The sequence below is a fragment of the Vanellus vanellus genome (genome assembly GCF_965231255.1).
Source record: "Vanellus vanellus genome assembly, chromosome: Z".
Lineage (NCBI taxonomy): Eukaryota > Metazoa > Chordata > Aves > Charadriiformes > Charadriidae > Vanellus > Vanellus vanellus.
This window is the reverse complement of record NC_138908.1, coordinates 85,364,909-85,436,691: the sequence shown is the minus strand read 5'-3', so window position 1 is coordinate 85,436,691 and position 71,783 is coordinate 85,364,909. Positions and strand designations below refer to the sequence as shown.

Here is a 71,783-nt window from a genome sequence, read left to right as displayed (position 1 = left end):
GCCTCAGTTTTTTTCCTTCAGTGTGTTTAAATCCCACTTAAAACCCAACAATTACCCCCTCCTTGGCTACAAGAACATCCAAAACTGGGTTCTGTTGGTTAGAAAATGATAGGTCACAACTTTTTGAGCCAGCTGGGAGATGTGGAAACTGGAGGGACGTCTGGGCATTGTTTGACATGACCATGCTCCCGTAGGCGCCAGGCTGGAGCTGGGCAGCAAGGTCTGCACCCTGCCTGCGAGCTGGGGAGGGATCAGGTTGGAGAGCATGGGAAGGCATGGATCATGGCAGGCAAAAGGGTGAAAAATCTCTCTTTGCCTTTTCTCAGCAGACTGTGGTTTACACAGAGGCTTCAGGCGAGCAGGAGGATGAGCATGCCAGCTTACCATGAGGTTAGATTTTGGTGGGGGGGGGGGACATTCCCCAGCAGGCGTTGGCCATAAGAGGCATCAGACCACATGCATGCCCCTTGAGTCACCACTCCTGGGGGTTATGATTTCTCTTCTCTTCCCCAAGCCTGAAATAATTTACAAGTCCTGTTCTGGCATATACTGACTCAGACTCATGTGTTCCTTAGCAAAGCTTAGACCGGTTTCTCCCCCATCACTGCCTCTCTCTGCCCACTCAGCCATGGAGTAGGTCCACAAAGGCTTCCACTTGCTCGCATCCATGTGAAGATCTTCAGGCTCATGTAGGTGAGAGGGTAAGGACTGAGCCCATCTTTGCTGTAGGACTGCACTATGTGAGGGGCAGTGCTGCAGCTCCTGCCACCAAAGGCCAACAAGATGGCCACATCATGCTGCATGGCATCTTGTCTGGTGGGCTGCAACAAAACCCGAAATTAACACAAGCACTGAGGAAAAAATTTGGGAATTACAATTATGTTGTATGGCAACAGGAACTTCATGTTCATTCACAGCCAAATGCGTAATTTGGGTCCAGCCATTTTCTGCAGTTTGGACTCGGGGCCAAAAAAAAAAAGGCCCAAGTCCAGCCAGGTCATATGAACTTTGGGTCCATCTTAAGATATTTCCCGATTCTCCTCCTCCTGATGACTCCAGAACTTAGACTAAGTTTGCACCCCAGCACAAGTAAGCTCAGTCTCGTGCTTAACTGCTGGCACAGCATCTTCTAGCCTTTATTGTGTTGGTCCTCAGCTGGATTTCCCATGTGCTGCCTCACTAGAACTGCTTTAAGAGCATCTCTAGACTGTTAGAACAGACGTTGGGTTGTCCACTAGAAAGGTGGCTGGCTACAACCTCTACCACAAGCCATCCGTGTCCGTCTGTTTCAATACTGAGTGCTCAGCTGGAACTCTCTGAAGTAGCCAAGATGCTACACTTGCAATCCAAGGTCTGGTACTGAAGCAGTTGAGGTTACATTAGCACCAGGCAGCACAGTGGGTTTTTTTTTTTTCAACGCTGAAAGCTAAAAATAGAGACCAAGTTTGGTTTTGATCAACCCAGAGAAGACATATTTAAAATTCAATAGTTAAAATCATTGCAATTTAAAGTAATGCTCCAATGAAAGTCAATGAAAGATAAACCTCTTCCGAACGATACAAAGGAAAAAAGGGAGTAATTACTTAGCTAAGCTATAATTTCATTCATTGTTATTAGGTGGATTTAGATTACTTGCTCACTCGAGATTAGAGATTTGAAGTACACAGCTGAAATCCTCTTTCTAATCCAGAATTGCTAAATCCTTGGATATTTCTCCATTATCGTGCTTTGATTTGCATCTATGCTCATGTTCAGGACATAATTTCTGTTCTCTGCTAAACAGTTGTTCCTTTCTTCTCCCCGAAATGTAGTCCCCTATTTTCCTGATAGCAAACACTGTAGACAAACCAACAGCATCAACTCCTCCTAGGTTCCCTGAGGCTTCCAACACTCCATACCTCAGCAGGGTGCTGTAATTATAAACTTCAAAGCAAATTATAATTAATTTTATTGAAACAAAAGACGCCGACAACATGAAACGACTTGAAAAAAAAAGAGGATTTATTTTTTTAATTTCTTTTTAAACTTTAACAAACTTGTACTCGATGACCCTCCTTGTTTGGGTTGCTGCTACCAGAAATTAAATCCAACCCCTGTGCCCTGTTTCTTGGTCACTTTGGCCCTGCCTCACCGAGAGCTGTTGCTGGATGTGTAGATGTGGCAAAGGAAGGAGGGAGCAGACAGCCCTGGTGCTCCAAGAAAGAGGAGCTAAGCCTCAGCTCGTCAACTGGACTGTATCAGCAGAGTTATGGTAGGGAAGGACTTGGTCCTTCATTTTTTGGAAGAGGACTTCCTACCGGTTCTCAAATAAACCCATTTCTCTTGGTGGTATAGGTTTTTGGGGAACTTCATGAAGTGCTGCTTGTCTGTCCTCATCATCATTAGGGAAAAGAGGTGAATTATATCTGGGTGAGCACTAGAGAAGATGGAGTAAATGGTGATTTCAGTTTACACAGTCAAAGGAAAAGCATCCTCTATTCTGCTTGGTGATGTTGAACCCACAGACTACTTTGAGAAAGCAAGACGTCTCTTCATGTTCATTACAGAATCACAGAAATGTCAGGGTTGGAAGGGACCTCTGGAGATCATCTAGTCCAACCCCCCTGCCAGAGCAGGGTCACTTACAGCAGGTTGCACAGGACAGCATCCAGGAGGGTTTGGAATTTCTCCAGAGTGGGAGACTCCACCACCTCTCTGGGCAGCCTGAGCCAGTGCTCTGCCACCCTCAAAGTAAAGAAGTTCCTCCTCATGTTAAGATGGAACTACATCCCAGCAACTGAATCTCACATCAAGAGAGGGAGCAAGGAGTTAACGAAGTCTTGTGCCCAGAGACCAGCTGTGGGGGGACACTGTTTAGGCAGCTCTTGAACTGTGGCACTTACTAACCTGCCCATCAGTGTTGCTGGAAAAGGCATCCATGTTTTCCTACATAAAGGAAAATAAAATCAAGAATACTATGGAAAGCACCCTATGTTTCATCTGAAAAAAAAAGAAAAAAAAAAAACAGTCCAGTGGAGATTTAACTCCAGCTCTCTTTTTTTTTATCTGTTTGAACGGTCGGGGTGCAAAGGGAGTGGTTGGGTGCTGCCCAGAGCCGTAACCACACTGGTTAATGTTTTAGTGCTCAGTCACGTCTGGTTTCTAGCTGTTACCTGCTCTCACTCAACTGATTTTTAACTCACTTGGCATTTTCCGTGCGTGCAAGATGTTTGGTTAGATCCCTTATGCTGTGTGTGTGGAAATAAAAGGCCAGCTAAGAACAGACAAGTGATTAGGCATTAGGTGAGGTATAATCCTCCCTAATCACATTTCTAAACCTGGTAGTTGGAGGTAGGATTAGCGTTATTAACATGCGGACACTAAAGCATATAATTTATTTAACAATTACTGGCTCTTTGTGAAGGGGGTTATACACAAGCTGCAACTGCACACCGGCTCCTCCATCTCGTGCAGGATGAAGCTGATGTCAGTGACAAAGCTAACAGATATAGCTTGCTGTCTGCTGGCACAAACAGCAGCAAAACAGGGGTTACCTTGGATATAAGCGGAAGCAAATCTGAAATCCCCTCACAGGAGCCCCATGCAGTCCTACAGGAGTATACCTGACATCTGGATATTAAGCTGCGTGAATATAAACAAATAAAATATCATGGGGTGAAAAAAAAATTTAGCCTGTGTTTCTTGGTCTTCTCTTCCTGAACACACCGTAATACAAATGTACAATCATTTAAAAAGCTGGAACTTGTAGGATGAAGAGCAGGAGGCAAAGGCAACAACTGGCAAGTAGCGATGTTGTGCAAGAGCAGCAGGGAAGAGAATTCCAGAGCTCCTGGATCAAACCCTGTCCTGAGCATGCCATACAGTTTTCCCAGCTCAGTTGGGCACTGCAGTGTTACACCACAGATTTACGTGCCAGATAGACATCCTGGTAGTCAACAGATTTGTATTTTCATTCTTCAGTCGATCATGTCGGTGTACCTGTGTCTGCCTTTGGAGAACTGAGGTTTGACCTTGGGATTCTGCTGAGGATGTTTGGAACAGCAAGGGTTTTTTTTTTTTCACTGGAACAGGCTGCCCAGGGAGGTTGTGGAGTCCCCTTCCCTGGAGATTTTCAAGACCCGCCTGGATGCAGTCCTGAGTAATGTGCTCTGGGCAATCCTGCTTTAGCAGGGGAGTTGGACTAGATGATCTCTAGAGGTCCCTTCCAATTCTGATGATTCTGTGATTCTGTGATTTACCCAATTTGTAAAATAAAAATTAAACATAAAATTCTGTGTCCCAGCCCGTTGCCTGGTACACATTAAGCTACTGAAGTATAGTTCCAGGTTGCTTTAAGAAAGATGCCAGGTCTGCTCGACAGCAAGACTGGATGCCAAAGCCCAGGGGCAGTTCAGTCTGAGCCCAGGACCACGTAGATGTAAATGGGAAGTCCCAGGGAAAGCCCAACGCATAGGTCTCTTGTCCGTGCTCTTCAGCTGCCACAGTCCCTGGCAAAGGCTTGGCCCTGGGCCACTTGCGCTCTTCCAGACAAGTCTTGGGCAGGGTTTGGGATTTAGGTCAGGCCAGGGACCATTTGCAACAACATTTTTCACGTGCCCGCCCTGTTTTGAAAGCCGAAAGTCTAGTCCTCTGGGCGTTGCTCGTTCCACGCCAGTTGGCATCTCTGGTTGAGGCCAGTTGGCATGGTACATATGCCATGCCCTGCTCCGCATTGGTATACCAGATGTGCTCACAATGCTGTATGAAAGAGAAAACGACACTGCTATGGTCAGGTTTATACCCCACATGCTCTGCTGGCTACCTGGGGCCGGGCTTGCAGGCTTGAAGCATCCTGAGGTGTCTAAAAATTAAGATGCTCCCTTTATAGTCAGTGCAGAATAATAGGAACTCCTGGGACTTATTCATCCCACCCTAAAACAAGTTCTAAAATAGGCCAGATGAACTGTCCCCTAGAGAGGCTGCTTTTCCTGATGGCTGTAGGAAGTTTAGGGTGGCTAAGTTAGACTTTGACTTCTAACATTTGGTGAAGTTCATCCAACCATCTGAGTGCAGGGATAAGGGTCTGGTGTTGGAGGTAGCCTCAAGGCATCTCTCAGAAGACACTACAGCTCGTAGTGTTTTTTCTAGCATCTAAATCCCACAAATATATTTTCTTGTAGACATTATAGAGCAAAACCATGTTCCAAATATCATTTTCTGGGACTGTAAATACAATGGCATGGCCAGAGAGGTTGGCCCTGTTTTTTTGATTTCCCTTCTCTAGGCTTTGTTCTTGCCCCAGACAGTGGTCATGCGATGCAGCTCCTGGCTCACAGCACAGAGATCTTTCAGGTGATGCCTTTTATGTTTCCAGCTGAGACTGTAATCGGGCCGTGTCACAGATTTGAGTCATATCAGCCACTGTTAAGTCATCATGCTCAAAAAAGGGCAAAATGTCAGGAGAGGGGAATGGCAGGATCCCTTCATAGTGGCAATCTTATCTGTCTGGAATTGCAAATGTTGCCGGTTTGATTATCTCGCTCCTCTCCACTCCTCACCTTTTTGCTGAGAGGCAAACTAAGAAGAGAAACTGAAGATCTGTTTCAAAATAGATGTTTTTTCCAAGCCACTAGCCTTCATTTTTAAATTTACACCAAGTGTAAAATGTCATGGCTTTTCTTCTGGCTTTATCTAGCAGCAGGAGACCGTTATCTACTGACATTACCTGTTAAATAAGTGCAAACTACCTGTAACTGCAGCATTGCATGTGCCTGGGGGATTTATGTAAGCCTGAGCTGATATCGGGGATGGACTTTGGAAAAAAAACTAGAACATCTTAAAGAGGCAGAGTTGATTAATCAAATCATGTCTTCATCTGAAAATGTTGTACCTGCCACTGACACAAATAACCTCTGAGACGATGATTGAAAGAGGATTCACGGGGAAAATATTCTCCCCTATCATTTTGTTAACTTTGTGCGTTTGACAGCACATCACTGCGTCTAGACAGTTTCACGGGTAGGCTGACAATCAGCTGTCTGGTGCTGACACGTGGTAGGTGAGATGCTACATACGTTTTTCCTCCAGATCAACTAGAGGAGAAATAACAGGAACACCAGCTGAAGGATGAGAAGATAGCAACCAGGAATGAATAATCAGAAAGATGCCCAAGCACACTGGCTGTCATTTCTCCAAGCATTTCCAGGAGAGGACTATTCAGACATGGAGCATCACAGCTGCCAGTGCCCATCAGCAGAGTCATTAGGGTTTGTGCTGGGCACTTTTCTTGGGCAGAATGACTCCTGGGCTCAAAGTCTGCTCGAGGCATGTCTGAGCTGTGTTTCTTAAAGGTGGACAGAGTTCAGACTGACATTTCCCGACTCTCTCCCTCCCCAGACAGTGTAGTCACCTGTAACGCCAAGTTTGGCACATTGCAAAATCCACCCAAGACCTGGGTAAGCAGCCAGCCCTGAACTCCATGTTGCTCTGGTTACAGCACTCGCAAACCTTGAGCTAGTGAGTTCAATCAAGAGGTTTTCAACCCTGATTAAATTATAGACACATCCTGGAAAGGGCTTTCCAGATGATTCTTCTGTTTCCTTTAACTTCAACAGGGCTTTTTTGTCCCTGGTGGGTCAGAGGCAAGCTGAGCGTCATACACAAAATTTAGCAATAATAATTGCACCCAATTTAAGGTCCTTCAAGGCTTTGCATAATGATAAAGTCAGCCATCAGGACCACTCGCGGGTTCACAGGGACAAAATTGTCAGTGTCTGTTCTTCAAAACCATAAACATCTATCACCTGTGTTAGCTAAGGAGAGGTCTATGGTTACACTCAATCGTGAAAACTACACGCAGAGGGCAGCTGGGTCCTTGAGTCCAAAAATAACTGCCAAAACTTGCCTTAAATCCTTACCATCAGATTTAGCTTTTAAGTTTGTGCAAGATACTTGCATTACTTCTGCAAAGGAAGACACAACGTCCTTGGAACACCTCTAATATCACGTCTTCCCAGTGCTTGAGGTGCAAATGACTTTTTTTTTTTTTTTGCTTTAATCTTCACCCCAGTGGATAGTGAACAAGACATTGCTTCTGAGGGATGTTACTGTTTGTCTTCAGCTGCTGTAGATTACAAATTGCTGTAGATTACTTTGTATAGACTTGGAAAGTGATTTATCTTGGAATTAACACATACAACACTATTACTGGACATGGAGTACTGCATCCAGCTCTGGAGCCCCCACCATAAGAAGGACATGGACCTGTTGGAGTGAGTTCAGAGGAGGGCCACAAAGATGATCAGAAGGCTGGAGCCCCTCTGCTGGGAGGACAGGCTGGGAGAGGTGGGGGGGTTCAGCCTGGAGAAGAGAAGGCTCGAGGGAGACCTTAGAGCCCCTTCCAGTGCCTAAAGGGGCTACAGAAAAGCTGGGGAGGGACTCTTGATCAGGGAGGGGAGCCACAGGATGAGGGGTAATTGTTTTAAACTGAAAGAAGGGAGATTTAGATTAGGTATTAGGAAGAAATTCCTAATAATTCCTTACTCTGTGTATGGTGAGCCCCTGGCGCAGGTTGCCCAGAGAAGCTGTGGCTGCCCCATCCCTGGAGATGTTCAAGGCCAGGTTGGACGGGGCTTGGAGCAACCTGGTCTATTGGAAGGTGTCCCTGCCCATGGCCGGGGGGTTGGAACTAGATGATCTTTAAGGTTCCTTCCAACCTAAACCATTCTATGAGCCTCTTTTATTTGTTTCTTGCTCTCTGCAGACCACTGCTTCTATTTTAGTTACTGCTTCTATTTATTTGTGTGTGGGGTGCATCTTCCGTGTTTTCTAAGGCTTTCACCTTTTGTAGCTTTTTCTTGCCCTCTTCCTTGCTATGACACATATCAACAGGCTGATTAAGTTCTGAATCTGACTTTTGCAGCCCACGTGCTCTGCTTTCCTTATTTCTGGCGCTTAAAACTATATGATCTGTAATATGTTTGCCTGCAGTTGCGTCAAACTCACATGAAGAGGCGAACTCGGCTAGACTGCAGTTTCAGATTTTGTTTGGTTGCACCTATCAGGAGGCATACCTCTCCATTTCCATTTTCACTAGCAATACTACTCTAAAGCATTTAAGATCTCATTATTGTCTGACCTTTCTTCACCTGTAAATGCGAAGGTCTGAAAAATCCGAAGCTGTCCTTGCCTGTGGCTATAAGCTGGGAGTCTTTTCCTACTGCCATGTTTCATAAATATTGACAAATTACTTTTATAGAGTGATCTGCACAGTGCAGTAAATGTAGTCACTCAGATTGGTGGTTTTAAGACAGCTGTCTCAAGGAATCAAGGCTGCACATCTCAACTTTAAGAGCAGGGACTGCATTTTGGAAAGCAGTGACTTTAAAAAGGATTTACAGGCCACTGATGAAAACAGTGTGAGCATATATTCCCAGTTTTACGTAGCAGAGGAAATGGGGCCTGTGAATCCATAAGGAGAAGGCGACCAAATAAAGGCAGAGAAGTGTTTTAACACTGTAAATGTATTAAAAGACTGTTCATGTTTTCAGTGTCCATACTTCCAAAGGGAAGTTGCAGAGGTAAAGAGGATTTGGGATAAGCGATGAAGTTTGGAAACCCTCCTTTCAGCGAAAGACCAAAGAAACACAGTTTAGTTTGTTTAATTAAGAAAAACACTGAGGTGCAACTCACTCCCAGTCGCCAAATACTTATATGCAATAAAGATTCTATGTAAAGATATCAGTCTAGCAAAACAAAACTAGCAAAAAGATATAAAGAAATCTAATGGCAAGAAGTTGAAGCTAAACAGATTCCTTACAGATAAAAAAGAAAGGCTCTCATTTTCACCACCCTGACTTAGCAGGCAGTCAGTGGATCCCTCCCACTGCAGGTCTGTAATCAGAGTTGAGCTGCCTTTTCCATGGCTCATATGCAATAACTGCAAAGTTTATGGACTCAAAAAAGGATTCTGTTGGCGAAATTATTTGGCCTTTGAAATTAATAACAAAGAGTAGATGGTTGTAATGGTCCAGCTTAGTCATAAATTCAAAGACTCCGGTAAAATGTTGATTTTTAACCTCTCAGTGCCTTAAATCCTGCAGCCAGAACATGGCATCAGGAGAATATCCTCCTACATATTGGTGAGAGGCTGGTCTGTATTGCTAGAAAGGCACTTCCGAAGTACAACAAGGCAAAACTTACTTTTGCAGAGAGTAGATTTTGCTGTGCTGACAGAGGACCTGGGCCAGCACCAGCTTCTTCCACCAGCTTGATCCCAAGCTGGGGGAGGACGAAACCAGCTGACTCTTACACCAAATGGCAGAGGCAAGGATGACTCCTTGAGCTCTTCCCCGACATCCTCTGTAAGTACAATGGCTGTCACCGTGTCACGCCAGGGCTGTCCAAAGAGCTCCTTCTTCTGTCACCCCAGTCGAAGAAATCAGCCTGCCTCCCTGGTAATGTGGAGTGCCAGGGACGGAGGCTCTAACACAGCCTTCCCTGTGGATTACATAGAAAAAGCTCTCAGTTGGCTTCAAGTGCTGTTCGAAGAGTAGAGATTTTTTTGCATCGGTTATTCATCATGATAAATGCCAGGAGCTGAAATAAACAACATGACAGTTTTGAAATGATAAAGTCCCAGTATATTTTTAAGGCCTAATTTTTTATTATGGCAACATTTTTATTTGGTGATAGCTTCAACTGCATAACAGTAATATATGTTTTATACCTCTAAATAAAACTAAGCAAGAAAGGATTTTTCAGGTACTTTGAATTCTTGCTTGATCTATTCTGTCCATCAGAATAACAATATCTTTTGAAATTATATTGTCATAAATCACTAGTTTTTGAAAGCAGAAAGAGAATATTCAAAATCTGTAACTAAAGCTTTGCAAGACTAATAATAACATAAAGAAAACTTTTACCTCAAAGGATTCTAAACATTTCATCAACTAATATAGACAATATATACAAAGATCACTTCCAACTCGGCTACCAATCTTGCACAGATGGTGTAGAAAACTGGGGTAAATCTCATTGAGACTAATCTATACAAACATATGCTTAATTAGCATAGTGCATCTTACACAGGGTAAAACAGAAACAGACTGTATTGCAATAACTGATCACAGCATAAATTGGTTTATTTTGATCCTTCCTAGGGAGAGACCAACTATGTTTTTTTTTTTATTCTGCAGATTTCACCGTAATGAATTAATTTCAGCTTGTTGGAAAAAGCAAACAGAAGAAGGAAATAAGGATGATAGAAAAATTAATCATAGCAAGGTTTGCATTTATGCTGAATTTTGGTCCTGTGACTGATCCCACTGCCTTCAGCTGGCTTATTCACTGCATAGATTTAAACGTGTACACAAATCCTTGCTGGACCAGGGCCTACCATTAATTCAGAAACAAAGCTATTGTCCCCCAGGCCTCCTCAAAAATTACACTTGTTTATTTAAGTCAATAACGATAAACTTGTGTAAATCTCTTTGTAAACAAGGCTATTTCACTTTAATGACAGCTTATTTGGGGTTAGCATAAATGTGTTTCTAATCAACTTCAACTAATCCAAAATAAAGGATGTAGGCAGATGAATGTTGCGGTATTTGGAATAATAAGAAAGGACAGACGGATAACCCGAGAAAAACCAGAAATGCTGACAACATCAACATGAAGCATTTCTAATCTATAAAAATGAGGAAAACAGAGGAAAGAAAAGCCATTTTTAGTGGCTATTGACGACTGAGTGGACATCTCCTAGCTGGCAGTGGGTGGAGGGTGCATGTCCAGATGGTTCTCTGAGGAGCTTGTGTGGGCAGCCCCTGCCCCTCCTTACCTTGGGAGGGAGCAGCAAAGTGCTGCCGGACCCAAGGGAGGTCCTACAAAACCATCTCAGAGGCTCCACAGTCTGCTTACCTGCAACCTCCGCTGTCAGCCAAACATAATTAAAAAGTGTTTTGAGTTCAAGCAGCGTAAGACGTTACCGTTCCTTGGCGGTGGCTGACCACACCTAAAGTTAGGCGGAAAACTGAGGCTTTGAAGCCAGGAGACCGGTACAAAATTGAGTTCACCGAGCTTATGTACAACATTCGTGATTGCATCTGAGCTACCAAGCTCCCCAGATGGAGCCGGGTCTTCGGGATTTTCCTGTAGCAAGATCTTCCTGCCCGATCGTATGAAAGCTCCCGATCCGTTTCAGCGCAAAGTCGAGCAAGTTAAAGCAGCAAAAGAATTCAAAATTCAAGGGTTTGTCTGACTGTGCCGAAGTTGTCTCTCTCAACTCACTCCACTTGCAGTTACTCAGGGGAACTGGGTTTGTGTGCAAACAGGCACTAGGAATTAAGATAAGTTAAGGTAGTTAAAACATTAACTCATCAGAATTATACAGTGTAAATGAGGAACGTGAGTAGATATAACGATCTTCTCATTGCACTATGAGTTTCTTGTAGGAGGTGTCACTTCTACAGATTACTGTCTCACTCCATTCCATCTGATAAATGTAATGTACTTTATAACGTAAACACCAACCAGTTTGTACTGTGATGGGTCAGAAAGGCACATCTTTGCTTTTAGCACATTATTTTGAATACTAGTTATTTCTTAAGTCCACTTTGACAGGGGTATAAGACAGACACAGCAGGCTTACATCAAGGGCTGTCAATTTTTTTTTTTTTGCACTCTGGGACTGTTTCCTTTTTTTTTTGCTTTGCTTTGAAATCTCCTAACAGCCCAGTCTGAAACGACAGTGATTTATGTAATATTGGAAATACACTTCTGCATTTCAGAAGAGGCAGCGCGCAGATTTGAGTTTCAACATTTGAGAGAGAAATTTCATTACTGGAAAGATAAATAGAAGAGCAGAAATATGAAGTGCGCTTTTATGTATTTTGCTGTTACTCCCAGCCTTAAGTCACAGCTTTTTCTAAAGTTTGAGGAGTACTTGGCTCTTTGCACATATTTAATCTACTGTATGCTCGTAGGACTGAGTAGAAGTTCCTATTCATTTTGGAGACTTTTATGCCTCTTGCAATAGCTTCCTTTTCACTTACGATGTTAAAGTTCTTCTTTAGTCACTTTAATGTGATGCCTGTTTGGACAGGACGCCAGCAGTTAGCTGTCTTGAAAATCAACTGACATGCTCCTCATTATCTGATGGGAGAAGCATAGTGTGGTGTCCTCTTTAACCCTCTCCGTGCCACCACAAGAAGTGATACAGTGTGAAGCTGCTTACAAACTTCCCATGATATGAGAAGTGGTTTAAGCCCGTATTTAACCTTCTAAGGCTGAGGGAGACACAATCTTGATCCCAGAGGAGTTGTTTCATGCTGTTACCTACATGGGGGAAGTTTTTGCATGTGTTGCAGTGTTCGCCCCTGTGGCAGGCAGTCCTGCAATGCCAGGGACAGGCTGCTTTTGTGCCATTTGACCATGAAATAATGCGGCATGAAAGGGAATCTGTCCCTCTCACAGTATCCAGACCCAGCTTCTCTGTGCGCCATCCTCTCTTTCATAATCTTTTGCAGATTTGTGGAAGATGAAAGCTATCTTCATGCAAGTTTAGAGAGAAAATAACATGCTCAAATGGCATTTACAGTAAGCAGGGAAGCAGCGCTGCAGTCGCTGATGTAAGAGACAAAGCGCTTATTGAAGTATATGCTAGTGCTTCAATAGAATGAGCTAAGAAATCTGGGAGCATTTAGCAGTGGGTCTCCATGGATTTATGGTCATTTTTGTCATACATTATTTCCTGTCTTGAACATGCTGGCTGATCTTTTTGTATTGCAACTCTCTTCAAAGCCTTTCCTTTTTTTTTTTTTTTTTCCGGTTTAACAGATCATTTTGACATATTGGTAATAATGACCTCAACACAAAAACTATCTGCCTTCCTGGCATCGCACTTCACACTCATCTCCACCTTCACGGAGTGATATCTGATAGTGTCGGGTCATTTAGAAATCCTAGGTGTCTTTGAAGTTATCTGATATTGGTGCTGTATTTCTTTTACCTCCGAAGGGATTTGGTCACAGCCTTTGGGAAGTCAACACATATTCTCTGTAGCATAGTGCAGCCAGATACCGTTTCATCATGTTTTCTTTAGATCTTAGATTATTTCTCTTGTTTTTTCTAGCTGACAGGTGACTGTGAAATACCACTGGGCTGTTTCTGTCTCTCTGTACAAGAACGCCGTTCATAAGGACGTTGATCCCTCTGCCGCACGTTAACATACCTTGCGAGAGATGCTGATGCTCTTCCACTGCAGGTTCAAATCCAAATGGGACTGTCAACCTGTACCTAACCACTAATGTCCAAAATGTGCTGAGCTACATGGTTTAGTAAATAGTCCCCAGCTTTTGTATCAGGGATTGAGTTTTTCTGTTTCTTTGTTTTTACCAGACCAGGTACAGTTGCAAGAGTGTGGCCGGGAGCCCTTTCTAGAGTGCTGTTTAAGTTGCAGATGCGCATCTTGCCTGACTTCTCCACGGCAACCACGCTTCTCAGGTAACTTCTGGGCTCTGTGATTTGCAGCCCTGATGCCGCTTTCTTCCATTTATTTTATTTCTCCTGCCGCTTGCCATTTCCTTTCCTAAAGAAAGGAGGTTTATGCAAATATTTGATTTATTTTTATCAGAGTCCCCCAAAATAAGCCTGTGAACCTTCTGACCTGTTTCACCCAAACCTAATAGGGATGCAGAGCTTTTGGAAATAAAAGGTCTGTCAAGTTTCATAGCAAACAGCAGCGGTATTAGAAAAGAAAAACCTTGTTAGTCCTCCGCCGGGGAGAAAGGCAGGGAAAGCTCAGCCCTTATCAGCACTGTTTGGCTTCCTTGGCAGCAGAGAAGTGGTGGGCAGCTGGCCAGCCTGCACACGCATAGCCCTGAACCAGCCATAGCATGTGCTGCTCCATGCCCAGACGGCAAGCTAATAAAAGTAGGTTGGGGACATAGGACGGAGCTTTGGCTATATCAGAAGTCAGCTGGAGGGGGGGATATAAGAGGAGAAGGGGCTATGGATTTAATGCAGCGGAGAGGTGAAGGGAATGTCTGACATGAATCCATAGAAAAACTGAGCTCAATTAACTTGCTGTTCATAGAAAAAAATTCTCTCTGAATTCAGTGAAACCTCCATAAAGCAAGTGCTGCGCTGGCTGAATAGCCTGTATCTGTTTCCAGGTACAACACGCCTGGAACACCTCTTTATCTTTCAAAAACATGATGGTAATCTGTTAGCAGCTCTGCATTGTCGGCAGTGGGTATCTTCTCCATTTTACTTTTGTGTTTATTTCATGACTGGCTTGAATCTCAAACTGATGGAATTGGGGAAACAAACAACCACAACCAAAAAAAATCCACCAAAACCCACCAAAATTGAATGAGCTTCACGTCTGCTTCAAGCTGGGAAAATCCAAGGACAGTCAAGGCAACAGGGAGATTTCTCCGAGTCCACATCTATCATTCTGTCAGAAGGGCTAAATGATGGGAGAGGTTCCTCACCTGGCTCCTGAGAATACCAAGCCTGTTGAGATGGGATACGTGCCCAAGATGCTGAATCATAACACCAACGTCACTGAGCGCAGAAACCGTTTCAGTCTGGAAGAGGAGCGGGTCTCTGGAAAGCAAGCTGTTATGCTGGTGAGATGGGACCTCAGGTATCAGAGAAGGGGACTAGGGGGTGTTGGTGGATGAGAAGCTCCCCATGAGCCGGCAGTGTGCGCTGGCAGCCCAGAAAGCCCCCCGCATCCCGGGCTGCATCCCCCGCAGCGTGGCCAGCAGGGCGAGGGGGGGATTGTGCCCCTCTGCTGCGCTCTGGGGAGACCCCCCCGCAGTGCTGCCTCCAGCTCGGGGGGTCCCAACAGCAGAGGGACGTGGACCTGTTGGAGCGGGGCCAGAGGAGGCCCCAGAGATGCTGGGAGGGCTGGAGCCCCTCTGCTGGGAGGACAGGCTGGGAGAGGTGGGGGGGTTCGGCCTGGAGAAGAGAAGGCTCTGGGGAGACCTCAGAGCCCTTTTCCAGTCCCTAAAGGGGCTCCAGGAGAGCTGGGGAGGGACTCTTGATCAGGGAGGGGAGCGATAGGATGAGGGGGAACGGTTTTAAACTGAAAGAGAGAAGATTAGATTAGATATCAGGAAGAAATTTTTCCCTCCGAGGGTGGTGAGCCCCTGGCGCAGGTTGCCCCGAGAAGCTGTGGCTGCCCCATCCCTGGAGGTGTTCAAGGCCGGGTTGGACGGGGCTTGGAGCAACCTGGGCTGGGGGGAGGTGTCCCTGCCCAGGTCAGCGGGGTGGGACTGGATGGTCTTTAAGGTCCCTTCCAACCCAAACCATTCTGTGATTCTATGAAGTGTCCTGCAGCTGAGATATATGGGGGGAGCAATAAGGAAAAGTATCAAAAAGTGGAAGAAAAAAACCCAGAGTGCCTCTAACAGAAAAACAGCAAAGCAGGTTTTTGGGTTTCACCAAAAAAAACCCCCATTAAACTCCCATCTTGCGGGTTCCCAGTCATGCTTCAGGGAACCTGCCGGGGGTCACCTCCCGGATCTCTGCAGGCAAAGCAGCAGTGGGTTTCGCACGCCAACGGGTCACACAGTCGCAGGCAACAGGCCCTAATTTACTTGTGGTGAGCCCGGGCATTTGCTTAGGCGCAGGAATTTGGTTATATTACATCATTACCCCACCAGAGGTGGTTAAAGCTGTTGGAGAGTCTACTGAAGGCAGTCACCAAAAAAAACACCAACCAACCATGAGGGGAAACCTGCTCTTTTACAAGCGGGTGATGATGAGGGGGGAGCCCCCGACTGTGAGGGGACACCGGCAGCCCCGAGGCGGGCGCAGGCAGAGGGAGGCCGGGCAGCCTTCAGGGCCGCCTTATCTGGGCGCCACACCTCAGGGACTGCCAGGATGGCAGCCCGTCCCACGGCCCAAAGCTGTAGGTAATGGCAGGAGGTGAGGCCTTGGGCGGCTTAAATCCATTTTGGGATGAGATCAGGGAAGCAGGCGCTGGAGAGGGGACTAGGAGCAGGGCCGCGCCGCCCTCAGTCTATGGCTGTGGGGACATGAGGGGTGTCGTGTCCCCTGAGGGGCCGCCATGGCTCCCGCCCTGCACCTGCCCTCGAGGGGAGAAGTTTTGCCCTCCCTTGTCCAAGGAGCATTTAAACTGCATTTAGTTGCGGCTTTATTGGCCGCTCGATGGCAGGCGGCTCAGGGGCGTCCCCGTCTCGGGCCCGCCGCGCTCGCTGAGGGAATTTGTGGCGGGAAGGGCCGCACTACTTTTTCTCAGCTCCCACCCGCGCCCGGCGCGGAAGGTTACGGGATCCAGGAGCGGTACGCCCATGCCGCCAGTGCGGCTGCGCGCCTGCATGTCACCCAAACCCCCGCTCCGCGGCGCCTTCCCCGATCAACCGCCCCTAGCGGGCGCCTGGGACGAGGAGTGACAGCCAGAACGGCCAATCAGCAGCGCCTCCCCGCCCCCGCCGCTCGGGCCACGCAGCACCGCCCACCCGGCTCCGGCTCCCTTCGCCTCGCGTCTCTCTCCTTATGTTTCCCCACCCACCCACCCCCCTCCGCCGCGGGCACTCGATTGGCGGCTCAATCCGCCAATCGGCGACTCGGGCCGGATCGCCGCACCCGCTGCCCAATCCTCGCCTGCTATTTCTCAAGTGGCGGGCGGCCTAGCCATTGAGCCACCTCCCCGCCCACCGCTGGGGGCGGGGCGCAGCGGCAGCCAATGGGCGCGGGGAGGGCGGGCGCGCAGGGGAAGGCAGCGCTGAGGGAGGAGGGCGGCCGCGCAGCTCGCCGAGGAAGAGGTTGGTCCCGGGGCGGTTTCGGCGGGCGGCCCGGTCGCCGCCGCCGTGGGAGAAGGGGGGGGGAGGGGACCGGGCGGCCGCTCTGCGGGAAGGGATGCCCCGCCGGCCGTGTGTGTGCTGGGGGGGTACGGCCCGGGCCTGGTCCCGGCTGGGGACGGGGGTGCCTCCCCACGCCCTCCTCCCCCTTTGTTGTGGTGGGACGCGGCCGGCGCTGAGGGCCCCGGCGGCGGCCCAGGGTTTTGGGGGTCGGGGGGGAGCCGCTTCTCCCGGCGGGCGGAAAAGGACGAGTAGGGCGGGGGGGCGGCTGCTGCCGGCCGCTGGCCGGGTCTGCGTGAGGGGAAGCGGGGCGGGAGGCGGGAGGGGGGCTGTCGCTGTCACCCCCCCCCGCCGCCCACACGCCCGAATAGCCCCCGAGGCGGGGCGGTGAAGGGTGGGAAGGGCCGGTTTGTGCCTCCCTATGTGTGTCTGGGGGGGAATGAGGGGAGGGAAATAAAGTTCTGCTTCTCCTTCTTCTCCCTCTCCCTCTCTGCCCGGTCTTTTTTTCTTGCAGAGATCAGGTGTGCAAAACTTCGTGCCGGGGTGGTGGAGAAAGTTAGGAGCAAGTTGCAAAGAAGTTCCCCATCCCTGGAGGTGTTCAAGGCCAGGTTGGACCCGGCTTTGAGCAACCTGGTCTATTGGAAGGTGTCCCTGCCCATGGCAGGGGGGTTGGAACGAGATGATCTTTAAGGTCCTTTCCAACCCAAACCGTTCTGTGATTCTGTGAAGTGTTTGGAATTGCAGGCTTTGCTGCAGCCAGTGCCCCTTTTTTCTGTTCCTCTTCTAATCCAGAGCCATGGATGTGAAATATACACTGCCTGCATGAGACTTGTACATGTTAGATTAGTGTTTTTCTTCATAGCATTTGTTTTAATGCTGTAGCTGTCTATGTATTGTAAGATGTAAACAAACATAATCTGTTAAGTGTTTCATCTACCTAGATAAACACATGAGAGAAGTTGTGATGTGATAAGTGCAAGTAGCTGGTGCTACTGCAGAGTTGTAGAGTTCCTATTTGTAATTTTGGGGGGGGGGGGGGGAAGAGAAAAAAATGTGACACAGTACAGTCTTTTAGTCTTCACTCTGGGGAAATAGAAGGAAAAAAATGGGTGGGTGAAGAGCCCTTGCGATAGTCTTGGAGAGCTGTTGAATCGAACATGGGATTCAGACTGCAGCCTAGCCTCATGTCTTTTTGGTTGTCCCTCGCAGTTTTTGACTGAAAAAAACCTACAATGCATGTGTGTTGTGCTTTTTTCAAATTCTTTACAAACAAGTAGATAGCATTAAGAAAAAGTTTTGCTTACTGGGTTTACCAAATAAGTATTTCTGAAAATGCTGCTAGTGAATGCTGCAACCTGTGTATATTGTCTGTAGTGCTCATGTTATCACATTTCATGATTATAAACAAGTCAGATTCCATCTGTAGCAAGAAGTTTATAACGACAGCTTATTAGGAGACTACACATAACAGCAGGTTTGTTCTTAAGTGATCCTCTCTTAGCCTGGAGAGCTGTACTTTCAAACTGATTCATGACATTCTGTGGAGGCTGGACTCTGTAGTGAGAGACTGATTAGTCTTTGCTCTGTTCTTCAGGCTGGAAAAAAAAACCCCAACCCTCTTGTTGTTAAAGCAAAAGGCTTCTCTTAGCAGAACAAGGCTGCTGTTTTGTCTTTCCTGTGCTTTATCACAGTGTTGGAGCTTGCATGGTGCTTGGATAGATATTTTTTTTGTGTGTGTATATGTATGTGTTTGTTTTGAGGCATAGCTTTAAAACTTTAGCATTTACAAACTGTAGTGAATTAGAGGGGAATGACAATATAAATAAGGGGAGGTTTTTGAAGTCCCTTCCCCCCATTTGTTTAGCACTATGATGATGAAAGATAGCATTAGTTATGCCTTTAAAAAGAGGAAGGGAAGGATCTAATTTAAGATGGTTTAAACTTAACTCAAAGATGAGTCTAAGCACATATTTAACAATGTATTGGGCTGTTTAATAGGGTAACCTGGTAGCTGGTTGTTGTTCTGCAGTTGTGTGGGTTAGACTCAGACTACACTGACAGTCACCAAAATGAACAAAAATCCAGTTTTCTTTATGGAAGAAGCTGGGCGTGTGTAATATAATCTTGGAAAAGAATTTGTCAACTTTCCTGAGGTTCTGTTTGATGATAGAAAGGAGAACACAATTGAAAAAATGAGGTTAAAAAAATTGGGCTCTTAACTTATCTCTTCTTTTCCTCCACGCAGAAACTAGATTCACAAACAAAATCAAAAAAGCTTGAATTACACAGTGAATCTCCAAATGAAAGGCCCTCCTGGGTCCTCCTCCATCTTCCTGTTCCACTTGATTTTTCAGAAGTGTTGAGCACCGGTTGATATAATTGAGTTTATTGGAGCTCAAAAAAAAATCTCTGCTACTGAGAGGAACTTTAAAAAACAAAACTTGTTTCCATCTCTCTAATCCCTTTCCCACAAAGTACTGGGAGAACAGGCTTTGTAGTAGGTTCTGGATAACAACGAATCTGAGCTCTGCTTGAGACTGAAGAGAATTCCTAAGTTTTGTTTATATAAAGAACAGTACGCAAAGTTTTAATTATTATAAAAAGTATTCTAGAGTTTTCAAATGTATTCAATGCTGCCTTAATGAGTGTGCATGTAAATGCCCTGTAATTGAAAGCATCCATTTATGGGCCTGACTTGCTAAGTGAGCTGTAAATTCTGCTTTTCAGATTGGATTTAATGACTTTTATCATAAAGCCACAAACTGGTTGTGAACTGTGCCGAGGGGCAAACAATACCTAAGCTTACTTTGCCAAAATATTTGTAATTGTTGATTTGTTAAACTGAATTGCTGCAGGTCATGCGATGGGATTAGTTTTTTGTAATAGAATGGAGAGTACAGGCAGCCCTGTGTTCAATACTCTCTGGGCTAGAAGAAATTGGCTACTGCAGAAAACCTTTCTAAACGTTGTTCTTCACTTCCAGTAGAGAATCTGTGTTACAATCAGAAAGAAAGGCTTCCTTCCAGCTGATATTTTATTATGATTATGTGTGTTTGACAACCATAGTGTGAAGTAAGACCAAGAAGAGACTGTGAGAGAGCAGTTTCTGAGACTCCTATCAGTTTAGTCTGGGGCTGAAGATTGATTTAATTATGCTGGAGCAACATGAACTTAACATAAGACACTCTTTGGTGTGGAGTGAACTCTGCTTATCAAGGGGGTGCGGGGCTAGCCTGCTAGAAGAACATTTTTGTTAGGCCTGTTTTGAAAGCGAACTTGCATTAACTAATTGTTAAATGCAATTACTTATGGTTTAACAACAAAGTGAAGAAACTGCTTAACTATACAGATAAAAAGTGAAACGGGTACCTAGGTACCTGATAATCAGTTCTGTGAATATTCTGGTCAAATTCAGCCCAGGAGTATTTAATTTCGAAAATAACAAAACACTTGCCTGTTACATGTGGAAAATTTCAGTCAAAACAAATGAGGTGAGAAGAGCTTAAACTGCTGTGGTTTGGAGTGCTTATTCTGTGCTTTTGTGGGGCTACTAAGGCCTTTTAGTTTTAAGGACCAACACTGTGAGGTTGTTCATGATACAAAGTACATGGAAGAAGTTTGCTGCTTTGCAGAGACAGGTGGATTGGCCGACTGCAGTTCTGGTAATTTTCCTCTTTTGTAATTCTGGGAGAGTTGCTAAACAGCATTGGTCCTATTAGTAGTTTAATCAAAGGTCAGTAAAATTAACATTTCTTCTTTCTCCTGTCTCCAGTTGTGTGCAGTTTTAGTATACTATGAATGCATGTGTTAATACAGTGTGCTAATTTTCTCATAGCAATACAGCTTTTCATTGTTAACGTTTGTCTGTAATTTGCAGTAGTCCTTAGTAACAGAAGAAACATCCAGCTTCTGAAGCTTTCATAACACCATGATCATGCTTATTTTAGTTCTGTGTATGAGAAACATGAGTTTTCTCATTTGATTCATAATCAAACTTCATGAAATGAGTGAGAGGGAAAAAAGTCTACTTTCAAAGTAGGTGGTTTTGCAATGGGCTGTATAAAGATAATAGTTATGCAGAGTTTCAAGATGCATTGCAATACTAGAGCATAATAGACTTTAAAATTAACGTGTAAATTGATTATGTGTATAGGCACATTATAAACTTGTCATTTTAAAGCTGACCCAGAGGAAGAATTTTCTTTGCTCCTGTTCCCCCAGATCAGAAGCAGCCTGCCTTCAACTTCATCGGCTTGTGTCAAAGCTGAACCAGGACCTTGGCTTTACTTCTTGGAGCTTTGGTCTGCGAGCTGGCCAGATGGAGCTGCAGGCCAGATGGAGCCCCTTGGGAGAGAGCTTTTCCCAGCCACTCCCCACTGCTGGCCTAATTGGCTGGAAAGCTGAACTGGGGGGTGGATCTGAGGATGTTGCTCAGTAGGGCTGGATTTCCCTTCCCCCAGCTCTCCACTCCCACCTCCCCCAAAGCAAAAAAAAACCAAAACCAGACACCCCAAAACCAGTCAGGGAATACTTGAAGACATCCTACTCTGACCTGAATATGATTAGAGAAGGATGGGCACCATCTCAGTTTCTCATGTTCTTCAGAAAAGTATGTGGCAGCAGGTTTGAGCTTCACCAGTATGACAAAAACCAGGTGTCTTGAATATGTGTTTGTAGGGGAAGAAGAAAGAATTGGCCCTTCTCGAAAGTCAGAAGGCAGTTTTTGGAGGGGTTGTGGGTGCAATAGAAGAAAGGAAATGTCTTGTCTGTTCCACTAAGTGCTTAAACTAGAGTGTATTCTATCTGAAAGAGAAAAGGCTGGCTTTGATTTTAGTTTGAATTTCATACACAATTCAGGTTTCCTGCGAGTTGAGATCATTAACACTGGGGAGAACTTTCTCAGATTCTGCTGAGAATAAACTGTCTCCTTGTTGTTTGAAGTAACACAGCCTAAAGAATCCACAAGCAGATCGTAAATTAAGTTTGTTTTGCTTCTGTTTAATGCAAGATGAAATACTTGTTTTATTGTTTCTCTAAGTCTTAATGACTTTGGATTAATACAGAAGACACATGCGGTACTCCATAAGATACACCCTTTTAAACTTCATATCTCAGTATTGTTTAGACTAACATAAGGTCCTGATACTGGCTTAAATAGACTGTGCTTCAATTAATGTTACGTTATTTTGAAGCCACTAATATCCCAGGGATGCACATGAAGGGAAAGGGTGGATATTTCCTCCTCTTCTAAAAGATCTGAAAATTGTGTACTTGGTGAAATCAATAAAAAATCTTGTCCAGATTCCAGGATTAATGGAGAAAAAAAAAAAAAAGCCTTAAAAAAATCATAAAAATAGGACTAAAATAGGGAGGAAATTAATTGTAGACTCAAGTGCCACAAATTATTTTCCTCGATCTTCTCTCTTCAGGAGCTTAACTTCTGTCCTCTTTATTCCAGAAGAGCTCTCGCAAATGAAATTCCTCTAAGCCAGAATACTTCTAGTAAAACCAGGAGAGATCAGATTTCTTTATTTCAAGTTTAAGATGAATAAGCAGACTGATATGAAATATGTTGCATAAGGCTTTAGAATAAATTAGCCAGAAATCACTTGATATTTTTGGTAGCACCAGTGTGTTTATAGTATGTTCCAGACACTCAGGAAAGGAAAATTTCCCTTGAAGATTTTAGTCTGCTAGCATGCTGCCCTTAAGGTTTTCTTCATCTTTTATGCTTAGTTATTGCTGGGATCATGGGCTTAATATTTAATACTTGTTCCAGAGAACCACAGTAGAATGGAATAATAGCAGACATGACTCAAACTGGGACTTTAAAAGTTGCCAACTATGACATTGTTTGACCAACTATAGAAACATGTGTGCATCAGGAGGCAGAGATACGCTAGGGGGGCAGAGATGAAACAAATACCACCCAAGTTAGGCAATTTGTAAATTTTCCAGTATTAATCTGTTGGGAATAACAGCACGTGCTCCCTATGTTCCAGCAATCTAAAGAAACCCTTGTACCTCTCTCAGAACAGCAGAATGAGTACTCCTTGAGTATTCAAAGCTGCAGTCTTAAGGCACAATCCCAAGAATGTGGAAGGGGATAAAATAGTGGAAGTTTTCTGCTCTGTAGCTCACTGCTGCCTTGATACTAATAGTTGAGGTCAGATATGGGCCTTGAAAATCTCCCTGCAGTTACTCAGAGTCCCAGTATGTTGGTGTTGTGGAAATAGTACACAGGAAGGTAAATGATCGGATTTGGGCCATGTTGTTGGGCCTCGGTAGAAGAGAGTGAGCAAAGGAGAGACAGCGCAAGAATAACCGATGGCAAAGCATGTATAAGGTCCTTAAAAGCAAAGGCTGTAAATGAATACTCATTTTTTGGAGGTGGTTGGCTGTAGGCTATGAGGAAATCTCAAAAAACGTATCACAAAGAAGAAGGGATGTTGCATATTTAGCATGTATTTAACCTGCAGCCCTTTTAGCAATGTGGAAATGTTTCTTGCAGTATTAGCAAAGATTGTTTTCTGGGGGCACTTGGGGGAAAAAGTATTTTAGCTTTTTGTGGATGAAGAAAGTGTACAAGGAAAAAGACTAGAGCAATGTTTTTAGCATGATGAGAGGATGATTCTTTAGGAACAAAGATCAAAACTTATATTACTGTATCAGTTTGAAGGCAGAAGTTACAGGTGATGAGTTGAAATGGGATTTGCTGGTCAAAAATGAGCTGCAACAGTGACTTCTAAACCCATTAGTATAAAGACAGTGGTGTCTAGGTGGATACAGTTAGAACCCCTCATTTTGATTTGAGCTCCTGCTAGGTGTTCAGCAGCAGACATGTACTGTCTACCTTCTATCTCCAAATTCCTTGTGAGGTATAGATTTCTGGTTTTGTACTTTTTAATTAAAATGTTGAGACCTTTAGGATAATATGACCAAAAAGATAAGTGAAAAGATAACCATAGACTGATACAGTTTTTCTGTGGTCCTTAGATCAGTCCTTATGCAATGTCTTCAAGTATTTGTAATTTTATTGAAGTAGTAAAGCTTTTTCAGGCTTGGCATCTCTCCAGAGGAGCTTCCCAAACTGTACGAGTTGTGCTCAAATACTTTCTCTGTGACAAAAGTCCTCTTATTTGAGGGAGGGACGTGATTCAAATGTACAGAATCATAAAGCTTGTGGACGAGATGAATACAAACAGTTCTTCAGCAAAGCTTTCGGTGGTAAAACAAGGGCCGGTTTCTGATGCTAGAAAGACATCAAATTAAAACAGCTAAAAGCACTTCTTTATAAAGTGGGCAGTTAAACTCTCATGCCGTCTGCCACAAGAGGTTGTGGAGGCAGGTTCAAAAAGTGATTAGATGAGTTTGTGGACATCAGGTCCATAAATGACTGGTAAAGGGAATAGGTAGGAATGTAGCCTTTAATATCCTGCTGTAACAGTTTAAGATGCTGAAGTATTACGAGGAGAATGAGCTACATAAAACAGCCAGGTGCATGTGCTTTCCTTGAGTAGCGTATCCTTTTGCCACCTTTTGCGACAGACCACTAAGATAGATGCACCGCTCTTCTGACCCAGTAGGGTATTTCTTAGTAATTTCTTTATTGCTGCTTTTTCCCCTACATAATTTGCCCAGAATTCAACCTTGCACTTTGCAGTGCTTCCTCTAGGCTTGGAGCAGAATACCACTTTTGCATAAATTAAACTGGCTGAAGTATTCTCCTATGAGTATTCATCTCAATCGGCTGAAGTATTACGCTGAATGACGTCCTGTCCTACTTGTGTCACATTCTCTCTGCTCAGCCCTTGAAAGATATGAGGCCACTACTGGAATAACTTAGTGAAATTCTTATTGATACTCCTGGCAAATCCCTGACATGGCAAAACAACTAGAAGGAAGAAGTTGGTTTAAGCCTCTCAGACTCTTAGTCTGCAGCTGTGGTGCATGTTGTGTGTTTTTTTTTTTTTTTTTTTTTTTTTTAAAATAGCTGCTAAGCTGCAATAATCATTGTAATAAAGGGTCTTTAAGTATGTCCCTTTGTGGTTTTTTTTGGTTTAGATTTTTTAAAAAAATAAATAACAAGGGTAGCAGATCAACCTGTGCTTTGCGGAATCTGGATGAGCAAACATCTGTAAGGGAACTGGTTAAAACTATAATCTCTGGAAACTTCTGATTAGTTAGGTCTAAGATGACAGTCTTCTGGAAATGGGAAAAGAAAGATATTTTTTGCTTCTTGAGTATGTTAAAATAGTATGAGAGTTCAAATATAAAGAAAAACTGAAATGAGTGGGGTTTCTAAATTCTTTCCTGCCGCAAGACTTAAATCACTCCATGTGCATTTGAAGCAGAAAGGCAAATCTTAGTTTAAAAAAAACCAAAGCACTAGAGAATACAGAAAATGATAAATAGATTACTGTTGTGTCTTAAGGGAGAGAATAGTGCAAAATTGGACACCTCATCACAAGGGATATTGTAAAGCTGAAAAATAAGATAAAGCATTGAGAATGTTCAGAGGGCCTGGAAGAATAGACAATTTACCTTGATGGTAAATGAGACCCTACTGAAGTGTGTGTTTTATAAGGCTGACAATCAAAAGAGTATTCCGGGGCATTGAAAGGTGTCAAATTTGAAGCTAAAGAACAGGAAATGCTAAGATTATGTGTCAGTGAGCTCCATAAATGGGAGAAAAATTAGTGTGTGGCTAAGCAATGATGCTGGTACTTGGTTGCCTATATCTGTCAACATTGATTTTAATGTTCAGCTATTATACCATCAGTTGCTAGTGTTTAAACTGGGAGTTTTGCAGCAAAAGAGGCTATCATCTTTGGTTTGGTTGTCTTGAATTTCTTGTGTGTGCCTCTGAACCATCTAATGTTGGCCGAGCTCAAAAGTTGAAGTCTTTTTCTAAAGCTCCAAGTGATTGCCATTCTCCGTTTCAGAAACCTAGCATGAGCGTTTCTTAAAACAGCAGAGGCCACGCAAGCCTCCTGTTTTATCTCTGGAGCCACTCAGTGTACTGCATTAGGGGCCTAATGTGTTTCACTCCACAAATAAATTATCTAAATTAAAGTACATGCCCCAGTATCTACTTTCATAGGATGTTGACATCAGCTCGAGGACTTACAGTACTGTGTGTGAGCCAATACAGCTTGTTAACCTTAGAGAGAACTAACTCAGCAAATCGCCCCCACCCGATCAGTTTTAACTTAGTTATCTAGCTGAGCCTTTGTGGCAAGGTATTAGTGGTGGTGCCACAGGAAAGAAAGGACGGAGACCTGGGCTTCCTGTGGCAGGAAGCTGTTGCATTGGCTTGGCAGCCTATGAAACGATACACTGAGTGTCCTATTAGGTGTTTAATTTGAAAAATGTTGGTTCGTGAGTTTATTTTTCTTGTGTTTGCTGCAGCCCGGGCTCCAGTGCAATGCTTTTGCAGTCTGCAAAACCTGCAGTCAGAAATATTGGGGACAATTCTGTAATAATTTAACATTATTGAAAGAGTAAAAGTTCTTTTCGCATTACAGTTTTGTGTGAAAACGAATACTTTGACTTTTTACCAAGGCCTCTACTGACAGGACAAGGGGCAACGGTTTTAAGCTGAAAACCAGTAGATTTAGGTTGCTATAAGGAAGATGGGGGTGGTGAGGCACTGGAACAGGTTGCCCAGAGAAGTTGTGGATGCCTCATCGTTGGAAGTGTTGAAAGTCAGGTTGGATGGTACTTTGAGCAACCTGATCTAGTGAGAGATGTCCCTGCTCGTGGCAGGGGGGCTGGATTAGGTAAATTTTAAAGATCCCCTCCAACTCAAACCATTCTATGATTCTCTGATTTAGGATACATTCTTTTTAATCACTTGCATAAAGTTACCAGTGTTAATCTTGAATCCTTGTTAATTGGAACCTCTGTCTCCTCGACCCCAGAAAACTACAATTCTTGCTGCAGTCGTATTTTTAGGTGCTCTCAGAAATTGGTTTATGGAGGTATAATTTAGTTGAAACTGAAATGTCATTCCTACTGAATGTTCTGTTTTGTGGAAGTTGAAAAGTTATGATTTAAAGTTACCTGTAGAATATAATTTAGGGTTTGTTGACTTGTTGGTCCTCACTGAAACCGCAAAGACATGACAAGGCATAAATTAGCCATGAATAGTGTAGCCTGAAGTATCCCAAATAAACCATGCTGTTCTGCAGATGGGAAATTTCAGTAAGATGAAGTTGGTGTATTTTGGATAGAAGTGAGGAGTGCGCCTGTACAGGGTGGAGAGGCATGCGAGCTGCCTTTGAATGCTCAAATTGAGTAGCCTGAAGATAGTGTTAGCTGTGAGCTAAAACAAGGTATTTTCAGCTGACTGAACTAGCTTATACAGCTTGGAAATAAGGTAACTTTCTGGACTTCAAATACCTATTTGCTGCCTGGAAATAAGGTTGGTTTTGACTTCAACGCCATACTTCTAGTCGTAGGACTATTATGTCCTCAAGCAATTTCCAACAGCTCTCTGCCAGAAAAAAACATGGTTGATTTGGGGCTTATGTTTTAATACCTAAAACTAACCCAATAGAACCTGCAAAAACAAGATGTCTTTTTCTAAATGGCTATAATTTCTCTTGTAAATGATTTGAAGTGCAAATTGCAGTGAATAGCCCAAGTTCCAGCATTCCTTCTAATTCTTAATTTTATATACCTGATAAGGTAATTGACACTGAATGAAAGGCTATCAAAATTGAAACCAGTCTGCTACTCATGTGCCTGCAAACTAAGATTTTAAATATCCTGTAATGAATTTTGAGAGACTTGATTTTAAGTACTGCCAGTTGAGAAAATTCCTTATCTGTAGGCCATTGAACTAGAAAGACGGGAATAAGCTTATTACCAAACGGATGAGTGAATTTCAAATCTGTGTCCCCAGTGGAACAAAATTGGTAGTTATTTAAAACATGACAAACAAAATGAGAAGAGGCTTGTGAAATGGCTGGCAGTTGGAAGACTTCTGTCAAGCAGTAGTGACTAAATGACATTCCAAACAAAATTTTGCTTGCTAAATTCATTTGGAGACGGGCAGAACATGTATATATGCGTACGCAATTTGTCAATTACTTGTGGAAAATTTTAATAAATGACTAAAACCAGCCAGCCTAGGTGCAAAGCTAGGCTCAAGTTAACTTCCGTGTTTTCTGGAGTTGACTTCAGCCACGAAAGATTTGAGGAGAAATTAAATGTCTAATCCAACAGTAACCTTAGTCTGTGCTAACTGTTGAAGAATCTGCAGCAAACTTGCATTTTAAATTTGTTGATGAGGTACCTAACCATGATGGAGACTACTTCTGAACTATTATCTGACTTCATTTGGGATGCAGTGTCCTATGGCATTTGGTAATGAAAGGTCCTAAGCAAAGTATTTGTTTCATGTGAAACCTCAGTGCTAATGTGTCTGTTTTGGTTTGTGTTTTTAGGGATCAGACGGGAATCTCTAATTTATTACTTGCTGAGTGTTCTGTCTGGTGAAAGTCATGTCATCCATATTGCCATTCACTCCACCAGTTGTGAAGAGACTTCTGGGGTGGAAAAAATCTGCTGGTGGCTCTGGAGGGGCTGGTGGTGGTGAGCAGAATGGTCAGGAGGAAAAGTGGTGTGAAAAAGCAGTGAAAAGCTTGGTCAAGAAGCTAAAGAAAACAGGACAGCTGGATGAACTTGAGAAGGCAATTACCACTCAGAATTGCAATACAAAATGTGTGACGATACCAAGGTAAGTGGTGTTGTGTTTGAATTTGTTACAACCACTTAAGAAAAGACTGAATGGATGTTTAGGCTATCCTGTGAACAAATGACTAAAAAAATCAGTTGCATGCTTTTGATTCTCTAAAAATTCTTTAAAACCTATTTTGGTTTTATATAGTACTTGCTTACAATTGAATCACATGCTTTAAGTCACAATTTCTACTAATAACTAATTTTCAATTTTCATTGCTGTGTAGATTCCAATTTGTAGGTATTCTGGTGGTGCCTAGCACAGCTTTTAGTTTGTAGTACTGCCTTATGCTTTTATCTAATAACCCTGGCTATAATTGGAGGGGGATACTTGAACCTACACTTCCACTTAAAAAAAGACTAGTTTTTCCTTGGTCAACACTTCAGTCATCTAATTATTTTCAGTTGTATACGGTAGTTTCATTTAAGTTGTACAAGCTGCATCCATTCTACCTTTTGAAGGGAAACTTTATCTTTGGAGGCAGGTTGTCTGAAGACCAGTTTATTTACGGTAATCATTATTTGTTAATGAAAGTGCTTATTATTTGCTAACTTAGAGTATTTCTAGAACTGCTGTTCTGCTCCTGATACATATCTACATTTAGGTGAATGACTTGCATTCTACCCCTTTGACTTTCTCAACTTAATTCATAGCAACTGCTGTGCGAGAGGCAAGGGTTATGTTTGTAAGTATAATGCAGTGTGCTCTCGATTTGTGTTGTACAGGGTTCCCATTGAGGTGCATGTGTAAACTCATTATGTGAGACATAAGTATCAAATAATTTCACAGGTGTGTTTTTCTATGAAAGAGTTAGAGGATCTGGTGGCACAGGAATATTCTGGGCACTTAGCCCCTTGATGCTTAAAATAATTTCTAAGGGAGAGAAACTGCATCTGGTTTATGACCTTAATTTCTGTATTAGCGCATTCATCCCAGCTGCTTTTAAACTTTGTATTAATCATAGCACAAACTAGATTTGACTGGTTTCAGTAATGATTTCCGTATATCGAATGTGTTACAGTTGTTACCTGACAATGGTTTTAGCATTCTCTTTTAGATTTGACACAGCTTTCTGGGGAAAATCATGAGGATACTCTGAATGAATGACTACTTTAATTCTGTTCTCTTTCTTATTCACATTTAGTTTCTCATGCTGCCCTCTGCTTGTATTTTCTTCCCTAGAGCAGTCCCCAAATTCTCTGGGTTTCCCATCTGCTTTCTTCCTTTTGCCAGATGGAAAACAATCAGAAATAAGATATTACAGCTTTCTTGTCTTTGTCTGTATCAGTAGACCAAGATTGGAACCTGTAGGGATAAGTGTTTCTTGACTTGACATGAGATGACTGTATGTATTTAGCAAGTCTTTACCATGTCAAAGACAAAATGCTTAATTGGAAGGCGTTTCATATGACAGAAGCTAAATCTGCCATATAGAGATTCACTTGATATAAAATGTGTAGTTAACTTTTAGAGCTCTTAGACTTCCTAGAGCTCTACAGGGGTAAATATTGCTGCTTCAGAAGAATAGTTGTCTAATTTTGAAGCTGATGTTAGAAGATATAAACGGTATGCCAATTTATCATTGTTTTCCTAGTCTACTAGTCATCTGTAGTTGAGTATCGCCTCCTGCTTGAGTGACCTTTTGTGTTAAAGTAGACAAAGTAAATAATTCTTTAAAACAGGATATGAAGCTCTGTTGTACGCTGTATAGTCTCTGTGTAGTGACCAGCAGTTCTTGCTGCGGTGTGAGGTACTGTTCTCATCCGTTCTGCAGTCAGCTGTTAAAACTACTGGACCTTTGTGCTCTGAGGGCTGGAGCACCTCTCCTATGAGGACAGGCTGAGGGAGTTGGGGTTGTTTAGGCTGGAGAAGAGAGGGATCTGGGGAGACCTTATTGTGGCCTTCCAGTAACAAAAAGGGGCCTACAGGAGGGATGAGGAAGGACTTTCTACAAGGGTATGGAGTGGTAGGATGAGGGGGAATGGCTTCAAACTGGAATAAGGTAGATTTGGATTAGATATTAAGAAGAAATTCTTTCCTGTGAGGGTGGCGAGCCCCTGACGCAGGTTGCCCAGAGAAGCTGTGGCTGCCCCATCCCTGGAGGTGTTCAAGGCCAGGTTGGATGGGGCTTGGAGCAAGCTGGTCTGGTGGGAGGTGTCCCTGCCCATGGCCGGGGGGTTGGAACTAGATGATCTTCAAGGTCCCTTCCAACCCAAACCATTCTATGATTCTAGGTTTTACCTTTCTTGACTACCGTAGGAGTAAGCTGGTACCTAGACAGCTCTTCAAGTGGTGTTGGCTATTATACAACGTTTAAAATTAAACTAAGAAATAGCTTTGCTGTTAAGGAGTGAGATAATATCAGGGTTGCTGGCAGTGCTATACAGAATTCTTGACTTTCATAGTTGGCTTTTGGACTGTTGATATTATTTCACTTTGACAGCAGTAGTCTGGGTTCCCAAGAAAGAACAAATGTCAACTCAGTACTGTAATGACTTCTGGAGATTCTTGTTCTTGGATTTAGTAAGTTAATGAAACTGCTGCTTGAGACTCACTTTAATGAATGTCTTCAAGATCTGCAGATCAGCGGGGATAAATAATGCTGAATTTGAAACTTTTTTTTGTCTTCCTGGTCAGCAGGAAGTTTGAGGTGCGAAGCTGCTGAGATGCAGTTCTGATGTGACAGCTGGGCTAACTTTCCAAAGGTTCTTCTGCATGGGGAGGGGTTTTGTGTTTGGTTTTGTATGTTTTGTGTTTGTTTTTTGTTTTTTTTTTTTTTTTTAAACTAGCTTTAAATACTGTTTAACTCGGTCAGTGTATTGACAAGTGTTGTGGGATGCTTCTGTTTGCAAATGTTGCATTATTCCCTCAACAGAAGTTTCAGCTGTGGTTTCACGAGTTGCTGGTCCCCTTAGAGATTTTCAGAGAGTTTGCTACAGTACTTTACTATACTTTTTCATCGTTGAAACCCAAAGCAACTAAACATCTACAGTCTTTTCTCAGAACTTAAAGCAATTTGGACAAAAGTTGCATTAAATTGCCTCTTCAGAAATCTGCACATACTTACTGTATATCACTGATAATCCCGCTGCGATTAGGATTGTTCTGTTTCTGCGCTGTTTGTCAAGGTGACTGTGTACTGAGTGAGGCTGATGCTGTGCGTGCTATGCAAAAGCTGCTCATGTGGTAATTAACACAACTTCTTACGCAGACTAATAGAGGTTCTGAGAAAGCAGAAGCAAACAGATGGAGTGGGTGTTGGCATCGCACAGCAGGGATGCTTAGCTCTTCATAAGTGGGTCAGTAATCTAGAGCAGAGGCTAAATAAGTACAGAGGTCCTTTTGACACTAGCCCTCTAAGTAATTTGTAGTTATCTTGCTGAATCCTCCCAGCAAGCCAGTGGGATTCTAATCGCATAATCCCTGTGTATCCTGAAACTAAATGTTGGCATGTGAGTTCACTTTTCTGCAATATGTGATGAATTTGGTAGACTTTAGGATCCTGTCTTTATGCTGTCCCTTGCAGTTTTGATGCAAATGGAGCACAAAAAGCAGTCTGAAGAAGCCCCGTGAGCATCCATTTATATGTGTCTTCTTCTAGTGGAGCGGTTTCTTTCTTATTAGCATGGATTGTTCTGTTGAAATAAATACTTTGTAATTAGTTATAGCTGAAATCCAACCCGTTAACAAACCATACTGTGCCATGTAGTGAATAGTCAACTGCCATATTTGTAGTCTATCTTCACTATTTAAAAAGTGGTGTCAGTGGTGACAGCACAGAGTATTGGAATCCAAAGTAGGGAAACACAAATCACTAGTTTCAGTGTCCCTGTGTTTTGGTGGGATCAGCTGTGTGGTTTTTCTGTCTTAAAAAGCGTATTGATATGCTTCATACTTTGTTCTTGCTTTTTTTAAAGAAGACTTGTCAAAATGCAGCTGCTTTTGTAAAATGCCTGATAATGTACAGCTAATAACAGAGTTTAATTGGTTAATGTTGACCTGGGCTGTTGTAGCTTCTGTATTTTTGAAATGTAAAACACAGCTATCAGAAGGGAAGCATTGAGTTTAGACTCCTTTGTGATGTCTTACATTCCTTTAGAGCATACGTATCTGAAAACTAATGCAGGACTGACTGTCCTTCCTGAGCTGTAACCAGGCACATCTGTATCACATGTTGAATTCTGATTCCATGCCAACATTTGGGTAGTGTGACAACTGTAGTAGGGTTTGGTCTTATATGAAGGATGAATAGTAATGGTGATGACCTGCCTATAAGGACTGCTTCCCAGGTACAGCTGTAGTACTTGTTTGTTGCAGGTTGTAACCCATTCAGTCTTCCCAGGAGATTCCATCTTGCATTGTGCCTATTGCTGAACCTGAAGAGCATTGCTGTATTTCATCTCCTTGCTGGCAGCTTCCCTGTTCTACTGCTGACATGGTCTGCATGATGCAATGCCAAACTGTGGCGTATGAGATCACTCAATGTATGGGTGCATCTATTTTTTCTTCCTGTGTATGCAGGAGCATAAGGAAGAGATAGGTGCCTTGCATCAGTCTCAGTATCTCCAGTTTTCATTCATTATAGCTTTCATGAATGCCCTGACAAAGGCTATTTGTAGTCGAGAGTAAGGGGGGAACTAAGAGACACATCTGTAACAGGATACCTCTATTTTATCTTTTCAGATGTTTGTGTATTTATCTCTGTACTGTAGAAGGGTTTGATACGGTGTCAAACAACTTCATGATTGATAACTTACATTTTCTTCTTGAGCAGATAAAATTTTTGTTTACCTTAATAGTAGTGGTTATATTACAGTTACTGCGCAAACTTGCTTTTGATACTATGTGTGGAACAGTACTTAATGCTTGAATCTTAGCTTTAATGGGAGGTCCTGAGTTTCTGCAGGGGAGGTAAACTTTATCACTGCTTTATATTGGAGGAAACTACAGCTCAAAAGCAAAGCGGTGTTGAATGTTGATAAAAAGTGACCTGGCAGATTACTGGCTGAAGTAAGGTTTTCAGACCAACTTCCTTAAATCCCAATTCAGAGATTCTTTCGGGGGTGCTAGTACCATGCAAGTGCTTTTAGAGTCTTGGGCAAAATGCAGCAGTTGCTTGCAGCGCAGAGAGAAAGCTAATACTCCTGCCAAACCCTTGGTTTCCAGCCTGCTGTGCCATTTGAATTTTAGAAGGTACTGTATGAAAAATAGTTTTTCTTGCTTAACAGTTGAATATGTGTGTAGAAAATGTAGTCTTATCTGTGCCCTCTGCCCTTCTTGCTTAACAGGAACATAGCATCCTGGTTTTCAGAAGCTTATTTCTGCTTTGTTTTCAGCAATCTCCCAATTCTGACGAGAGTGAGTGAGAGGGGCTCAAATCCTGCTGGTTTTATTTTTTTGAAGAATGTAGCTGACTTGGAATTTACAGTCGACAACTAGACTCTGAAACACCTAGCTTCCGCTTCAAATGCGAGATGAATTCTGCTTTTTTTTTTTTTTTTTTACCATCCAGAGGCAAAGCAGAAACCCTACAATGGGTTCCGTGGTATTGGCAATATGGAAGATTGTGAGGGAGTGTTGGGAATGTGAAGCAGACAACTGCAAGTGAAGTGGTTGATTGGCATTGAAATTAAAAGCTACTTAGTGACCAACTTCACTAACACTGGTGTTTCTTTGAGCTTGTTAGGATAAAATAGTAGTATTTTAAAGCCATACCTGTTGCATATCTTTCATGTCAGCCAATAGTGAAGGTTGGTTAACTTTTTAAACTGCAGTCGTGGAACCAATCACACCCGGATTCTCCCAAGGAAATAGTGTGGTGGTATTATTTAAGCATTGCATTCAGAATACCTATTTACTATTTTTTTCCTTAAGACTGTAAAATGTAGTAGTATTTATTGACTCCTTCTGAAGGCCATAATATTTTGGGGATTTTTTTGTGAAGCAAAATCTACATATCCAGCAGTTTCCTGATGTTAAAGCTGCTCTTGCTGTTAAAGTGAGTAATGCTATTGACACTTGATTTATTTTCTTATTTCCTGTACATTGTAAGCACATATAAATCCAGCACATCTTAATTTTATTGTATTTCTGGTGTATTCTGCATCTGTATTCTGATGGAAGTTCATCAAGCATATGAAGGCAAGACCATTTGACATGGTTAAAATTCTCTAAAGAAACTGAATTTCCCTGTTACGCTATTGTTATTCCTTTGCTTGCTTGTCCTGCAACCCTTTCTTCAGTCCCTGCAGTGCATTAGCACTATGGATAAGCAGCCTAGGCATAGCGTATGGCACATGTTAAAATTGTTTTCTAAAGGCTAGCTCTCTTTATGAGTTAATACGAGCCCCCATACTTGGAACTTATTAGTGCTGATCAAAGTTACAAAGGAGTTAAAAGCAGAAATAAACTGGGCAAAGAAAAGACCTGCTTAAAGATGGGGCAACTGGCTTAGAACTGCTTATTGAGAGCAAACAAATCTTTTAACGTGATGACATCTTAATGCCTTTTTCTTCACGTAACTGAATAAGAATTAACTTCTAATTTAGGTGTAAAGGGCACGGTTGTTCTTGAATATAACCTGTGCTACCAGTTAGCATGGTGTTTTTCTTAATTCTTTGGGAATATTTGTCAGGGAAGTCATCGTATAGCTGCATGCAGTAACCTAGTTTTAGGGATGCTTTTGATCACCCCTAGAGCAGAGTTGTCAAGCTAATGTGGCTTCTAGAATAGATTGTTTAGAAGCTTTAAGATCTTTCCCCAAAATAGGTTACTTCAGAGGATAGCGATACAGAAATTCCTTTGTTCCTTCTCAAGTTAAAGACATAGGATGATTTCAATAATTACAGTGCAGGGGGAAGGTTCCTCTGGGTACTGTTTTAGGAGGGTTCCCAACGTCTGCTGCTACGCTGTGAGTGAGGTAGCTAAGAGGACCACAGCAGGCAGTTGCATTGGCACAGTAGATCCTAAAATAACATTGCTATCCAGACAGAGGTGAAGTCTGTTTTCCCAGAAACAGAACTTGGCACTGTCTGTTTGTAGCAGAGCTGGGATAGTTCACTATTGAAGTTGGGGATGGACATTGATTCTCAATCATAGCTCACGTGTTGAGAACTGCGATGTATAAAGAATGTCCTCAGACCGTATACCGTATTTCAGTCTGGATGCGTTCACTTAGATGTAAATTGGTTCTATAAATGTTTGAAGACTATAGTTGAACATCTTAAGCTTTCTAAAATAAGTATAGATATTTAAGACAGTACATCAGAATACACTAAAGCACCATTTTTATTGCTGAGATTACAGGAAGAGCATGCTTGTAAATTGTTTGTTGATAAGCTGATTCCTTTTTCTCATGACAGGATTATTGAGGATGAAGCAGAGCCCCCTCTGCTTTTCTCTTGTTGGAATTTCAATAAAAATAATGCTTTAGAACAAAGCCAAAGAGATCTTTCCTGGAAGTATAGCAAGAGATGGCTGAGATTTTGGGGAGTGTTGGCCAAGATTAACTTCAGAATCCCTTGATCCTCTTTGTGATAGCTGGTGCTGTGAAGAATTTGAATGTGCTTACTGGAAAGGTGTAGCAGGAGGATCAAACTGCCCTTGCTCTTCTCAGTCCCATAATTATGGTGGGACTTGAATGTTGTCACTACATTCTCTGTAAAAGCTTGAAGGAAGGTCTTGGTGATTTCTCAGTGTGGGGCAGTGAGGACAGAATGATGGTGTGCTTTGCAGTGGCTTCCTGTTGTGTGTGACATCTCTTCATCTCAGAGCTGGCCCCGTGCATACGTACTCCTCTGGCAGCTTGTTGTGTTGCTTCCCGACTTCTTAGTAAACGGTGTTGTGCAGTCCGAATGTCAGGCCTAGCAAACAGGCAGGCAGCTGCTTGCCAGGTGAATAGAGTCCACCTGCACAGCCTGAACATAAAACATGAAGGAATGATCCTGCAAGAGAAACAGTCTGTTGTTGCTGAAAGTGGTGAGTGCAAAGCAGTTGGCTTTCAGGTGTTTTTCTAATATTTGGCAATGTCTTCTAATCTGTGTTGAGAGTGTCTTTCAGCAGTTTTACGATGATGGCATTTACCTGGTCCATGTTCTATTGTGCTGTATTACGTGGAGAGAGAACAAGAGTGCTCTGAGAGATTGCACTAACTTCCTTGGAGTCTTTCTCAGAGCTGGCGTAGCAGAAACTGGCACCTGGTTTTCCAAGACCATCTCCTGCCCAAAGATAAGTGGGTCCAGCCCTTCTTAGTTTCCTAATGTTCGAGATTGTGATGTTGTAGACAGAAGGATGCTGGCCCTAATGACATATATATAAAATGACATCCTTAAATTCTAGGTTGTAGAACACCTTTAGATGCTGCATGGCCATATAAATAAAAATTCATGTCAAGTTCGACTTCAATTTAATTTCTAAATTTTAGGTAAGGAATCAGTAAGACAGTGTCAGTGATACTACCTTTGTGTGTTTAAAATCTACTCTTATGCATTTCTGACCTCGTTGAAGATGTGCCTGCGCCTTGAAGGGGGTTTGCACTAGATAACCTTTAAAGGTCTCTTCCAACCCAAACTATTCTATGATTTCCTTTAAGTGCAAAACTATCTTAAAAATTAAAGCCTCAAGTTAAATTTTGCTTGCTTTATAGCATCAGCGTATTTGATACGTAGGGTAGGATGCAGGATTAATATGAGCCTAAGATAACGTGTTGGGTTTTTTTCTAATAGCATATTTTTCCTCTACCAACTCCCCTACTTGAATGGCCACTTAGCAGCAAGACCTTATTCCTTATATCTGTATACAGAAGAATATATGTGCATCAGTAGGGCACTGCCCAGACACTGTGTATTCTAGCAGTCAGGGCCTTGCTGTAGCATAGGTAAGTCATTCTTTAGAGGATTAATTTGAAAACTTAAGTTTTCAAGCCTTCTAATGCAGTGTTAATTGAAAATGGAGTTGTGACTGTATTCAAGTATAATTGAATGAGGTTTTGTTAAAATACTAAAACACAACTGTTAAGTTGGTTTGTTGCACAGCTGTGGCTGATGTTGAGGACTGAATTGCTGTAACTAAGGTTAAGCTTTAGTGTAGACATAGTTCAGGTTGCAGCATCTTATAATACCGATGTCATCCTGAAGAAGGTGTACTAAACAAAAACTTAGGGCTGCCAGTTTTAAGCTCGTGCAATTCAGGAAGCCACGTGTCTCGCCCACATAATTTGTTACGGAATTGGTATGCCAAGCAGAAAGTATTGGCATGTCATTTGAGGAAGGTCAACATGTAAAAATATAAATGTGCAAGATGCCTAGCCAATAGCGAAATGCTGCATAGTTCAAAGGAGCTTGCCTCTTGCATCAGGAGTAAAAATTGTTGAATTTGGGGGACTGTATTGTATACTAACTGGAGCACTGGATAAAGGCTTGGGGGATGTGGATTCTGGCCTTGGCTCTACTGCTTTTATTCCAGGTAACCTTACAAGTTTTTAATCTGCTGACATTTTTCAGTCTATAAATTGAGATGAATTTTTGTAAGGTGTATAGTAATGCCACCTCTTCACCCCCTGGTGTAAGCTGGATTATTTGGTTAGGGACTGTAAGTGTAAGGCATGGCTCCCACTGGAGTATCAGTGATATGGAAAGCAAATTTAGGGGTGAAAAGTTGTTGGAATTTGTGGAAGATCTTTAGGTTCAAGTTACTGTTGTTTCTTGTTAGGATTGCCTTAATGGTAAGAAGCAGGAAGAGTCAGAATTGAAAATAAGTGTTAAAGCTTGCTTGGTTTTTATATGCCATTAATTGTTTGACAGGTTAACAACTGATGCTGGGGCTGTTGAATTTTAAGCAAATGAAAAATAGCTACTTGTGATTCCTTCAGCGACTTAACCTGCTCAGTGAATCCCGCTACAAAGCTCTAATTAGGAAAAATAATATCTGTATCTGCCACATCATGCCACATCATCATTAAGATGATGTGTTGGTCACTCAAGAAAAATATGTTGACTGTGCTTTATTTTCAATATTGAGCCCCAAATTATTCCATAAATAGCACTTATTTTTCTCCAGTAAAGGAATCGGGGCTTTAGGCAGCCCAAGTCAATGCTAAACTATTCTCTGGTTTACTGTGGTAATTAGTGTATTTCTATCAGGCCAACTGTTCAGTATGGCAAAGATTCCTCTCCTCATTATATTATTCTTTTGTAGAAGTCAGCCAATTTGGTTTTCTTGATACTGTAACAAAACACCTGAGTGCTGTTTTTACTGGTGTGAATGGTTTATGACAACCAGAGCAATTTTACAGGAAAAACTTCCCGATTGCGGAGCTCAGGCTGTTAGTCTAGGAAGAATTTATAGGGTAAACAACATACTACAGTTCTTTTACTGCTGCAGCTTTGAATGCAAATAGCTAGTTAACGGGTTCCCTACTGATTTAATCCTGCTTGTAATCTACACCTGCTAATTTAATAAAAGTAATTTCCCATGTCTTGTTTACTACTTGTTTCTGTTCTCCTACTCTGACTCGGTAGCAGTGCTGATTGGTGGAAAACTTCTAAAATTTACTGTGTACAATGCCGTAGTCTCATCATGAACAGCTTTCGTTGGCTTCTGTCATGCTGCATTGTTTGAAGCAGACCGGCAGGATACAAGAGAACAATCGGGAGCTGGAGTAAGTTCACATCTCGCTGCATATGCTTCAAAATTGGCAGAAGAACAATGAGATTGGGGAAATCCCCTTGGACAAGTGCTGCACAGTAATCTGACTTCAGCATTTGTTCAGAAAAGATCCCCCAAATTGTGGCTTTTTATTCTGAAATGTGCAAGCAAGTTTCAATTGGTCAAGAATTGAAAGTTTTCATTTAGAGTCTTTGCTGTAATGGGAGGTAAACTGACTATTTCTTTGGATGCCTGGCTTATGTTTTCTTAGGTACTGCATAGAGAAAAGCCTGATGCAAAAGAAGCAAATTCTGTGTTTTGCTTAAATGCAGAATTTCAAAGTTACTGTTAAGTTGAATTGGTGAGTTACATCCCAGAACTGGTCTTCACTTCCTCTTAGTTTTGTGGGAGGCTTCAAGTCAAGTTCCTCTGTTGGTACTTGAAATAGTTTTAACTCATGCTGTAGTTTTGAAATTTTGAACAAAGAATGTGGAGTCTTTCAGCTTCATGGCATGGAAAGTTGTGTTTGAAGTGGTGTATGACTCTTGCGTGTTTGGTTGAAAAAAAAACATTTTATTAGATAACTCAAACGTTAATTTCATGGACTCCCAACTACATTTTCTAAGAACCGCTTCTCAACCTTACTGTGTTTGTGTAAGCCTACAGCAGTGCCGCATCCAGCCAGCAAAGCTTATTGATAGGTCTTTACATCCTTCTGCAATAAATCTCCCCTTCTGTTACGGTGGGGAGCACTTAAATATAAACTTAAGGGGCATGTCGAGGGAAGAATTCAAGTGTGTCCATTCTGGTGAATTCCACAAAGTTAATGTGAAAACACATTTTTAGTTCCTTTGTATCTAAATTTTGAGTGTCTAATGTTCTGCATATGTCCCATGTACCTCTCTCACAGACTGATGCCTTCCCTAAGCACAGTTAGTAACCAAAAATCAGTGTTTTGCTGTCCCCTATATGTCTCAATTAGATGAATATAGTTGGAAAATGGAAGGCTTACTAAAGTGATTGTGCCTGTTGCAAGCTGCATTGATGGCAGCCATTTTAAAATAGTCTGTAATAGTCTGTTCAGTGATAGGAAGACATTTTATTGAAGCTCCGTATGAGCGTGTTTGTTCATCATTTCAACATTTTGGCCAATAACTACAGACATTCCAAGAAGGATTTAAGCAGCTCTCCTTGCCGTGAGAAGCTCCATAACTGTTTACTTGAATGCTTACTTTTCTTAAACTGGAAGAGGGGAGATTTAGATGAGATATGAGGAAGAAGTTTTTCACTCTGAGGGTGGTGAGCCCCTGGGCCAGGTTGGACGGGGCTTGGAGCAACCTGGTCTGGTGGGAGGTGTCCCTGCCCATGGCAGGGGGTCTTGGAACTGGGTGATCTTCAAGGTCCCTTCCAACCCAAACCATTCTATAATTCTAAAGTTCCTCAAGCCTTTGAAGCTCTCATCTTTTTGGCTGTAATAGGACAGAGAGAGCCGGGCAACTGCCACCTCAGCAGAGGGCAAGATGGTGGTAGATCAGGGTTGACTCCTGTTAGGTGGAGTGAGGAAAAGATACTGTTGGATGTCCTGGGAAAGTGTGTTAACTGTTAAGCAATTTCATGTGAGGCAAGAGTGCTTGTGGGCATCGTCTTCAGATATGTGGTCTGGGTGTGGGTCATGGGCAAGATGCCGAAGACTTCAGGACTCATCCGTGATCTTAACACTTTCTGTCTAGCTCAAGGCAGCACAGCTCAAGAAATTGTGGTTCTTGTCCTCAAGGGTGTCCCCTGCATACTCAGATTTTCTGCCAATAGTATTTAATATAGGGTCCCATATTCAGTTCTGGGCCTGAGGAGAGCAGAGGCCTGTAGTTAGGCACCTCAGCTGTTAAGTTGCTTTCTTGATTTTGCCTTTGCTAAGGACATGAGGCAATATAATATCTAAGCAAAAGCACTAAGTTAATTTTAAAAATAAAATACTGCATTTTTTTATCTGAACACTGAAACTCTTCAAGCCTTTTTACAGCTTCCTTGCTAGTTGTGAATTTTCTTTAATATTTCTCATAAAATATGGGCATTGCTGCGAGTGATGGCCATGTTCTTGTTTGACTTAATTTTTGCATTTACATATTTATCAAAATGATGTAACAGTCACAGCACAAGTACCATTCAGTTCTCTTCCCCAGTATGCCGCTTGGGGAAACTTCTTCTATGGCTCAAACCTAAACTTCATTTGACAAATCTTATAGGAAACACTGAATATCTTGGACACTTGATGTTTCTTTGAATTTTCATATCCCTCATCTTTAGAGATAGTCTCTTGTTTGGACATGGATAAAGTTCAATGTATTTTCTCTGTTTTACTGATTTTTTGCTAGGCACTAAAATGGCTTGGGCTGCAACAGGGGTCATTCTGGGTGTAGTGCCTTCCCTGCACTGAGCACTTTACACTATATATCTTGTGTTCATTTTTCTTCCTGGGTTTCTTGAGAAGAGTGTGTAATTCATAGGGGAAACTGTCCAGAGGCAGCTTCAGTTTGAAATGAGGTATTAAAAGATCCTGTAACTGTTGTTCTGAGAGTAATCTTTTTGCCAAGTTGTATTTTTTTCCAGGAATGCGGACAAGATAAATGTCTTGCAGAGCTAATCCCTCCCCCTCACTACCCCAAATACCCACTAGTTTGAGAAGGTTAATCAAAATGTCACATCTTTTTTTCAGCTGTCCATCAATTGCAGAACAGCCCACTCATGCGGTAGCATCAGCCGCTCACCCACTTGGAGGATGACGGACTACTTGAGAAAAATTATTTGACTTAGCCCTTGGTAGCTGTACCTGTTAGCTTGTGGGAAAAGCTTTTACTGCACCTACTATGACTAATAGTGGTTAGAGAACTTGAGATAAAGGTCATTTTTTAATGTCTGTCTGGTGTTAGTCCAGAAATGTGTATGGTGAGCTCTGTTTATGCCTTTTGAAAGTATGATCTTATGAGATTGCTATCTTCTGTTAACAAACCAATTTGTTGTGGATAGATCAGTCAGCATTGGATGGATATGTATTCCTATAAAGATACTTTGTCCTTTGATACTGCTGATTCTGTTTAGGTCTGTTAAGGGTGATATGGAATCTTAATCTGTGAAACTGCGTTGGGTGTCATCTTAACCCACTGCATGACATGGCTTACTAATACAAAACAGAAAAAAAGAAAAAGTAACCACATGTGGTGTGAAATGAAATTGAGATGAATCTGTTAGGTTGTTCATTCCTTATGTAACTTGTAAGTTAAAAAAAACAAACAACCAAAACCAAAAAAAAACAACAAAAAAACCCAACAGAACCCCAAACCCCACAAAAGGCTATTTAACAGCTTGACATTGCTCCTGGTCTGGAAGACCGTGCTAGTCATCTGTCTCTTTAGTTGGAGCATTTCAGTGGTAATTTAAATATTAGAAAAGAATTGCTTGATCAACTGTTTTCATAGGCATGGTGTAATGAGAGTGGAGGACAGACGGTGATTTCTCAGCTAGACTGAGTTGGCTGAACATACTTGCTTCATAGCTGCCTGCTACATGATGTGGTGCAACATTTCACTAGCTAGCCGGAGCTCTGATTCTTTCTCTAAGTGGATGTTTTTGGAGGGTGTGTTTCTGGTTATGCCTTCTTTACTCTGATAATAGAGTTTTGATGCTTTATTTCTTTTAGGAGAGGGCGTTCTTGTGTTCTCTGGAAAGCTTTTGTCAGAAAGGCTGAAGATGTTTTCAGGTGTCATCTCAGATGAAATACGGGTAACTTATCTTCAACATTAGTTCTCGCAGACATGTAACGAACACGGTACTTTCAGCTACGGGTATTTCAAACTTGCACATTTCTATCCCCATTGAAGCACGGTATTTATGTTTCTGAAGGTACTGTGAGATACTGCAAAATAATACAGCAATCAGAAAACCTTTATTGGATATAATAGTGTAACAAATGAAAGCAGTGTAGGAATTCCAAGTTATCATTTCAGGAATGCCATCTTAAAGTACAAACACCCACGTCCTCCAAGCTTGTGGGTCCACGTGATAGTCTTTTTTTCATTTGTTGGGTTTTTGGTGTGTCCTGTCGTCCCCTGTCCCGTCCCCCCCTCCCCCCCTCCGGTTAATCTCTGAGGAGTTGCCACTGTGAATGCTGTTGTACAGTTGTCATCCTCACTAGACGCAGGGCACCTAGAAGTCACTGATTTTGATGGCTTTTTTTTTTAACATGTGATTGAGGGGAGTAAATCTGTGTTGTGGTTCATCTTATCTCCAGTAAGATTGCTTCAGAGTTTGATACCGGTTGCAGCTGCTGAAAGCTGGAGTGTTATGCTTGAGAGTAGGGAACTTTAGGGCAAGTTTCCCAGCAAAGCTCTTAGCTCAGGATTTCCGAAGGCAGCTTTTGCATGCTCCCTGTCTTCAGTCTTTTTAGCATAAGACTTGTGGCCAGCTCCCTGCTGACTCTTGAGTGAGGCTGAGCCGTATTGCATGCCTTTTATTTCTCGGTCCTGAACACCATCTCTGTGCTGCTTGACCTTGCCATTGAAAGCTTACAAGTTTGCAGGCTGCTCTCCACCTGACTTTGAACAGAGAGTAAAGACTCCTTGGTAGGATCTGCATCTGAACAGACCATATGGACAACAAGAAAAGAAGTAAATATTTTAGTTCTGCTTGGTTTCCATGGCATCCTAGAAAAATTGCTCTTGAACTTTGAGGTGCTATTCTTCTGGCAACTCCTAGCATCAAGAGAAAAATAAAGGTAATGCTAATTGTTGTTGGCTGCTTTATTTTGTCTGACAGCACTGGGCTAGCATGTTAGGATTTGGGAGAAGGGAGGAGGATGAAGTGCTTTGAAGAGGCCCGTCTCGTATCTGTATTTTTGGCTTTGTAGGCAGTTTGTTGCACATGTGACCCAGGAAGAAATGTGCCTTTAGAAAAGGCAACAGAAGCATATACTGTTCATCAAGATGACTTGTTGGCCTGGCACTCTGCAAAACTGGAAGAAACTAGCTACTGGCCCTGAAATGAGCAATGGGCTGCTCAGATGTTAGGCTATAACAGAGTGTCTTTTGTACCTCACGTTCCACTTTTGCGTCCCCTGTGGACATCCTTAAAGTTTAAGCTTAAGTAAATGGGAGTTGTTCGCTGACTTTTTTCTTTTCCCACAGTGCTAGAGAGGTTAACTGTATCCTGTGCCTCCTGCTTTTCTGGCTATTTTGATGTGTTAATTTTTTAGCATACATCCATTTATAAGGAAGGTTACTTAAGTAATTTTCTTCAGTTCAGATGCTGCATTTAGTATTTGATGTAATGATTCTGCATGTATTGTATGAAATTCTATGTAAACTTTATTCGTAAAAGGGTTCTGATTATGAGAAGTTGTGTAATGGTTCCTGGTTTATATTCCACTAAATATGCACATACATAAACATCTCTTTCTTGAATGTAGTGTGTCCTTAATGTGTGTGTGTGGAGAAGGGAGGCAGGGAGAGAAGGTACAGTTACTGTTTTGAGCAAGTAATCTTACTGTGTTGCATACGCTTGAAGAGAAAAGCTTTTGGATTCTGAGGGAGAGGGCAAGCCAAGGGTCTTATGTATATAAGACCGATTGCTTAAATAAAAGTAAATTTAAGGGGCTGGAGACATTTGGGGAAGCACTCATAATTGTGGGAGCTGAGTGCCCCAGCTGCCAGTTTTACTGTTGTTTTGTTGAGTTTGTACTGAGAGAGAAACCTGTGCTTTCAGTTGTGTAAGAGCTTTCTTTTCTGGAGTCCAGGGCTCTTTTAGACATGACTTAATATCCTTTTCCTAGACTTAACGGGTTCTGTTTCTCTTTTGAAAAATGGAGAATCTGTTAGCAAACTAAATACCCACCTGTACTTATAACATGTAAATAACCATTTACTCTGGTTGCTAATATTAACCTTTGACAGAACTTTCCTAGGGCTCTGCTTTTCCACCCCAGTGTCTATCACAGAATGTCTCCATGGAAGAATCTTGTCCAGCTCCTCTTAAGGATGAGTTCCACTGCAATCTGTGTAAATTATCTTTTAAGAATTCACACTTGTGCTTTCTTTTTGGCATTGGTCAAGATATTAGCTCATCCCTCTAGCAGGTGCCTAGAAGAAAATTCATTATTTCATACTGAATTACTCAATCTTTACATTTTCTGTTGCAAGAAAATGAGATCAGGACCTGTGTTACTTCACATCATTCACAAGTAGAAGTGAATTGCTGTAGCTTTGAGTCATGCCGTTTGATGAATGTGTATGCCTGGTTATGTACATTTAAGTGAGTAGATGACATTTTGTCACTGTAATATGGGATGATGGAGACGCACGTAAAAAGATTGGTCAATTCTGCAGGGATGCAAAATTGATGTAAGCTTCAAAGAGGAGTAGGATAAGTATCTCATGAAAGTAACTGAACATTTGCATTGTTATTGCAGATCTCTTTAATGTTTTTTAAGTGAGCATAGGGCAGATAACATTTTCCCTGCCACCCCCAGCATGGCGAAAAGAAACCATGAGCAATATACATTTCAGTAGTTGAGATACTTAGGCCAGCCAAACTACATTTTACGGTAAGCTTTCGTTCAGACAACTGACTATACAGCTAGCTGAGGTGCTGTTTGCACAGACATGTAATATAATTAGCCATTGCTACTGGCTGGTACGTAGACATTTTAGGCTCTAATAGGGAGAAATGCTAATTGCCTGTAGATATAAAGGACTGTCAAGTCAGAATATAAAAGCAGCTACAGACATTTTCATTTGAAACCCAGAATTAAGGAAGTCATGATCAGGCAGATTTGGTAGGACCTGTTGTCTGTGCTGAACACAGTACTGTGTGTAAGCCAATGAACTGTTTTAATTACTGACACATCTATATTATACCTAAGCCTTTCAAATCAGTCTTTCCTGTTACTGTTGTCTTCAAGACCTTCTCTGAGATAGTTCCAAAGGTTTAGTATATCTCCCTCCCAGCTTTATGGGTTGCTTCAGGAAGAGGAGAACTGGTATGAGAGGAAGGATTCTATTGTTTCATCCATCGATTGATCCTTTTCTCAAAGTTAGTATCAGAGGAGTGTAATGGACAGTGACTTCATATGAGTGCAGCTTCAGTCCAGCTACACTAGTGGTGAACCAGAGCCTAAGTCGATACAGCGGTGTTCCTGCCTTGGTTTCCTGCTCAGTATGTTGCTGTATAAAGGCTAGGATCTAAGATCTTACATAGATCTTACATTAAAAAAGAAAAATAATAACCTACAAAACCAAACTCCCAAAAAGTTAGTGTGTAAGGTACAAATCTTCAGCCTCTAGAGACTATAACCTGTTTTATAGGGCAAATTTTACAGAAGCAGCCATGAGCAATGTTAAAGCAATGGCACTTGCCCATTTGTTATGAGAAAATGGGATTCCATAAATGTAGTGACCATTTCTTACTGCTGTAACCCCATTTTGGATAGCTTGGTGTAGCTTTTGAAGCAAATTCTGCACCTCTCTTCTGCCCCCTTGACAAAATATCAGTCAAGGTAGTCAGTCCTGTAAATGTTAGGCCGGTATAAAGGTGTTTGTGTGTCTGCGCTAAGTAACTTCTCGAGTTAAAGTGAAAGCCTGATGATCTTTTCTGTTGGTGTTGCATTTTTCTTGTTTAGTCTTTGAGTGAAAACATACTTGAGTGAAAGGCTTGTGATTATAAGATGCAGGAGAAATACAAATGGAGAAGATTGCCTTGAACATGGACTTGCAAACTTGTTAGCGGCTGTAGATTCTGAAAGATATGAAAGATTCCGGAAAAAATGTTAGGGGTTCAGTGTTATACTTCACAAATAAGCAAGTTAAGTGTCCAAGACCATTCTGTAAGGATTCCTGTATAATATAGGCTTTGACTAGCACGATGCAATTTGCATTTCAGGTTTTATTTGTCATCTTTCTAGTGCTGCTACTTTAGGTAAAGAGGAAGCTGTCAACTGAACTCTGCGCCTTTTAGCTCCTTTAGAGCTGCTCTGCATCTTTGCAAGACTTTGAAGAAGAAAGTGGAATTGTAGTTATGTATGAATTGTGACAGTATTTAACAACTTCTGTAGAAAGTTTCTGGTAGTTCGTATGTAAATACCTTTGAAGTGGTTCTGCCTACTTTCATCTGCCGTACTTGTTGCAAGCGCTTTATTTAGTACAGAAAGTACCTAGAGCATGCAGCACTACCAGTACTGTAAATAGTGTTAGTGGTAGGATAGTTGATTTTGTTCATTCTCTCTCTCTAAAAACTGGTAATAAATTCATGGTAGCAACAACCTGTAATATACAGTCACTAGCCTAAGCATGTGTGTAATGGTTTTGGTGCACATAGGGTACTGTTTAAAACTCTGCTGGCTTTGGGTTCTTTCAGCTATAGCCTCAAATAAAACAGCATCTCTATAAAAGAGAGTATTCTTGATGAGACCTACCATCTTTATCCCTAGCTGTATAGTCTATTTTGCAAATGCACTTGGGGAAGGTACAGGGATGTCCTGGCACGTGTGCAGTGCCGTGCCACGTGTAGGCACCAGCTTGTTTGATGCTATTTGGACAGTGCTTTCACGCACTTGCATGGATCTCCAACTCAGTACATCTGGCTTTTAACTGTGCCGAGAAGCTGAACCTAATTAAGCGACCTGGGTTGAGTGTGAATCTAAAGTGGCTTTTTTAGTTGGCATATGGACATTGGTGAGGGGGGACTGTGGGTTGTTCTGTGTAGCGGCACCTCCAACTACTGAGGATTCTAATTCTGAATTACTGCCACTGCAAGCCAGGGTTGCGAATGGCTTTCTATAGTCACTAAGATGAGGTCTTACTGTCACAGATAACATTAATATGCTGGTTGGCGATGGTCATCTTATCCTGTTCAGCCTTATCCTATTCCTTTTCTCACCTACATGGGTCAGCATCCTTTGCCACCTCATCATATTGCAAATACAAGAATCTATTTTTGGGCAGTGTGTTCCAGTTGAGATGATGTCCATCTGTATTTTTGGACTTCTGAATGTGACTATAGTGTGTTACTTTAGACTGTTTCGTCCCGTGTAGCTTATATCTGCTTTTTATGGATTTTGATACAGACTTTGATTCCTACAGTAGGGTTATAATATGTTAAAGCAAGCAATCGTATTGCTTACTTAAGTGCGTGGCACAAAGCACGTTTGTCCATGTTCACTCTTCATGGTAGATCAGTAATTCATCTGTATTTGAACTGGGACTTGGTAGTCCAGTTTTGTAGTAGACTTATAGATACTATTATTCCACTAAGATAGTTTGCACTGTTGATGCTGTTTGAGAGCATCATCCGTGATATGTAGACCAGGCAATACAAATACTTTTAGATTATCTTTGATACTTGGGTTTTTCCTGCTTCCACATTTTTCTTGTATGTGTCAGTATTTTTTCTGTCTTACTAAAGAAAGGCAGTTTTGGCACTTTGTCTCAAAATTGTGAAGCATTGCTACAGCTCTTTGCTGTTTAGGTAATTTCTTGCCCAGAGTAGGGTTTTTTTGGAACTCAGATTTTCCTGTTAAAGGAAATGATGAAATGGAAGAAGTGAAGGCATACTCTGTGCTGTTGCATGCTGATAGCCACATTAAAGATTCTTCTTGCCAGAATTGTACAATATCATCTGAGATGCTGCTCCTTATAAGCAAATGAAAAGACAGGTTGAAACACCAACTCTTGCGACCTGTTCCGCTTACGGAAAGGCACTGACAGAGGTAGCTTCAGTTCCACCCACTAATAACTTGTACGACCCTTTCTTCACCACATCACTCCTCTGGTCAGTCCTGAGGTAGGAACTGCAGGACTGAGTTGTCCCAGGTTTAGTGTGTAGCAGCCTAACCAGATGTCTGCTAGACTTTGACCCTGAAAGTCCCTGGATCTCAAAGGGTAGCTCTCATTCCTTGCAAGTATCTTTTGAGCGTTTTTCCTTTCTCCTGGAAATAGTTTTCTTTTGTTAGAAGAACTTCAGAACACCTGGGAAACTGAGCCCATGGGATGCTTTATATCCCTGAAGTCCCTTATAATAAATTCACTTATTTTGTGGGATCTGCAAAAGCAGCAATCAATGCAAGCAAGCTTGCTCTGGGAGTGCCAGAGGCCACAGAACATGGTGATTTGCTAATCTAAGCTAGTGTTGAAAAGATAAAAATATTAGCTTTTGTGTAGTTGACCTCGTTTCTGTCAACAGACAAATTGTTTTGAGAACAGCAGTGAAAATGCTCCTTGGAATGAAAGTGTCTGCTCTGGTGGGAGGAAGTATATTAGCTTTAAGCTTGTATTTTGGAGTATATTTAAGTGCTGTCTACACAGGAAAGATTTAAGTACAGCTTGGATGCAGGAGCCAAATTATATTTTGGAAACAATGATGGCTTCCCAGTGCCACCGCACACAGTGAGTTCAAAGCCAAAAATCCCTGTTTGGTAAAACATGAAGCCTGAAGTGTGCTTCTAGGCTTCGGTTTGAGGGCAGTCTGCTTTCTAAAGGTGAAATGGTGATATGTCTTGGCTGTCTCCCTCCTAATAAATTAAACGTGCTTGGGAATGTTCCCAGACACTGTGGCCAACTGGCTCGGTACTGCCTTGTCCATACTCTTAAACTCTTAGCTACCAGGGCAGGGTTGGTGGCATTGGAACTGCCCGGTGCGAGTGGTCCCAATGGTGTGCCGACTCACAAACCTGGGAATTGTGTGGGAGAACATTAATTGGCACAGCCCAGTGCTGGGAAATGTCCTAGCTGCTTTCTAGCATACATGACAGTGTTCCAGAGCCTGGGAATGTTTCCAGACAAGACTTAACTTATGAGTACAGATGTTAGTCCTTGATTCTTCCAAACTCTTTATGGACTTCGAGCATTAGAAGGACTCTTCACATGGCAAGGGGTTTAGAATGCTTCAGAAAGGTAGGTTTAGGAGAGAATGCCTCCTATTTATTTTGAGGCAGTAATTCTGCACTACTAAAAAGTCTGTGCCTCCTGTCTCCGTTTTAGATGGTTTTAGGGGTTTAAACGTTTTTCAGAATGCAGTCACCTTCTTTCCAGCCACTGCCTTTCTGGGATGAGTAGACATGTCTGCCCTCCGTCAGGCTACTGCTTGCTTATGAATGAACATACTGTGGCCTTTCATGGAAGTGCTGTGTGTGAATTATGCTCTTTATGTCTGTGAGGAATTTCATTCTGATTTGGTGTGCGTGTGTGTGAATATTAAGACCGCTAATTTTCTGTCTGGGTGAAGCAGTGCGTCTTTTAGGCACTGGGTCTTTTATGTGAGCAGGATAGTGGGGAGACCACTATATTTCCTCAGGTGTGTTTTTTAGTGAACAGTAAAAGCTGTGTTGAGCTGACATTATTGATAATACAGGATGATTTCCTTCAGGCTCTTCAGTGTTTGATTGTGGATTATTGGAATTGGAGTATAGTCCTAGTGTAGATGAGCCAGTAAAACATTGATATTAATGCTAGCTCTAAGCAGACACCCGTCCTGGAAGACAGCATATCATGTAAGCTGCTGAATATCGGACAGTTTTGCTCTAACTAAGGACTTTTTTTGTACCTCCTGGCCTGCCCTCTCTCCATTGTGTCCTGAGTTTCACTGCAAACTATGGCTCAATCATACAGTCACTTCAGGATACTCTTTTGTCTTTCTGTAGGTCATGGAATACGCTGTCGGCTTTGATAGCTTGAATATTTATAGAGAGAAGCGGTTAGCAATATAAAATACTGTTCCTGTTCGTGTTTTGTAGAGTGCTATGAAATTTTACTTTTGCATGCGTTGTCTTAAAAGTCTTCTGAAGCAAATGCGTGGCATGTCATGCTTACACCAGTGATGCACCCCACAATTTTGGGAACGTGTAATCTGTGTGACAGCATCGGCTTTGGAGCACCGCTTTGTATAAAGGATCCATTGCTCAAAGGTAGTAAGCTGTCAGAGCTGACTGTGTCAATTAATATGCAGCAGGCTTTGTGTCTGCTGATTGTTCTTCTAATTTAAACCTGCGTGATGATCTGTCTTACCAGCAGTAGCAGTGCATATTTAAGGACACAGCGCAGGGAAGCTCCCTGGTGTCCCACAGGCTGCCTGTGTGCCTTCAGGGCAACTATTTCGGTCCTTACACAGCTTCTGGCAGCCCACTGTCCCGGAGGGATCTTAAGAATATGAAAAAGAGAGGTTGCGGGCTCAACTGATGCAGTGATGGTCAGTATCCCTCTTCTGCCTACTCTGTTTCTGGAGCGCTGCAATGCTGCCTGTGTCTGAGATGGATGTAACTTGTCCAGGACATTTGGCTCCTCTGAAGAGCTGAATATGTCAGAGAAGGGACCTTCGTGTGTGGTGCTCTGCTGCTCTCTCCTAGACAAAAAGTCATCTAGTACAAAATTTTACTTGTGTCCATAATCAGTAAAATGTCAAAGGCCATATTTAGGTAATGTTTTTATTTGTAATAAATGCAGGCTGCTGCCAAAAATTACACTGTCAGTCCTCCTTTGTAGTGCTCGGGTAGCTCCACAGTGAGTAGAAGAACTGATCTGGCTGAAAAGTAACTCTCAAAACATTAATTTTCAGCCACATGTTCTGTGGGCAGACAGCCAGTTCATTGGTTTGGGTTGCTGCTCAGTTGCATGGACACTTCAACCTCGCTGGGATGGCGTTAGAAATGAAGTGTGTGGGACAGGCAAGAAGGGGACAAGGACCATTTGTTCCCTTTGTCAGTAGCCCACACTTGGGTTTTATTAAAGTTGCTGTGGAATTGAGGTGGCTGTCAGCCCTGAAAGTCATTTTAAGTACAGTGCTGTGCTGTCTGCTCTTTTGTTTCATAACACTAATGACTTTTCTCTGTGTAGGGGCAAGAAATAAAAATACCTGTTTCGCTTTTCTTCCCTTGAACGTGCAATCCAAACTTGTGAGTGTATCAGCTAAGCTTGGGAGCTTAAATTTAAATAGCAAAGCCTATATTTAAAACCTGGAGTTTGGTGAACCTGGATTCTTTTCTCCTTGTTACAACTTTTCAGAGGCTATTAACTTTAAAGGTATTATAGCAGCCAGTCAAACTTCAGGCTTTGTAATTAGGGAGTGGAGTTGTAAGTTGCTCATCAACCAAATTCTCTTTATTTCTGAGGTGCGAAGTCTAGTTGCGTGTTACTTATGTAAAATAAACTGTTGATCTTCAGTGGTGACAGAGCAAGTCTATGATAAAGCTGAGTTTGATTCATGCTTCTGAAAATGTGCTGCCCATTCACAAGCTGTTTTTTTGCTTTACTTATATTTACTGCTGCTTTTAATTTGTGTCTACCACCAGAGGCTCCTTTTTCTTCGCTGTTGTGATCTTGTCATTGGACCAGTTTGGTAAAGAATTAGTTGTCTCTCCTTTCCTCCCGCTTGATTTAGCGATTAAAGGGTTTTTTTATTCTATAGTTAATTCTTAAAATACTATACTGTAAAACTGTGTTAAACATTGTGTTTTGTATACAGAGGAAAAGAATATTTAGTTCTATAATCAAGGAGAGTGCAGAAAATGGAAGTATCAGCTACCATGTGCTTTTCTTTGGAGTCTGACTTTTACTGTTTTGGGAAAGCAGCAAATTAGTATGTGCATGGAGAATGAGATTAATGCTTAAGTGGTGGTACCTGAAAGTTAGATTGTGATGTTCAGTTTCAGATACACATGGCCTTTGTTTGAAGTCTTAGGGAAGCTTATGTTTAAAATAAACAAAAACAAAAAAAAAAAACCCACAAACACAACAACCCAGAAACTACCCTTTAAAATTGAATTTTGTTAAGAGCTAGGCTGAGGAAGTTTTGCCTGTTTTAAGGAACATTACAACTGTATTGACTACTTAAAACCAGATAACTTGTTCACCTTTTAAAAACATTATCATTTACCTTGAATCACGTGTTCCATTTTGATAGCCTCCTTCATATAGAAAATATAGCATGAGATGTCAGTTTAAGTGCAAGTCTAACAATGCTCTATCTTCTATGTGAAAGGAAGTACTCTGTACATTTTTCCATGTTTGACATCATGGTGTTTTGAATAACCATGTTCCATATTCATATCAATTTTTTGTTTTTGTTTTCAATTTATGCACAGCACTTGCTCTGAAATTTGGGGACTGAGTACACCAAACACGATAGATCAGTGGGATACAACAGGCCTTTACAGCTTCTCTGAACAAACCAGGTGAATATTCTGCCCTCTCTCGCATCATAGAAGTCTTGTGGGAGGGATTGGCTTTGGAGGGTCTGTAATGGGATGCTTTAGCTGTAAAATAGACTAAAATGCTTCCTAGGCCTCTCATGGTACAGCATTTTAAAATATTTGCTTGCTGTAGAAATCTGAGTGTTCTCAGCTGATGTTTTGACCAATGAAACTCTAATTCTGGAATATTCCTTTTTCACGCCAGTGCCACTGAAAGAATGGGAAGACTTGATTAATGCAAGCTCTAATGTGATTTGGTATTTATATTAACAAAGTTGGGATACTTAATTCTTTAGACCTAATCTTACAAAGTGTTTAAACTGCTTTGTATGCCACAAGCTTTCAGTTAAATCTTGCTAATTGGCTCAGATACGAGCTACTAAAGAATTGTTTGTAAATTCTTCATTAGTTAACGGTGGGCAAATTCTAAACAGGGTCTTTATTTTTTCATGTCACATTACTTGATTTGTGTACTGAGGTTTGTCTCCCATCCCATAACAATCATAAACATCTGCATTTGTGTAAGCATATGCAGTCTGTCTTTAAAACTAGCAAAACATTTTCAGCTGGTAGCAAGGCAGATGAAGTCAAGAAGATAAACTGTACGGCCCTTACAAGATGTGCATTCATGCTTTTTGCATTACAGTTATACTGCCATGTGGATCACTTGGGCAGCTGACTGCTTATAGGCTTATTTGCAGTCCTGTGGGAATTCTTATGCTTAAAGCCATAAAGCATCCATGCCACAGCAAAGCCTTGAGGTTTAGCAGCGGAAGGGACTATTAAGTGTATGATTTTATTTTATTTTTTTTTTTAAACGACTGTCTTCTGCATTTAAAAAAAAACGTATATGAAGCAATCATCTTAAATACTTGGTTGGAGGTAAAGTGGCTTTTAATGAACTCTAAATTCACTGGCAATAATTTGAGCAGCTCAAAAATAAGTTAAGACACTGCTTGATACCATTGTTTTTAGCACATTTGAAGCCTTTTAACAAGAGTATACTTGTCACTAACAGTGTCAGTCCACTGAACTCTGAGAATAAATAAACTACCCATCCTGTGTGTGTACACTGTTGCTTGAGTGATTAAGAGACTATATACAGTCTGTAAATACTTCTCAACATCTTTCCCGTATAGATCTCTCGATGGCCGTCTACAGGTATCTCATCGTAAAGGATTACCCCATGTTATTTACTGTCGTTTGTGGCGCTGGCCAGATCTTCACAGTCACCATGAACTTAAAGCAATTGAAAACTGTGAATATGCTTTTAATCTTAAAAAGGATGAAGTATGTGTAAACCCTTACCACTACCAGAGAGTGGAGACACCAGGTAGGAAGACTGCTTCTCACTTTCTATAGCAACATCTGTACGTACTTGTTCAGCATAATGTTTTAAATGAAAAATAGAGACTAAAGACGATGCTTTCTCTTGCCAGAAGTACAAGATTCTTAGAGATACAGCTTTTGAGAATACCATCCCCTGGATTTTTTTAATAGTAAAGATACAGAAAAATCTTTACAAATGTGTTGAATACCCCTGATAAACACTTCTAGTACCACTAGCAGTTTCCAGCTGGCTAAGTACGGTCTGGACGGAAAAGGAGAATAGAGATGACTTACCTTTGCTAATGTGGAATAGTCCTAAGAGATACTTCAGGAATCTGATTCCTCTAGTAACTTGGAGTACAATTGCAGTATTAGCAGTACTGAAGAGTCAGAAAATTTCAAAACATATTAAATTGTTAGATGGTTTAGATTTTTTTTTTTCCCTTTTAGCTTGCAGAAGTGTGTGTTTTGAGGGTGTTATTAATGCTTTGAATTTTGTTTTTCCAGTCTTGCCTCCCGTACTAGTGCCACGGCACACCGAGATTCTAACGGAGCTTCCACCTCTCGATGACTATACCCATTCCATTCCTGAAAACACTAACTTTCCAGCTGGAATTGAACCACAGAGCAATTACATACCAGGTATTTTCTTAACTCCCACTGTAAACAGTAGACTTAACATTGTGCCACCCAGAATAAAGATGGTAATTTTATCCTGCTAAGTGATCAAATTAATTGAAAGATGCACCAGTAACTTAAATGTAGTTGATTTTGTCTATAAATTCCCGTGGAAATACCTGAACACTGTTGTTTGCAGAACATGATCCTGTGTGAAACCACATTGCTGTGGTTTCACAATAGCTTACTTGATTTTAATAGCTTATTTAAGATTCAAAATGCTAATGAGTACAAAGTAGACCTTCACCTTATGCTTTAAGCCTGTTTTGCAAACATATAGGCGTTGTCAACTGCTGTTTATTGGAGATTGAATAGTAAACTGCTTCTCCATCTCACCACGTGTAGTATGTGGAGAAAACTTTCAAGTTGCAAAACAGTGACTTAAAAATTATTTTGATCTGTAGTTCACTATCGATCAAGGAGGCCTGCTTTGTGTATTTGTTACTATTGTGTGCATACAGTTGTCTTTTAATATGAAAAAACAACCAAACAATATTGAATGCTTAAAGAATTCCTCCTCTCCCTCTTTGCCTCTTCCCCACCCCAAAACAAATACCAAGACTAATCCGCTACAGCACACCCAAAAGCCTGTACCCTTACTGAAATGTAAAATCAGTGACCTTTGTTTCCTGCCCCAACTTCCTGTTTCCTATCTCTTCAGGAAGTTGCCTGGAGGGTAAAACCAAGCAAAGCTGAAGTTTTCTCATAAATGTTTCGTGCAGCTATGTTATGAACAAGCTGAAAATTCAGATCTGGACTCTCACGGAATGAGATGACAGCCTCGAAATTCAAATATGTGCAGTGTACAAATTGTATCTATGTGTCTTAAACAGGATGTTGCTTGTGTTTTCTTTAAATGCAACCAAGAATTGAAATGGCACCCAAAAAATTGCAATGAATTTGATCTCACCTGTTTAATTTGTGCCGCATTTGTTGCCACCTAGGGACAGCGCATCTTTAAAGAGCAATTTAAGGTGCTAGCAGTTGGTGTTGCTTTCTTATGTATACTTTTTTGACTCAATCTGAGGGCTTTTGATAGCATTTTCAAACAACTTACTGGGAAGCCACCACTGGAAAATCCAGTGTTACGGAAATGAGCTAAAGTGACTCGAGTTATTTGCAGGAAATCTGTTGAAGGTGATTGTGGGTATTCACGTGATACTCGAATGTTTATACAGCTAGCCACACCATGCCTCCTTCTCTTTGTCGTTGACACCCTCCTGTTGTGTTCGTGTCATGGCATCTTACTTTACTTGACCTTGCTAACTTAATCTTGAATACTTAGCGAGGTTCTGCTAAGTCTTGTGTGTCTTGAGCCTGCTTCAGAGAACCATTTTCTTTAGTGCTAGGCCAGACTAACAACTGTGGTAGTTTTGCACCGCAATGCTGTCTTGGTATTTGGTCTACAGAGAGGTTGGTTTCACCTACAGCGCAGAAGACTGCAATCTTGAAGGTACAGGATGGCCTTTGGGGCTGTATGTTCCCTTTCAGGTTATGGGTGCACTGAGCTGCATTGTCCAAACTTCTGGCAATGTTCAAGCTCTGCTAAGAATTTTTAATGCGGCATTTGAGCGTTTATTTCCAGCTATGGTGGTGTTCAACCTCTGACCCTAAATCAGTATTAATAGTACTAGGTGGAGGAAATCTTCTCTCTTCAGACAGAGACTAGATGTGGAAAATAATCTGTGCCAAAGAGCCTAGATTAGTAACTGGAAACAGGAGGTGTGGGTTGGATTGGAAATGGTTATTGACTTTTTACCATGGCTGTGGGCTTAGCGACAACAAATGATTCAGAGCTGGGTGGAGTCCACTTTATCACAATGAATTCTACAAAAATGTTCAAAACGTATGATTTTTGTCGTCATACTTCTTGCTAGTAAAGACTTCCCTTAACTCCCCATGCCAGTTTTACAGAATGAACCAAAGATATAATAATTCTTTTGGTTCGTTTTTATTTAATCAACTGACTTACTCTAGTTTCCTCTTGCTGGCTTCCTTCTGATCTTGCTATATTGCTGTAAATCTCAGACATGATATTTGATATAATTTGATTTTAATTCTTAAGCAAAAGTCTTTATCTTTAAATTTCTGCTGTTTGGTAATAATGTAATTAAATGTTTAATCTCTTAGATGTCTCAGAGACAATTCTAAGGCGATTGTAGAGATAGTTAGCTTCAAACACTTTCACTAAAGAAATCCAGGTTTTGCCTTTAATATATAGGAAAAGACATTTGCCCGGTTCAAAGACAATTATTTCCTGAAAGGCAGTTGGTTAACTCATTATCTGGATTACAAAGTACCTTTTGAATGGAGAAAAGGAACAACTGCACTCTCTTGGGTTTTGAAGACATTTCTGTGGAATTAGACACAGTTTCTAGTATTAGAATGCTTCAAACTTCTTACTGAGTTTACTTTGGTCTGTGAAACTCCATCTTTAAAGAAAGCTAGTTAAAGGAATAAATGATTGTTTTAATAGAGCTTGGAAGTAATAGCGATAATAGAGCTTGTAACTAGTTAGATAATATAGTTATCATTAATAAGTGAAATCAACTGTTGGGTATTGGGTTTGGGGACTGAACTGAAAAATAACCTTTAAATCTAGCAACTTCTGTAAGGCGTGGGAGGGTATCTGATCTGATGGTTATACTACATAAAGAGAGCTCACTTTTCTTTTTTGAAGTCACCAGATGGTTTTTTTCATTTGTAATTATAAATGTGAAAGCTGTTGATCACAATTGCAAAATTGTTACTCATTGTAGTGAACGTATCTCATGTGAAATGGAACAAACAAGGATTATCTGTTAATTGTATAACACATTTGAGCAATCGACTGGTATACAAGAGGTGATATGTTTTGCATAGACAGGAGGGCAGGTTATGTGTTTGAAGTCCTACTGGAAGGAAAAAGGGACAGCAAAATGAAATTCTAATTCAGTATTCAGGTATTGTATGGAGCTCGTGAAGACTTGAGGACAAAACCCCCAAATGCTAAATCTTAAAAATTTCCCCAGTCATTGAACCAATAGGTGGATTTTTGTTATTTTTTTTTTTTTTTTTTTTTGACAGAAACACCACCTCCGGGATATATTAGTGAAGATGGAGAAACGAGCGACCAGCAGTTGAACCAAAGCATGGATACAGGTAATGTATGTTTTTTCACTGTTTTCAAGACTTGGGATGACTAGTCGTGATCCTTCTGCATAGTGGTGTGAGCTCGCCCTGAACAATGATGGCAGTAGCCTTCTGTACAGCCCTGTGTTTTCTGTTTAAAATACCACTTGCAGTCTTTTTATGTTTTGGTTTTGGGGTTTTTTTTTTTTTTTTTTGCTAGGGGAATGCTTTTAAAACATTCTTGCCTTATTAAGTATATTTTATTTATTTTGTTTTGTAACAGAAGGATACAGGTCTAATTAAGTCTTCATCAGATTTTAAAAGTTGATTGGTTTCAACTTACCCCTAACGTAACCTTCTGGAAACAGGTTCATTGATGCAAAATGTCTGTTGGCCTAAACAAGTTACAGAAATGTTGCATTTTGAGTACCTGTCTCTTAATTCTGACAGCATTATTGCTTCTGCCATGTTTCAAATGAATTCTTGTATGGAAGGCTCTGTTGAAAGAGTAGTAGAAACATTAAGTGTTTGTGCCTTTGTATGAAAGGGTTTCTAGATAATCTGGTTGGCCTTAGACTTGGACAAAGCACAATTAATGTGCTGGATAAGAACCTCCTGCTATGTGCTGGCAGACTTGAATGTGTTTGGTTAGCTAATGTTAGCAACCTTTTCAGTTAATTGGAATCAACTGCACTAGTTTCTGTAAGAACTGCAATATTTGCCCACTGTGTGACAATAGGTACCTTAATTAAAAAAGCCTGACAGCAGTCATTGTAGGAGTGTTTCTGTGTGAAGCTTCTCTGTACCTTGCCCTACTAGTGCACAAATTGTGTTGGAGAGTTCATGTTTTTCTGAATTTTTTCCTTCCTCCTTCCAGGAAAGAATAATTTCCTCAAATGAGGAAATCCAGCTTGTTCTTTTCTAGAGATAAACCCTCTCCTTTGAGAATAGAGAGGTAATATCTTGATTGTCTCGTCCACTTTTTCTTAGCTTTTTTCCCCACTGAACTTGGGAAGAAGTCACTACCTTCTCACTAGAAAAGTGCATAAGTTATGTTCACAGAGTGTGCATGAAGTGAGAGCTCTGCCAAATACAAGACTAAGATGTTAATTGAGTCTTTACGAGGAGGGGTAGGCTCCCAGGAGTCTGGAAAATTAAATGTAATCTTAATTCAGAATAAGCATGTGACACGCTGGAAAACTGGTTGTAGGATTTCTGAGGTTTCTTATTCCAAACGATTTTAATATAAAACTATATCTAGGTAATGGTTATACTTACCCATCTGAAATAATGAGAATAATTTGCTATGAAACAATTTGTATTGCTTCAACAGGATCTCCAGCAGAGCTGTCTCCTAGTACTCTCTCCCCAGTTAATCATAGCCTGGGTAAGCTGGAAATACTTTTAATTGTTTCTGTGTGTGTGATGACTCTCCTTTATATATTTATATATATATATATATAATTACATTAAAAATGAAAATGCACTTTAAAAAGTAAGAGCTGTATTAGGAGGAGACTGTGCTGTTGGCTTCCTGATGATAAACGTAATAGGGCTGGGTTAATAACTTGTTAACAACTACTCTGTTTCTGTAACTATTGAGTTTCTAGCAAAGAGAAAGAATAATATGTTATTCCTGCACACACAGCCATTTATAAAATAAATAGTTTAAAGGATGTTAGTCTATCCATAGTGCTCCCCAGACTTGCCGTCTCCCTTGTGTGTGTGTTCTGCTGCTCTTCTCATGTGCTCTGTCACCTGTGACCACGACACAATTGTTGCGCCTACATGAGTTGCCCACCTGCTTTGATCAGGTGCCATTGCTGTGTGTCTGTATAAATGCCTCGGGAAGATCAGATTCCCTTGGGTTTGTTTAAGGAATGGTGACAGGAAAATGCTGTTCAGAACGCTGAGTAAGTAATTAGGGTAGGTAAAAAGGGGAAGCAGTGCAGGAAAAGCTGAAGATGCACAGGGAAGATACTGAGCTCTAGTAGGGGAGAGTAAAAGGAGCTCAGAACTGCCTTTAGATAAAGAGACAGTAAAAGATACAGTGTAATAGAAGGGAACATGATTTTCATATTAATATTTTTTTCCTTTGCATGGTTCAGTGTTTGATAGTTTAATCTTTTCTTTAACATTGCCAAAATGTTTGCAAGTTATAGAAGAGCAGTAGAAATGTCTCAGCATCTGGCACTCACAGCAACATTAGCTTAATCGGTTTACCGAGCAAAATGCAAGTAGTGATCTACAAGAGCTGTGGTCAGATTAGATCACCCCTTCTTCCACTCTTCTTTCCCTTGTGTGGAATATTGAATTCCTTTCTGTTTACTGGGGTAGGTAAAAATGGCAGTAAGCAAAATAAAATTTGAATAGTTTGAGGAGACTACCGCTGTCGTTTCTGGAGGAGATGAATAGCAGGGCAGATAGATTTCTCTTCAGCCTCAAATTCTGTGTTAAGCTTATTTTTTGACTTTTTTTTTTTTTTAGACTTGCAACCAGTTACTTACTCGGAGCCTGCATTTTGGTGTTCAATAGCATATTATGAATTGAATCAAAGAGTGGGAGAAACCTTCCATGCATCACAGCCTTCCCTGACCGTAGATGGCTTTACAGATCCATCAAATTCAGAACGATTTTGTCTAGGTCTGCTTTCCAATGTAAACAGAAATGCTACAGTGGAAATGACAAGGCGACACATAGGTAAAAATCTGTGATCTTTTAACTATTTAATTTCATTTTAGCCTTTAAATTATCTGGAATGATCCAGGTAGGCTGGACAGATCTTTGTGTTTGGGATCCTTTAACCCTTGTGCAGCCAACCATTGAACTTCTCTCTCTCGGCTTGCCAAGGAGAGCTTGGTCTCTCTTGCTGAGGATAGAAGTGGAAAGATGCAGTGGTCACCACTTCTGAAATAGGGAGAAATTACAGAATCCCAGAATGGTCAGGGTTGGAAGGGACCTCTGGAGCTCACCTGGTCCAACCCCCTGCCAGACCAGGGGCACCTACAGCAGTTGCACAGGACGGTGTCCAGGCAGGTTTGGAATGTCTCCAGAGTGGGAGACGCCCCCACCTCTGGGCAGCCTGTGCCAGTGCTCTTCCACCCTCAAAGTAAAGAAGGTCCTCCTCAGGTTAAGATGGAACTTCGTAGGTTCAAGTTTGTGCCCATTACCTCTTGTCCTATCACTGGGCACCACTGAAAAAAGACTGTTCCCATCCCCCTGGCACCCTCCTTTTAAGTTATTTATAAGCATTAATAAGATCCCCCCTCAGTCTTCTCTTCTCCAGACTGAAAATCCCCAAGTCCCTCAGCCTTTCCTCATAAGAAAGATGCTCCAGTCCCCTCATCAGCTTCGTAGCCCTTTGCTGGACCCTCTCCAGCAGTTCCCTGTCCCTCTTGAGCCCAGAACTGGACACGATATTCCAGATGCAGCCTCAATGTAGCAGCTTCTGCTACCAGAGCCAGTTGCAATTGGGAAGAGATGTAGCGATGGTTGGAGCTGAAAGGAGCTGCCTTTCCTCAATCAGTAGTCGCTAAGTTGATGGCAGCAGCAGTCACACAGCTGTCAGGCTGAGCGTGGCACAGGAGGAAGCCACTCAGCTGTACGGGGTTTCTGTTGCTCTTGTTGCTGTTCTCTGCCTTCTGGAAAAAGACGATGCACCAAAGCATCCCGAGGGGCAGGTTTTTGGCTTTCAGGCTCCTCATTGGACCACTCTGCCCTGGGTAGCATTTATATTCAGAGTTGCTTATAATTTGACATTTAAGCTTTAATTACAAAATATTAATATGTTGCTTAGTTTATTCTAATTTATAAAATGCAGAATGGACGATGGTAGTACTTCTTGAATTATTTTCTGAAATGGAAAAAGCTGCCATTGAGATAACACGCTGTTTTGACATGATCGAGATTTTGTTTGTAATGGTTAGTAAAGAATAATGTTTTCCACAATGAAGAATCTTGGCTTTGAGTTCTTCATTATTTTTTTTTTTTTTTTCTGGATTCTTTTATTTAGCAACATTCACAAGATATTTTTTTTTTGTTTTTACTTTTAGTAATAAAAGTTCAGCCTCTTTAGTAGAACATTCTGACCCCTCTATATAAAATCCAAATGCTTGTCTAATAAAATTTTAGATGTGCAGAAACCCAGGCTATGCCTGTGCTGACTGATCAAAATGGTCAATGATGAGGAAAAGCAAAAATGTAAGGAGCTCTCACTTTTTATTTTTTTTTTTTGTAGAGCAGCTCGCTTTTTATTTGAAAAATAGTTTTAAAGAAGAAGGGGAAGAGAAACTACATTCTTTAAAGGACCTGGTTTTCTTTGGGAGATCAGTTGTACATTACTTCTCCTGTGCTAGGAATAACTGAAACAGATTCTTTTTTTTTCCCACTCAGAGAGAGAGAACAAGATCACAATTTAAAAGTGAACAATAGGATTTCTTACGGGTAATTTTTTGTAATAGGACTAAATGAAGTCCTGTTGTTTTTGTCCAAGTAGTACAGAGAAGGGCTATGCAGTGGGTTGTGAAATAGTGTGGGTGCATGTAAGCTGAGAGTGTTGAAGTGGTATACTCGTGTTTTCCTTTTTTGCCATAGTGGCCTGTGCCACTTCGCATACACCACTTTAATATTAGCACAAGTTTTAATCCTCTTGAATCTAATCTTTTTATTTCAGTTTTGGTATTTCTTTTAAGTGAAAACATTATTTGGTAACTAACACTGCTTCCCTACTTGGGTTTAGTTGCAAGCCATCACATGGCTAGATAATTCTATCTCGCTCTTGACCAAAAATTATTCTGCTTCTCTATCAAATATTGTGCATTCGTGGGAGAAAAATGCAAGTTAATTGTGTTCTGCTTCTGCTACAGCTGTCAGCCCAGCAGTGTGGTCATGTAGATAATTGATTTCTGTTTCTGGTGTAAAGAAAAAACTTGTCCTTCTCTGAAACAAAATACTCTCTTGTTTGTTAATCTCTTTGGGTCATACCATAACTAGAGTTCCTTTTGAATTTTCCTTCAGGAAGGGGAGTACGCCTCTATTACATCGGTGGAGAAGTTTTTGCTGAGTGCCTAAGCGATAGCGCAATTTTTGTTCAGAGCCCCAACTGTAATCAAAGATATGGCTGGCATCCTGCAACTGTGTGCAAAATTCCACCAGGTTAGTGGCTGACCAAAGGTCTCGCGGAAAAATATCCAGTGAACGTATTCACTGGATGACATTTGCTTTCCTTTTGATAGTTTCTTCATAGTTGCGGGCTTCTGTGTAGCAAACACAACTATTCATTAATTGTACCCTTTTGACATTTTGTTCTTTATAGGATGCAATCTAAAAATCTTTAATAACCAAGAATTTGCTGCTCTTCTGGCTCAATCTGTGAATCAGGGTTTTGAAGCAGTTTATCAGCTTACTAGAATGTGTACCATAAGAATGAGTTTTGTTAAAGGATGGGGAGCTGAATACAGGTAAGAAAAAAAACCTTTGCTTATAAATTTAGATTTAATCATTTCTCTTCTTTCACCAATACACTATTTCTGTCTGGCTTGAAAGCCATATGTACAGCCTTCTCGCCACTATTGTAGATATGCTGTCTACAAGTCAAGCCTGTGTTTTCCTTTTTCTCCCCCCTCAGCTATGGAGCTCCTGTCATAAAGACCGATAGACTGATTTTTAGTATTGCGTTGAAGTGAGCTGCAGAGCAGGGAATGTCATCAAAGTTCGATTTCCTCGCTCGGTCCTGCTTGCTTGCTTATTGTGGTGAAATCACTGACAACATCTAGAAGTTTCACAGTTTGTGCTATGGGATTATTTGCTGTTTGTTAAACGTATAGTCATTTTGGTCTCTGCTCTGTTCTATGTGGAGTATAGTAAGTTTTTTAGGTTGTGGTGCAGGATGCAGTTGATAGTACCTGATGGAAAGAATTGGAGTCACTTGGAGAGCATTCCACAGAATAAAACAGCTGGAGAACACACATTTAAGGGATGGCAAATATTTTGGAACTTGTAGTGGAAAAAACTTTGCAGGAATAAGATGGCTGTGTTTATGTAGTAAAACTGCTAAAACCAGTTTTTTGAGTGGAAAAAGTAGTCTTTTATCTGCTTTTGAATAGATTCCGATTGTATTCCCTATTAGCACAAGCTAAGAGCTATGGTTGAGGGAGGACAGTGCCTGTTTTTAATGTAGTATGGGAATTTGGGAAGAAAAGGAATTGACTTCTAACTGAGCAGTATTAAAGATCTCATTATTTTGGAGAGCTGGAGATGTGGTTTTAAACAAATCCCTTAAATCTCTCTAGAAATAAACTGAAAGAATGAAGTCTGACATATCAATACCCTATTGCAATACATAATGTTTTTTTTTAAATCCGTATAATTTCTGAAGTTGCGTAATGGCATGTAGGCTCCACTCTGAATCCTGGAGTTTTGATTCTTTTATCTGCTCTTGAAATATATACATGTAAATAGCAGCGTCAGTACATGGGGGAGGCTTCTTGGCTAAATGAAGCCAATTTTGTAAAAGCCTAATTAGAATGAATGAGAAATTTGAGTAATGGAATAAATTGGTAGCTCTTTGTTAGCAAGAGGTACACAAGAAGGAATCTGGCTCAAGTTTAAAGAACTGTTGGATTTGGCTCAAAAGGAGCATGTATACACTTATGCAAAATTAAATACAACATTCAAATCAAAACAGAAGAAAGCCTTAATCAGTCAGATTATATGGAGACAACTTGAAGTGAATGGAGTGTAAGTGCTAGGTTAAAACAGTGGGGAGGCTTTTGGTAAAGTTATTTTTAAGGAGGGAGAGAATGTTGGTTGTTAGTAGTCTATAAACCCCTCAGAGATCATAGGGTTGAAAAAGCTCCAGTGGAAACACTGCCAGAACAGCACAGAAACTGATTACTGACACAATGCTGAACTAGTTTCTTTGCGTTTCTGTTTAAGATGGTGCTAATAAATTATTGATACACAAAACTTGTAAGTTATGCTGCAGTTGTGATTAGATCAAAAAGAGGTTGCTCCTGCAAATGCAACCTTGAATTTAAATGAATGTAATTGTCAAAATAGACCAGGAAGCACTGTAAAATCCATCATTCTTGTTAAAACTTCCATGCTTCGTTATTATGTCAAAAAAGTTTCTCATGGAACAGGCTTTGGCTTTGCCAAAGCATTACTTAATTTTAGGCACACATGCAGATATGGCAAAGTGGTAGATTTTATAAGTTTTGTAGCCAAAATAGCTTATAGCTTTTTGCTTGATACACGTTGGCTTGAATTGAGGATGGCGGTAGAAGTGTTTAGATCAGCAGTCAAATGTTCATGGTAGCACAGGAACTATTCAGGTCTAGGATCATGTTCTGCAGAAAGTTAAGTACAGGGAATTACAGTAAAGAGACTTAGTGATACCTGAACTGGAAATCTATGAGTAGAAGAGGCTGAGTTTTTGCTTTGAGATGGCTGCTAAGTGATTGTCACTATTTCACCAACTTTTGTCAGTGTAGTGCAAAGGCAGCAGGGCTGTTGAACAGAACCAGTTATAAAAAATTTTGAGGAAGTGTGTTGTGGAACACATTGTAAGGGAGTTGACAGCGGTGGAATAATGAACTTCCTTCTTTGGGAGAAGATTCGAGACTAAATGGAATTATATTTCCTGTGGTTTAGATTGTTCTTTTATTGGATCACTTTGTTTTGGCATAGGCATTCGGGGCCAAGATAACAGTGTTTTTTAGAGTGCTGAGAGAGCACAGACCCCGCTGCTTTCTTCTCCTAGAAAATGTGAAACCACAGACAACTTTTGAAATCCATCCTCTCGCTGGCTTAAGCTTTCTGCCTTTTCAGTTCCTCTGTTTATAGAGACAGATTTCCTTAAAGCCAAGGGTTGCAGTGCCGACAGTAAAAACGAAGGGGCTGGGTTTGTGTCTGACTAATCTGCTGCTTTTGAATTTTAATGCCTCCTTGCTTTGACTTTGGGATGTTACTAGAATTACTAGGAAAAACTGGCTTAGCAACAGTAGTCTTGCCAGTCTAGTTTGGGAAAACTCCCATGCCTGGAGTGGGTACAGTGAAATAACAGGAATTCTCAGGCAGAATATGTCCATTGCTGATTTCTTGACTTTGGAGATGAGAAGGAAGATTTTTGAATAACAGGTCTCTGAAACAAGGATTTATGGGAGAGCCAATGCAGCTTTTATGGTTGCCAGCCCTTCAGCTTTACTGAGGCTTTCTGTATGGTGTTTAATTAAGGGCTTCTATTGTGCAAAACTAAAGGCAAATTTATATAGAAGACAAGGGAAACACAATTTTTTACTTAAGTTGTTTGTTACAGTCCAAAACACATGTAGAAGTGTTAGATTACAGGAAATCAGAGATCAAGTTTGGTGTTCCTTGGAGATAGCATCAGCTAGCACAGCATAACCAACCACACACTGTATTTTGACATATTGTTTCTGATAACATCTGGCAGTTTCCTTCTACATTTATCTTGTCTGTTGCTCCAAAAAGCCAGACTTTTTGATCACCGTAGTATTGCGCTGTTTGGTCATGCTGACAGCGCAGAGCCGAGTGTTTCTATTCCGTAATTCTCAGTAGCTGTCTACAAAATTCAGACCCAGTTATGCAGGCAGACCCTTTGAAGGTTGAGATACAGCTGCACGCAGCTATCTGTGATGTGAACACCACATTGGTTGGACAAACTTCAGTTTGAATTTCTCTTTAGAAGTAAGGCTTTTGGTGTGGCACTTGAAGCAAATGCTACAGTTCTTAGCTTATTCTCCAGAGCAGAAAATTCTCGATGTATTATGGACAAGTGTGTAATTATTGATGTGTCTTATAGATGTGGGGTGTTTGGGGTTTTTTTAGTTTGGTTTCTTTTTCCTTCGAAGAGTATATGAAAAAAGCGTAGTAACAGTTACAGTAATGGTTGCAGATTTTTATCTGGCTGTGTAGTAGATACGGATGGAAACATATTTGATTGTATGATGGAGAATTTTATGGCAGCCAAAGCTGCTGCTTTCTGACTTTTCTGTTGTTCTTTACTTTCTAGGCGGCAAACAGTAACAAGCACTCCTTGCTGGATTGAACTTCATCTGAACGGACCTCTACAATGGTTGGACAAAGTATTGACTCAGATGGGCTCCCCTTCAGTACGCTGCTCCAGCATGTCGTAAAACTCCTTCCTCCTTTACCAGTGGGCTAAATATCGAGTCCAATCAACAGACTTAATATAACAGCTCGTCTGTCGTAGTATTTGTGTGTGGTCCCCATGAACTGTTTACTATCCAAAAAGGTTTTTAAAAAAAAAAAAAAAAAAAGAAAAACAGCACTTGAGGTCTCATCAATTAAAGCACCTTGTGGATTCTGTTTCCTATACTCTGATACTAGATGAAAATTTAGTGTATAGAAATACCTTCTTCAGAAAGAAGAAGGGACAGTTCTAAAGACTCTTAATGGTGTTTTTATTGGGTATATAATTGAGTGTCCTAATGGTTTATCAATAACATGAATAGCTAAGTATATGTACAGGTAATGTATCATGATCTCAAATATCACAGTATTGTGCTGTTCTACATTTTAGTTCCCATAAATAGTCGTTTGTTTTTTTGATTGGGGCAAATCTCTCATAAAATTCCAAGACTCTACTCCTTTATTCTTTTATATTTTTTTATATAAAGCAGGTTTTCGAGTTGTCCTAAACATAAAAAGCAGACTTTCCTTGTAGAAAAGCTTAACTTTTTGCTGCCTTCTTAAAGAAAAAGAAAATCCCTCCATTGGAAGGGAAAGAAATGTCTTGAGATTCATCTGTGAAACCTTAAGACACTTTATATGCTTAATGGGGCCTAAAATGAGTTCACATTATAAATTCCGAGTATCCATCGCACTAGGAGTCTACTTTTCCCTACCCATCTGAGCTGATGCATCTTTTGCCAGCAGTGTTGCTGGCACTGATGCAATTTGGGACTTTTATGTACCTTGAATCATTGAAATCAGTGGTTTTTTTTCTCATGGAATGAGAATTTACTGTAGCATTGGATACTGGATTAAGTACGCAAGGTTATTGGCTTACCCCTTACATCTGTATTTTTTCATTAAGCAGATGTCAGTAAAAATCATGGGGTTTAGTTTCTGGAGCCAAATACCTTGGAAAAATCCTTTCCCAGGGTAAACTAGACTCTTTCGTATAGGTTTTAAATAGATGCAGCTTCTTAACATATTTCAGTAACAGAATTTAAATTTCTGATCTGAGTGGCTTTGTATAGCTTACTTACATACCAGATCATACGCATTCATTATGTCATAATGGGCCTTGTTATTAAAAGTAGTTGCTTCTGCAAAACCTCTAGGATAGTGGTTGCTGAGGTATGACCAGCGAAGGAGGACTTGTAGGTTCTTCGTGACAGTGCATGTTATTGTGAACCCTTGGACACTACAGCTGCACCATATGAAAAATATTCTGAAATATATTCTACAAATAAGTCTGGGTTGGGGAAGGGTTGGGAAACTGTATAGAAGGGTTATTCTGACTTGAAAAATATACATCTTACTAACAATCTTGTGATCTAGCTGTCTGTCATTCTTTTGTTATTGTGGCAGTAGCAGGATTGCCTTTGTCTGTTTTTTCCCATTGTTTCATCCATTACACTAGTACTGTACTTTGTAAGTACAGCTAGTGATAACTTAGCTTTGAGAACAAAAATGTGGCCAGTGTTACAGCTTTTAAATCAGTTGACTGAATTGATGATAGTGGTGGATATTTTTATGCCGTAATGACTAGGGCATAGAAGCAATACCAAAAATCAAGCCTTGAAAAAGCGGGCCAGACACCTTTAAAAAAAAAATAAAATGGCAAAGCAGTTACCAGTTTGTGCTAGTTTTACCAGTAGACTAATGTATTGGTAGAACTTGTGAACCTAAGAAATAAGCTTCATGCGTGTTGCATTTGCCTAATATGTGAATACACTAATAAAAGTTTTAATTCTCATGATGGTTGGGCTTTTCTTTTTTTATTAATTGCTGTATATATTTTCTATTCAAGGTCAGGACTCATTCTAACCCACCCAAATAAATGGCACAAGTGTCCTGCGTGTTGTGGCTGGAAAGGTATAGCTAGAGGTTCTGTATCTGTACGTGTGTGTAATGATACGGACTTCCACTCCGGATCAAGTTTATTAAAGCAGTCGCTTTTTTCTGTCACAATCAAATTGCATCCTACTAGCTCAGATGTTTACTTTCACCTGTGAAACAGTTAGATAAGAGCGACTTGTCTGGGTGAAAGAACTCCATTGCGTTTATGAGCAGGTTACAACTTGAATCAGCTGGGTGACCTAATTCTATAGTCTCCTTACTGTGGATTTCTGTTCTTTCAGTTACGGAGATATTACTGGCTTTGCCTTGAACGTTGTAATAATCTTGACTGTACCCTTTTTTTTTTGGTGCGCACTTCCCAATAGCATCCAAGGACGCTGCAGGCGTTATCTGTGGACCTGTGGTGCTGCCTGCGCTCAAGGCCATCTCAGTCTGTGTAGAAGTCACTTTTTTTGGCTTCTGTTAGCACCACTAAAACATTCTCTCCTGTTTTAGCCACAGCTCAGTGGAACAAGGGAACTTGTCCGCATTCGAAATGTTTGCTCGTCTGTATTTCATTTAAATCCCTTTGGCAGTTCTTGAGTAACTTTAACCTACTCCTGTTTCTTAATCCAGTGCCTTTCTGCCTTATCCCACTGCTGTTCTGCTCTTCCTCAAAGCCTGACCAGTGCCTGCTCAAGCATCTTAATGCGGAATGCTTGTGGTACGTAAGGAATGTGACTTCATCCCTCTTCTGCCAGTCAGAGTACTGATGTCCAAAGTGCAAATGAAAAGTGAATTTATTTTTTTTTCGATGAGGCTGTTTTGTTAAATAAAATACTTAACAAGCAGGGAGTACTCAACTGGAGATATTTGAAGTATGGGGTAGCCAGCTGCTTATCTGTGTCGTGAAGCTGGAAAAACTCTGTATGTAACTGCGTTAAGTTTGGATTGGGATTCCAGGTGCCTGGGTTCTGATCTCTCTCTCTCTCTTGTCACTAGTCCTGTCTGAGCTTGATTTTTCGTAGTACTGCCAAAGCCAAGTAACCAAAAATCAGGTAGTTGATGCAAACACCCGAGCCTAAAAATTATTTTGGAGCTGCCTTTTAGCAGCTTGGATGCACTGAGCTGACGTTCCGGAGCACTCCCCCCTCCAAAGAAAAGCCCTGTTTCATTTAGAAGTTCTTCCAGTGCCAGGGCTGGGGCTTTGAGAACAATGTCAAGTGCTTGGAGTCTTGCACTGGGAGAATTAATAGTAGAGCATCACCTCTGTGTATTTCCCCCTTCCTTTTATGCGTGTTTCCCATCTAGGTGGGTAAGCTCTCTGCAACAGGAGTTCTCTGTTGTTACTTGAGAATCTTACACAGGGTCCTTTGTCTTCTAGGTGATGTTACGTACAAATCTAGGACGTGGTGAGAGCTTCTTGTTGTTTTTTCTTGGTCTTATTCAGGGTGTTGTGCTTAATCAGAACTTAACCTCCTTGAGACTGATTGCAGGCAAACAGCAGGCATAGTTCAGCTTCAGACTCCCCGTATAATAACGGAGAGAGGTAAAGTCTGAATTTGGGTCTCTGAATTGCTCTCTGGTAGAGATCCTAAGCTATTGGCTGAGGTGCCTGATATAAATGTATAAAGTATGAATATATACCTTAAAATTCTTAGGTGCTGTCAAAGTAGTCAGATGTTTAGGAGTAATAGCTTTAATTTATACAGTAAAAACTAGAAATCACAACTGCTGTACTTCACTGAGCTTTTTATTTTCATGAGTCCAACTTGACGTTTCATGTTGAAGTGGGAGGGTGTGACGTTCGGGGGTTTGATAATCATCTGTGGCTCTAAATTGTTGGCGCAGCGAAGTGTAAGTGTTTTGTTTTAACCTTCAAACTTGTCATACTTCGTTGTGGTTACAGCTTTTTTTAGCATTGCAAACTGAAATTTTACTGCAGCTGGGTTTTGAGTTAAAATATTGTGAAATACAGGATTTCACTATACTCCACCCACACAGTGTTTTACTTGAGTATGAAGCAGTGTTCCTTTTTACCAAAACAAGTTTGACTAGAACATAATTTTGGGGACACTGAAGCTTCGATACTAGCTCTGAACAGTCAGCGAGGTACTGTCTTCATTAGAAGAATTAGACATATCGCAAGTAACGCGCCAGCTGTAGTAGAAAGTGCTTCTGGGAG

General features: G+C 41.3%; 1 protein-coding gene across 1 annotated transcript; it reads left to right on the top strand.

Moving 5' to 3' along the window:
* Positions 1 to 16,729: 16,729 nt before the first annotated feature.
* On the top strand, positions 16,730 to 69,016 carry SMAD2 (SMAD family member 2). The gene is made up of 11 exons (XM_082497546.1): positions 16,730 to 16,775; positions 28,265 to 28,557; positions 53,321 to 53,410; positions 54,568 to 54,761; positions 55,265 to 55,399; positions 58,502 to 58,576; positions 59,880 to 59,933; positions 61,034 to 61,246; positions 63,563 to 63,700; positions 63,861 to 64,005; positions 67,581 to 69,016. Exons 2-11 carry the CDS (start codon positions 28,322 to 28,324, stop codon positions 67,702 to 67,704), a joined length of 1,404 nt encoding a protein of 467 aa, XP_082353672.1. The 5' UTR covers positions 16,730 to 16,775; positions 28,265 to 28,321; the 3' UTR covers positions 67,705 to 69,016.
* Positions 69,017 to 71,783: the final 2,767 nt, after the last annotated feature.

What these genes read in the sequence shown, in the direction of transcription:
- SMAD2 (XM_082497546.1), top strand. Translation starts at nt 28,322, where the DNA reads ATGTCATCCATATTGCCATTCACTCCACCAGTTGTGAAGAGACTTCTG. An exon ending in AATGACAAGGCGACACATAG is followed by an intron (nt 61,247 to 63,562) that starts GTAAAAATCTGT and finishes ATTTTCCTTCAG; the next exon opens with GAAGGGGAGTACGCCTCTAT. An exon ending in TGTGTGCAAAATTCCACCAG is followed by an intron (nt 63,701 to 63,860) that starts GTTAGTGGCTGA and finishes TGTTCTTTATAG; the next exon opens with GATGCAATCTAAAAATCTTT.